General features: G+C 39.7%; 7 protein-coding genes across 9 annotated transcripts; 1 reads left to right on the top strand and 6 right to left on the bottom strand.

The window, feature by feature from the left end:
• Positions 1-22,279: 22,279 nt before the first annotated feature.
• On the bottom strand, positions 22,280-26,013 carry LOC112187466 (beta-glucuronosyltransferase GlcAT14B). Its single transcript, XM_024326265.2, has 4 exons — positions 25,185-26,013; positions 25,020-25,095; positions 24,793-24,908; positions 22,280-23,238 (listed from the first exon to the last, which is right to left on the bottom strand). Exons 1-4 carry the CDS (start codon positions 25,774-25,776, stop codon positions 22,724-22,726), a joined length of 1,299 nt encoding a protein of 432 aa, XP_024182033.1. The 5' UTR covers positions 25,777-26,013; the 3' UTR covers positions 22,280-22,723.
• Positions 26,014-28,214: 2,201 nt separating this feature from the next.
• On the bottom strand, positions 28,215-37,574 carry LOC112190978 (pentatricopeptide repeat-containing protein At5g39980, chloroplastic). The gene is made up of 2 exons (XM_024330494.2): positions 37,483-37,574; positions 28,215-30,508 (listed from the first exon to the last, which is right to left on the bottom strand). Exon 2 carries the CDS (start codon positions 30,406-30,408, stop codon positions 28,360-28,362), a length of 2,049 nt encoding a protein of 682 aa, XP_024186262.1. The 5' UTR covers positions 30,409-30,508; positions 37,483-37,574; the 3' UTR covers positions 28,215-28,359.
• LOC112185235 lies at positions 35,066-36,581 on the bottom strand. Its single transcript, XM_024323450.2, has 2 exons — positions 36,543-36,581; positions 35,066-36,276 (listed from the first exon to the last, which is right to left on the bottom strand). Exon 2 carries the CDS (start codon positions 36,273-36,275, stop codon positions 35,118-35,120), a length of 1,158 nt encoding a protein of 385 aa, XP_024179218.1. The 5' UTR covers position 36,276; positions 36,543-36,581; the 3' UTR covers positions 35,066-35,117.
• Positions 37,575-37,983: 409 nt separating the features above from the next.
• On the bottom strand, positions 37,984-40,239 carry LOC112189409 (disease resistance protein RPV1-like). Its single transcript, XM_024328745.2, has 5 exons — positions 39,789-40,239; positions 38,821-39,376; positions 38,668-38,745; positions 38,504-38,569; positions 37,984-38,414 (listed from the first exon to the last, which is right to left on the bottom strand). The coding sequence occupies exons 1-5, from the start codon at positions 39,923-39,925 to the stop codon at positions 38,142-38,144; spliced, it is 1,110 nt and encodes a 369-aa protein (XP_024184513.1). The 5' UTR covers positions 39,926-40,239; the 3' UTR covers positions 37,984-38,141.
• Positions 40,240-40,643: 404 nt separating this feature from the next.
• On the top strand, positions 40,644-47,794 carry LOC112186075 (TMV resistance protein N-like). Its single transcript, XM_040513632.1, has 3 exons — positions 40,644-40,873; positions 46,893-47,093; positions 47,173-47,794. The coding sequence occupies exons 1-3, from the start codon at positions 40,644-40,646 to the stop codon at positions 47,792-47,794; spliced, it is 1,053 nt and encodes a 350-aa protein (XP_040369566.1).
• A 301-nt stretch (positions 47,795-48,095) lies between these two features.
• Positions 48,096-51,792, bottom strand: LOC112186074 (HIPL1 protein). 3 transcript variants are annotated; one of them, XM_024324434.2, is made up of 8 exons: positions 51,203-51,792; positions 50,932-51,089; positions 49,997-50,785; positions 49,692-49,911; positions 49,420-49,598; positions 49,061-49,302; positions 48,676-48,971; positions 48,096-48,308 (listed from the first exon to the last, which is right to left on the bottom strand). In XM_024324434.2, the coding sequence occupies exons 1-8, from the start codon at positions 51,294-51,296 to the stop codon at positions 48,247-48,249; spliced, it is 2,040 nt and encodes a 679-aa protein (XP_024180202.1). In that variant the 5' UTR covers positions 51,297-51,792; the 3' UTR covers positions 48,096-48,246. The 3 variants fall into 3 exon arrangements, with proteins under 3 accessions (XP_024180202.1, XP_024180200.1, XP_024180203.1); XM_024324432.2 differs by lacking the exon at positions 48,096-48,308 and having other exon boundaries at positions 48,544-48,971; XM_024324435.2 differs by lacking the exons at positions 48,096-48,308; positions 51,203-51,792 and having other exon boundaries at positions 48,544-48,971; positions 49,997-50,763; positions 50,932-51,048.
• Positions 51,793-60,212: 8,420 nt separating this feature from the next.
• Positions 60,213-65,857, bottom strand: LOC112187464 (pleiotropic drug resistance protein 3). The gene is made up of 16 exons (XM_024326261.2): positions 65,620-65,857; positions 65,244-65,525; positions 64,849-65,162; positions 64,600-64,760; positions 64,402-64,505; positions 63,703-63,856; positions 63,454-63,594; positions 63,298-63,365; positions 62,886-63,218; positions 62,294-62,581; positions 62,135-62,218; positions 61,918-62,051; positions 61,382-61,609; positions 61,079-61,250; positions 60,735-60,989; positions 60,213-60,643 (listed from the first exon to the last, which is right to left on the bottom strand). The coding sequence occupies exons 1-16, from the start codon at positions 65,731-65,733 to the stop codon at positions 60,377-60,379; spliced, it is 3,099 nt and encodes a 1,032-aa protein (XP_024182029.2). The 5' UTR covers positions 65,734-65,857; the 3' UTR covers positions 60,213-60,376.
• Between the last annotated feature and the right edge of the window lie 4,287 nt (positions 65,858-70,144).

The following is a 70,144-nucleotide window of genomic DNA, read 5'->3' as shown; positions in this document are numbered from 1 at the left end:
ATTCGAAAGCAAACGATTTCCCATATTTTACTTTTCAATGCTAATTAATCTAAGTGAAAGCACCTAGATTAATCCTATTAAACATGCAATCAAACCCTAGAAAGCTAGTCAATCATGTCATGTTTAACGCATTACACATAGAGAAAGGCTATCAACTCAAGTGTACAACTTAGTATGAATAAGTTCACCTAATTGCAATCCTCTTCAATTGAATTCGATTTTTGTCCAAAACCTTTACTACTTTGATTCAAGTTTACACAAAACGAAAAGTCGATTTCATGTTCTTAAACCTAGCACCATTCATATCAAAACCCTAAGTGTTTCGAACCACATAAGATTAAAATACAAAAGATATCTATAAAGCAAATTCAATCGAACAATCACACATAAGCAACTTTGGAATCACAACATAAGAATCGAAATTCTTTATTCAATCATAAAATTTCAGAATATAAACCTTGTTCAAACATAAATGTTAACTAAAAACAATTATCACGAAACTAAGCAAGATTACAAATAAAGAGGTTGAATTACACCGTGAGATGGAGATGGGGATGAAGGATGAAACGTTATGGATTCTTGAATCTCGAAAGCAAGCTTCAAGGTGGAGGATGGATGATGATGCTCACGGCTCCTTCTTCTTCTTCTTCTCCCTTGCTTGAAAATGCAGAACTTTGCAACTAGAGAATGGAGAAGGAAAATGGAAAGGAAATGGAGAGACAAAGAAGATGAGATGGATGAAGGAATTGGTATTTTGAGAGTGAGATGAGAAGTGTATTTATAGCCCAAAAAATGATGAATGGAGGGTGGAGATGAACATAAATGAAGGGCTAGATATGTTAGACAAATTTGTAAAAAATATCTTCCCACTTATTTATCACTTGTTCAACTTGAATTGATTTTCCTCCTCAAGTTTTTCCACTTGCTTGCAACTTTGATTTTCCTCCTCAAGTTTTTCCACTTGCTTGCAACTTTGATTTTCCTCCTCAAGATTTTCCACTTGCTTGGAGGTCCTAAAAAAATAGAAACTAATAAGAAAAATAGAAACTTTCCTAAAATGAAAAATGGCAACTTACTAAAAATGATAAATAGAAACTATAAAAATAGAAACTTTCTACAAATAGGAACTTTCCCAATCAAAGAATGAAAACTTTCCTAAACAGGGTTTTAATAAGGAAATAACGCAAGAAATGTAGGGAAAAGCAAGTAAAACGTCGCATTAAAATGCTCCTATCAAATTCCCCCACACTTAGCTTTTGCTAGTCCCTTAGCAAAATCACACTAAGACACACACTAACACTCAACGAAAATTAAAGACTCTACAAAAACAATGACTCTATTGCCCTTCAACTTTTTGTCTCAGAAATCTCCTACTTTCACAACATCAAGATTAGCACTCAACCAAGAATCAATATGTAGATATTCAAGAGTTAATTAAAACATATAATCCACACATACACAAGTAGGACTTGGTTGTGACAATGGTGATGGTTTCTGTTAAGCATGCTTCGAACAAGTATGATTCATATCCTCACAAGGTATATCCACTCTTTCTTCTCTCAGAATTCAAGACAATGCTTAAAAGCTTATAATCACTCAATTATATGTGAGAGAAAATATTTTGAGGCAATCAAATAGCTCACATATATAAGAAACGAAAAGCACTTTGTGAATATAATTTTTTTTTTTTTTGGAAAAGATCTCATGAAGGATATCAACTACTTGCACGGATGGACCCAAGCCATAGGTTCAACTCTTGTAACTCATCTCCACAAATCAAAGGCTGTCCCATCTTAAGGATCAAGAAGGTCTTATCAAGGGTTGTAGTGGGGCTAAGGCTCAAGGTTTCAAGAATTGAAAGGTAAGGATTTGTCAAAGTGTCCTAAAAACCTAGCAGAGCACATGTAGATGTAGAGACCTCAAGAAATCCACCAAGGCATTGCAAAAACGTCACTTTCCCTAGAGGTTACATAAAAGGGCCTAATGTCTTCATGTTGGGCCAAATCTTCATTGTAAACTTCCCTAGAACTATAGTGGAATGGACAAAGGCCAAATTTTTCTGTAGTGGGCCTTCAGTTCAAAGTAAACTCCAAAATCACTAAGTATGGGGGACTAAAATCCATAATCATTTTTCTTTCTTTTCTTTTCTAGCCGTACACAATTTTGTTTTTTTTTTTTTTCATTTTTTTTTTCACGGCTTTCACATAATTTTTTTTTTCTCATGGACAAGTCTACCCCCACACTTGAACTTTCACCTCTTCTCAATCTTCTTTCTCAATGCCAAATCCTCAAGTAAAGTCCCAAAATATAGCTCCGCTAAGTTTTTAGAACAAAGGGTAGGAGTGTAGCTATACTAAGGTTCAGGGTTAAGGATTTAAGGGTGATGAAAGAAAAGGCTTAATGTAAGCTCAAAGGGGTTTATCTAAGGGAGTCCCACGACGGGCACAAATAGGGACACATGCTTATTTAGCAATGGTGGTAATTCCTAGGTTGCCTCTATCCCTTCCAGAATCAGGGCCATGTATTGACAAACGTCTCAACAAGCACAAGAGCGAATTCTAGCATTTTCTAGTCCATCAAACTTAATCTATGGCAAGCAATCAATCAAATGAAAGAATAATGAGATCATCAAAACATCGCCAAGAAATTAAGAATATATTTTTCAATTATCACTCCAAGAAAAAGGGACATGGCTCAAATATCTCACATGGGCTTTTATGAATCAAAACTCATCCTAACATGCTCATATTCTGTACCAAGGTTACGAAATCCATATCCACTACACATGCATGCATTTTTCATATATCTCAATTAACCAAAGAATACCATTTTAAAAATCATCTCAATTTTATGATCCTCTTTTAATCATGATTTCAGAGATATAGAATCATCCTAGACAGTTGAAAGGGCATTCTAAGACTCAAAAACAAAAACAAAAGTAACCAAATTTTTTTTTTTTTTTCAACAATTTAATTTAATTTCAACACTTAGGTACGGGAACAGGGAGTCTCGATGTGCAATGGGACTGAAACAGCTACCCTTTTTCAAGACTATGTTTAATCCAATATACCTTAGTGTATCACAACATCAATTAAAAACACAAAAAACACAATCCAACATCAACTATTTTTCATTTTTTTTTTTATATACTAACTACTAAAAACACAATAAAGCAATAACCCTTCCCCATACTTAATTCATGCATTGTCCTCAATGTATAAACAAATATAAATCATGCAAAGCATAAATCGAGCATAGAAGAGAAAATGAACACAACGAAACCTAAAACAACTTAAAATTTAAGAAAATAAAATAGAAGGAAGAGTTCAAGAAAGCAAATCTGCGTTTGATGGCTCCTCCACAGCTACAGTTGAAATGGGTTGCCTCCCATGCAGCGCTTAATGTTTAAAGTCTTTCAGCCTAGACTTGTACCTCCATTTACTCCTTTGGAGGAGCGGTATGCGGGCGAGTGGCAGCCCTCTTGCTGGTTTCAGCCTTCGGAGGCGGGTCCTCATGTTGTGATGCAGTAGCGTCCTTGTGAGGAAACCCAGGAGGATAACTCTGCAAGTTATTGACTTCCTGAGCAAGCTTGTTTATTGCAGTGTGACAGCGGATCAAAGAGCAGTTCATCTCAGAGATGTAATCGATCATGCAATTGACTCTCCAATCTGTCACCATAATACCATCGCGGAGAGAGGAACGCAAATCATCAATCGAATTCGACAAGCTTTCCAGGGTGGCCATAGGCCGAGGAGCACGAGCAGCTGGTGAGGAAGAAGACTCTCCGGGATGCAGTCTGGGAGAGCGACGAGGCAGAGGAGGGGGACTGTGGGTACGCTCACGGATAGGACGATGGTCCCATGGACGAGTAAGCCCAGCTCTAGTGGCCGCTTGACGACCTTCTTCCTCCAAAGAGAGAACATGGCGTTGATTGACGCCCCTGCGAGGGGTTACCTTGGTTCTAGCCATGAGGAAGTAGAAGGAATTTGAGACTGCACGCTTAGAAAAACCTTAGTAAAATCTGGAGGAGACAAAAAAGGATGTATATATGAAGCACAAAATAGGGTAGAAATCTCAACAAACACACGGTTTTAACAAAGCTTCTCCGGGAAGGAGAAGAGTTATGACAGTTCACGGCCCAAGAAACACGTATGCACATGAAAAACTCCCCCACGCGTAAATATTCCTTTCTTTTCCTGGATTTATGGCAATTAGACCTGCTTTCGGCTGTAGCTTGTCTGTCACAGCTCCTCGAGATTCGTTTGGTTCCCCCACGTGTCCTTTCTTTTCCTGGATTTATGGCATGCTTTCGGCTATAGCTTGTCTGTCACAGCTCCTCGTGTCCTCCACGTGTCAACAGCTTTTCCGTGTTTTCGGGTGACTTTAATCCAACCCGTAGATTTAATCTCAGAGATCGTCGATCCAATGGTGGAGATCTGCTCACTCGTTCTATAAATAGGTGCATTCTGAGCGACTGTTCACTCCAAAAGAAAATTCTTCCGAGTTCCAGCCTTTCTCTCTCAACCCTTCAGCCTTTCTTTCGAAACTCAAATTCTTTCTTCATCAACATGGAACCACGAACTCTGCAACTAATGGAGTTACAAACCCAGCAACAAATGGAATTACAAGCCCAACAACCAACCGAGGAGGGAGGAAGCATCCAAGCAGCCGGGAGTAGTAACCGGTGGGCTCCCACACCGCCTCAACTAAGAATCCTCAAGGGCCTTTACTATGATAAGGGTTTTAAGTACCCAACTCCAGAGCAGATTCAAGAGATCTGCCTTCATCTGAAACAGTATGGGCAGATCGAGGACAAGAACGTCTTCTTTTGGTTCCAGAACCTCAAGGCTCGTGAGAGGCAGAAGTTGAAGGAATTTCGGAACGTTCGGGTTGGTGGCTCTCTCGATCTCAATTTTGGATCCACTAGTTCTACTGATGATGGTAGGTCCATTGATCTGAACTTTGGTTCCACTGGTTCTACTAGTACTGACAGATCCATTGATCTAAATTTTGGGTTACGTGTCGGCTCTGGTGTTGATGGATCGATCATGGAACAACGAGGAGAATATCACCAGGAGATTGAAACCCTTCCACTATTCCCCATGCATGGTGAGGACATCTTTGGCAACATGAAGACTACTTCCGAGGGAGGTAGCGGCTATGGCGGTGGCTCTCACCTTTCCCTTGAGCTCAGCCTCAACTCCTACAGAGATGCAGACATGGCTTAGTATAGAGTATTATTATTATTATTATTATTATTATTTTTTTTTTTGTAAATAGCTTAATTTAATAAGACTGAATGAATGCAGTTTTTTTTTTTTTTTTTTTAATTTTTAATTTTTTTTTTATATAAAGGACTCAAAAATAAAAGACAAATATAAATATATATTGGACTCAAAATGAAAGACAAAAAATATAAATCTCTTCCCCCACACTTAAATATTGCATTATCTTCAATGTAATCAATTAAAAGCATGCAATGAAATAAGTAAGCATAGATAGAAGACATTTACGAAAACAAATCATAAAATAAAAACAATAGAAAAAATGAAAAATAAAAAGAAATAGGGAAAGAGAAAGCAAATCTGATTAAATTCTGAATTGGGTTGCCTCCCAAGTAGCGCTTGTATTTTACGTCTTGCAGCCAGACGGTACCTACATTAAATAAAGTTAGTAACTATAATTAACAAAGAAATACAAAATAAAAACAAGTATAACTATTAATTACAAACTAGTAGTATAATTAACAAGTATATTGTACATAAGACACAAGTTAAGTACTCAAGTGAGTATAAAACCGAAAAGTATTTTTACAAGTTTAAAGTGTCAAACAACAAAATAATTTACATGTATAGAGTATTCACAAGTATTTCTTTTATTATAAACATTATTGATATCGAATCAAATTCCAAGCGGTAAATCAAGTGGACGTGCGGCCCAAGTATAGTCGCCTAGACACAAACTCCCTTTCAAATCGTTTGGGCAACCTTACTGAAATGGCCAGGTGGGGGAGGACGAACACGAGAGGAAAAATCCATTTTGGCATGAGCTACTCCCACATAGTGGTTTAGGCCCATTTGCAAGCACTTCTGGATTCAAAAACCCGTCATGAACGTTGTCCCCTTCCTAGACACCATTTCACATAGGCTTTCTTACTAAGATGAAAAAGTTCATAAGTGTGAAGACAGTTCAACAAGTGTTAATAAAGGCCGCCCTCAACCTTAAGGGACCTGAGCTAGGTACCAATAAGGGGTTTAGGCCAATATTAACAAAAGAGACTTCACCTATTCCTCTCAATTTACAACCTACAATTAAAATTCGTGTTCAATAATATAAATAAAAATTTAAACTAAGTTTTAAACAATTTATATACAACAAATATATATACAATAAATGACACAATTTAGCAAGTGATTTTTCAATCCCCGGCAACGGCGCCAAAAATTGACGCGCTCAAAGCAAGCGCGCAATTTAACCCTGAAAATATCGTTAGTAGTATAAGTAAGTAGGGATCGTTCTATTCCGGGGATTGAGGGTACACTTGTAATTGTGAAACAAACAAAGAAAAGTATTATTTACAAAAATAAAATAAAGAATATAAATATATACAATTGTATAAACAAATAAAGAATTAAAATAAAAAAGTATTATTTACAAAATAAAATAAAGAATAGAAATATATACAAGTAACAAAATAAAAAGGGAGGGGGTTTAAGAATTATAGAATTGAAAATTAAGATAAAGAAAATATAAAAAACACATGTACAAGAATGAAACATAAGAAACAAAGATTAAACCCAAGTTTATCATTGAATTCGAATTAACCCTACATTGTTCTTCCAAGTCATGTGAAAAGAGTTGATCATGTGAAACATTCGAAAGCAAACGATTTCCCATATTTTACTTTTCAATGCTAATTAATCTAAGTGAAAGCACCTAGATTAATCCTATTAAACATGCAATCAAACCCTAGAAAGCTAGTCAATCATGTCATGTTTAACGCATTACACATAGAGAAAGGCTATCAACTCAAGTGTACAACTTAGTATGAATAAGTTCACCTAATTGCAATCCTCTTCAATTGAATTCGATTTTTGTCCAAAACCTTTACTACTTTGATTCAAGTTTACACAAAACGAAAAGTCGATTTCATGTTCTTAAACCTAGCACCATTCATATCAAAACCCTAAGTGTTTCGAACCACATAAGATTAAAATACAAAAGATATCTATAAAGCAAATTCAATCGAACAATCACACATAAGCAACTTTGGAATCACAACATAAGAATCGAAATTCTTTATTCAATCATAAAATTTCAGAATATAAACCTTGTTCAAACATAAATGTTAACTAAAAACAATTATCACGAAACTAAGCAAGATTACAAATAAAGAGGTTGAATTACACCGTGAGATGGAGATGGGGATGAAGGATGAAACGTTATGGATTCTTGAATCTCGAAAGCAAGCTTCAAGGTGGAGGATGGATGATGATGCTCACGGCTCCTTCTTCTTCTTCTTCTCCCTTGCTTGAAAATGCAGAACTTTGCAACTAGAGAATGGAGAAGGAAAATGGAAAGGAAATGGAGAGACAAAGAAGATGAGATGGATGAAGGAATTGGTATTTTGAGAGTGAGATGAGAAGTGTATTTATAGCCCAAAAAATGATGAATGGAGGGTGGAGATGAACATAAATGAAGGGCTAGATATGTTAGACAAATTTGTAAAAAATATCTTCCCACTTATTTATCACTTGTTCAACTTGAATTGATTTTCCTCCTCAAGTTTTTCCACTTGCTTGCAACTTTGATTTTCCTCCTCAAGTTTTTCCACTTGCTTGCAACTTTGATTTTCCTCCTCAAGATTTTCCACTTGCTTGGAGGTCCTAAAAAAATAGAAACTAATAAGAAAAATAGAAACTTTCCTAAAATGAAAAATGGCAACTTACTAAAAATGATAAATAGAAACTATAAAAATAGAAACTTTCTACAAATAGGAACTTTCCCAATCAAAGAATGAAAACTTTCCTAAACAGGGTTTTAATAAGGAAATAACGCAAGAAATGTAGGGAAAAGCAAGTAAAACGTCGCATTAAAATGCTCCTATCAGCATGGAGTAGTAAATTATTGTTAATTAGCTACTAGAAGCTCCAAAAGATAGTCAATAACCAATCGATCTCAAGTACTCTTACTCATCTTTAGAATTTGAAAAAAAAAACTTTTTGGGCTTATATATAAGTATGTCGGAATGAGAGAATACCAGGAACCTATTAAGGAAGATATATGAGAATAGGCGTGCATTGACCAATTAACTTTTCTCCTTCTAAATTATGATCAACGTCTAGTTGAGCTGGCCAAAGGTCATGCATGCACTCTCATATATGCATGGAGTACTTGTTGATGTTGGCTTTCACTTGATGGGCTTGGCCCAAGTTGGTTTCTCATGTGAGCTGCATGTGCTAGGTTAATAACACAATTATATATATATATATATATATGTGTGTGTGTGTGTGTGTGTGTCTTTGTAAGGGGCAGCGGTATGGATGATCACAAGGGAGAGAGAGAAACATTGAAAACCACCTTGAATACTCCTTTTGCCTTCCTCTTCTTGTTGGTGACTTAGCTACTCCATAGTTGAACCTTCTTAAGCTTAGTTGTTGGTGTTGCTATGTATTGTATATGAGAAGTAAGTATTCTTCTTCTTCTTCTCTAGTTGAATCAAAGGAGAGTTAATAGGTTAATGGGTGTATTGGGGATTTGGGTAGAGAGAGTTGTTCATAAACTCTAGTTGTATGTTTCTCCAAATTGATCATAGTGTAATATATATCTTGCCGGCTCCGAAAGTGGATGTAGCTCAATCACATTGATTGAGTGAACCACTATAAATCTTGGTGTTCTTTGTAGTTGTTAATTAGTTGTTTTCTTTTGCTTTGTTTGTTATTGTTGAATTCATATCAATACCTTGTTTGTTACGCTTTCGCACAATAAACTGGTATCAGAGCTCCGGTTCTGAATTTGGGAGTTGTGTATTGATTGGATTCAATGGCTGACAAAAAGAAAAATTCGAGTTCGGGTTCATCGTCGACTACTAGGCCACCAATTGGCAATGCCAAATTTGAAGTTGAGAAGTTCGATGGAACAAACAATTTTGGCATGTGGCAGTGTGAGATGATGGATGTCTTGTGTCAACAAGAATTGGATATAGCTCTTGAAGACAAACTAGAAGATATGAGTGAGAAGGAGTGGAAGCAGATTAATAAGTGGGCTTGTGGTTCTATCAGATTGTGTCTTGCAAAGGATATGAAGTTCTTTATCATGAAGGAAACTTCAGCAAAAGAGCTGTGGAAGAAATTGGAAGACCAATATATGATCAAGAGTGGTGAAAACAGGTTTCACCTGAAGAGGCAGCTTTTTCGATTCAATTATCGACAAGGTATTTCTATGTTTGAACACATCAGTGATTTCAATAAGATACTTGCAGACTTGGCTAATTTAGATGTGCAAATTAGTGATGAGGATAAGGCTTTGTGTTTGCTAAATTCTCTTCCTGACGAGTATGAGCATTTGATTACAACTTTGCTGCATGGAAAAGAGTTTGTGAAATTTGATGATGTGTGTAATTCATTGATAAATAATGAGTGTCGAAAGAAGGATAATCAATTGCAAAAGGTGACAGGTGAAGCACTTGTAGCAAGAGGAAGATCTGATGATAGAAAGTTTGGTGGAAAAAGAGGTAATTCTCGTTCCAAGTCAAGAGGCAAATTTCCTGCAAAAGATGAGTGTGCTTTTTTTCGCCAAAAGGGGCACTGGAAGAAAGATTGTCCCAAGTTGAAGACTAGAGACAAGAAGGGTTCTGAAGTGAATGTTGCGAAATTTGAAGATGATGATGACTTTGGTTTCGCATTAAGTTGTTCTTCTAACTTCGATGATTTTGAAGAGGATGAGATTGATTTTGTTTTAGCAAGCTTATCTGCACTTGATTACTCTGAGAAATGGACTCTGGATTCGGGTTGTACACACCACATGTGTCCTAACAAGGAATGATTCTCTACTTTAAGAGAAGTAAATAGTGGAGTAGTTTTGATGGGAGATCATAGTCCTTGCAGAACTAGAGGGATTGGTACAATTCGTCTTAAAAAATGCATAATGGGGTTGTTAGAGAATTGACAAATGTTCTGTACGTTCCGAACTTGAAGAAAAATCTTATCTCTTAGCTTTGGGAGCTTTAGAATCACAAATTTGCCTTTAGAGTCAAAGGGCCTCACAATTACATTGAAGGATGGAGTTGCTAAAGTTGTTTCGGTTCACTTGTGATAATGAAAGGTACAAGAGATAGAAACTTGTATTTTCTACAAGGGAGTACAGTGACAAGTGAAACAGCAATTTCTGAGACGACAAATGATGCAGATACTACCAGATTATGGCATATGCGTCTTGGACATGCTGGTGAGAAAGCAATGCAGGGATTAGTGAAGCAAGGTCTGTTAAAGGGTGCAAAGACTTGCAAATTGGAATTTTGTGAACATTGTGTTTTGCGAAAGCAGATTAGAGTGAAGTTTGGTACTACAGTTCATCAGACTAAAGGTGCTCTAGACTATGTTCACACAGATGCGTGGGGACCTACCAAAACTGCATCTTTGGGATGTAAGCACTACTATGTCTCTTTTGTTGATGACTTCTCTAGAAGAGTGTGGGTGTACACCATGAAGCATAAAGATGAAGTCTTAGATATATTTGTGAAGTGGAAGAAGATGATTGAGACTCAAACTGGTCGAAAAATTAAGAGGCTTAGATCAGATAATGGTGGTGAATACAAGTCTGATCCATTCTTGAAGTTATGTCAAGATGAGGGTATTGTGAGACACTTCACAGTTAGAGAGACACCACAACAGAATGGGGTGGCAGCGCACATGAACCGTACTTTACTGGAGCAAGTTCGATGTATGTTGTCTAATGCTGGATTAGGCAAAGAGTTTTGGGCTGAGGCAGTTACATATGCAGGCCATCTCATCAACAGGTTGCCTACTGCTGCAAATGAGGGTAAAACGCCCATGGAGGTATGGTTTGGAAAACCTGCTACTGATTATTATTACTTACATATTTTTGGTTGTCCTGCTTATTTGCATGTCAGGGAAAGCAAGCTTGATCTGAGATCCAAGACAGCTATTTTCTTGGGATTTAATGATGGTGTGAAGGGATTTAGGCTTTGGTGTCCAGATGTGAGGAAAGTTATTGTAAGCAGAGATGTGACATTTGATGAGGCTGTTATGGTTAATCAGAGCGAGCAGGCTGATTCTCAAAAACAGGAGATGACCATAGAGAGTTTGAAGCAGGTGGAGTTTAAAGAAAAAGTTGATGAAACTCCGATTGATCCAGGAAGTCCTACAGTTGAGTCAGATGATTCAACAAATAAAGATTCAAGTATTGAAGTAGAGGCTCAAGCTCAAGAATCTCTACAGCAACATGGACATATTGCACTTAGAAAAGGAAAAAGGAATGCTCCAAAGCCGGCTTGGCTAAATGATATGGTAACTTATGCCCTTCCAATTACTGCAGAAGAAATTCCTTCTACCTATGAAGAAGCTGTGATACATGCAGATAGTGTAGAGTGGGAAAAAGCAATGGATGAAGAGATGAAGTCTCTTCACAAGAACAAGACTTGGGAATTGGTTGAGTTACCACATGGGAAGAGAGCAATTGGCTGCAAATGGGTATTTGCTAAAAATGAAGGATCTCGGTACAAGGCTAGATTGGTAGCTAAAGGCTATGCTAAAAAAGAAGGAATAGACTACAATGAGGTATTTTCTCCTATTGTGAAGCATTCTTCTATTCGTATTCTATTAGCCTTGGTTGCACAGTTTGGTCTTGAGTTAGCACAACTTGATGTCAAAACTGCATTTTTACATGGTGAATTGAAAGAAGAGATCTATATGACTCAACCAGATGGTTTCGAAGTTGGTGGTAAGGAAAAATTGGTTTGCAAACTGCATAAATCATTGTATGGTTTGAAACAGTCCCCAAGACAGTGGTATAAGCGGTTTGATAAATTTATGTTTGGTCAGAAGTACACTAGGAGTCTTTACAATCCATGTGTTTACTTTCGCAAGCTACATGATGAGACCTTCATTTATGTGCTCTTATATGTTGATGGTATGCTAATTGCATCTAAGAGCGAGGTGGAGATTGAAAAATTAAAATCACAGTTGAGTGGTGAATTTGAAATGAAGGACTTGGGAGAAGCTAAGAAGATTTTGGGCATGGAAATTGAAAGAGATAGATCAAAAGGCAAGGTTTGTTTGTTACAAAAACAATATTTGAAGAAGTTACTACAGCGGTTTGGCATGGTTGATAAATCTAAACCTATAAGTACACCTCTTGCATCTCATTTCAAGCTTAAATCTACTATGTCTCCCAGCACTGATGATGATATGCAATGCATGGCTAAAGTTCCTTATGCTAGTGCTGTTGGTAGCTTGATGTACTGTATGGTGTGTACTAGACCTGACATTTCACAGGCTTTAAGTGTGCTGAGCAGATATATGCATAACCCAGGTAAAAGCCATTGGCAAGCAGTGAGATGGATTCTACGGTATATCCTTGGTACTGTGGATGTTGGAATTGTGTTTCAGCAGGATAAGACGAGTCAGTGTGTTGTTGGATATGTGGACTCTGATTTCGCAGGTGATTTGGATAAGTGCCGATCTACTACAGCTTATGTGTTTACTCTTGCTAGTGGAGCAGTGAGTTGGAAGTCGAACTTGCAATCTACTATTGCTTTGTCAACTACAGAAGCTGAATACATGGCGGTAACAGAGGGTGCAAAAGAAACAGTTTGGCTTCGTGGTTTGCTTGAGGACTTGGGAATAATTCAAGATTATGTGGATCTCTATTGTGATAGTCAGAGTGCTATTAATTTGGTAGAGAACCAGGTTACTCATGCTCGCACTAAACATATCAATGTCAAATTTCACAAGATTCGTCAACTGGTGGTGGATGGTGATATAGAGCTCCTGAAAGTTGGAACTGAAGACAACCCTGCTGATATGTTGACTAAGCCAGTTCCATTGAGCAATTTCAAGCATTGCTTGAACTTGATTGGTGTTCGTAGCTTTTGATACTCCCTACGGGGATGTCGGAGCGGCAAATTGATATATGATATTCTACTTGTGATATTATTGTATCAAGTGAAGCCAAGGTGGAGATTGTTGATGTTGGCTTTCACTTGATGGGCTTGGCCCAAGTTGGTTTCTCATGTGAGCTGTATGTGCTAGGTTAATAGCACAATTATAGACATATATATGTCTTTGTAAGGGGCAGCCGTATGGATGATCAGAAGGGAGAGAGAGAGAAACATTGAAAACCACCTTGAATACTCCTTTTGCCTTCCTCTTCTTGTTGGTGACTTAGCTACTCCATAGTTGAACCTTCTTAAGCTTAGTTGTTGGTGTTGCTATGTATTGTATATGAGAAGTAAGTATTCTTCTTCTTCTCTAGTTGAATCAAAGTAGAGTTAATACACTACTAAAAAAAACTTCAATTGCTTCGCCTTTTTACTTCGGCAACACTTGCCGTCGCAATTGACACCCTATTGCTACGGAAAATGTTCCGTCGCGATTAAGGCTTATCATTTGCGACGGAAAATCTTTGCCGTAGTAAATTTGTAGTCAATTACGACGCCTTTTCCTCTTGCCGTCGCAAACTTATTTATATATGTACTTTAAAAAAAAAAAAAAAAAAAACATAGGTCGTGGCAACATAAAAACGTCACCGTATTACTCTTGGCGGTAACCCAAATAATTTTCCCTCTGCTTTTTCTTTTGTTTTTTGGCCAAAGATCCTACTAACAAAACACTCAGCCCTAGCTAATTCCTTTTTCCCTCTATTTCCCCAGGTCTGAGACCGCGCTCTTTCTCACTCTCGCCCAACCCAGGTCTCAGGCCGCGCTCTCTCTCACTCTCGCTCAACCCAGGTCTCAGACCGCGCTCTTTCTCACTCTCACCAAACCCAGGTCTCAGACCGCGCTCTCTCTCACTCTCGCCCAACACATCACCCTCTTTCTGAGCTCCGAAACCTCACCCTCTTTCTGAGCTCCGAAACCTCACCGTTGCAGTCGTTCTAAAAATCCTGATAACCGAATCTTCTTCTCACCATCAGCTTACAGGTGACTCTTTCATTTTCAGCTTTTGGTATAATTTCGCTTTTGGTTGTATTCATGTTCTGATTTTGGCTCTGTATGGGATGTGATTGGGAAGAAGATCTAGTCTGTTGATCTAGCTTTAGGAGGTAGCTGGTTGGGTTGTGGATCTTGGTTTTTGATTGTGTATGCTTTGCAGCTCCTCGAACGGGAACCTACCGAGGTATTTGGGCAATGGTGTGCAGGCCCTCTTCTCCTATAAAGTAATCATCAAGGTAGTTTTACTTGATTTCGTCATTTTATTTTGCTGTTAATTGTAGATTTAGGGTTTATGGCTCGATTTGGGTTTGTTGATTGCTTAGTTAACAATAGATACTTGGTTGATTGTTAGCTTAGAGTTGTTTCTATATATTGTTGGGTTTTGTTCGAGTGAAATGATTGGCCTGAAAATTGAGCCTCAATATATGAGCTGGTGTGATGAGTCAAATTAGGTCGTATATGTGATGGGTTTTACCGTCTACTGGTTTGATGGGAGAGTCTTTGCATTTTCACTTTATCAATCAATATCAACTCGATCACACATCCATGGCTTTCTTACTTGATTTTCTAGACCACTTATTGAATCAATTAAGCTTTCTTACTTGATTTTCTTTTCACTTATTGAATCAATTAAGCTTTCTTTTCAATTCTGCAGTTTCATTTTGGTCTTAGCAGCTCTGCATAACTGGGTTTGGGTTTGAGTCTGTGTGTTAATGGGTGTATTGCGGATTTGGGTAGAGAGAGTTGTTCATAAACTCTAGTTGTATGTTTCTCCAAATTGATCATAGTGGAATATCTTGCCGGCTCCTAAAGTGGATGTAGCTCAATCACACTGATTGAGTGAACCACAATAAATCTTGGTGTTCTTTGTGGTTTGTTTATTAGTTATTTTCTTTTGCTTTGTTTGTTACTGTTGAATTCATATCAATACCTTATTTGTTATGCTTCCGCACAACAGTACTCGAAGACCTCTGACTTGATCCATATGTCCATGTGTAATGTACGTGTTCGCACTTGTTACTTGATCTTAATTTTCACACAGCCATAGCTAAGCTAAGCTACTAGAAGCTGTGGAGAGAAACTCCTAAATTCAGAGGTTATAAATAGAAAGGCTCCATTGAGTACGAGGAATTGGAATAGAAGGCAATTAATCAGAATGAGGCCTATTCAGGAGTTGAGGGAGTCTTGTCGCAGGAGGGATGGCACTGCATGGTTAGCTAGCTAGCTCCTGCAGGCAGACAGGCAGGCGATGCTAATTACGTTGTAATCCAAAGCAGCTGCTAGGTAGTGCCATCACTCTTCGACAAGACAGCCTGCAACTTCTTCTAACTGCTTGGGTGGCGAGAAATTCTCCATCATCAGTTCATTACTTTGTGCTTTTGGAATACATATACTGGTTAAAGCCTAAAACTAAGGTACATGCAAACTCCATTTTCATATCAAATCTATTGTTGATTGATTTCTTGTGTGATATATTGCCAATAATTGAGTGTTAAAGTTATGACTTCTGCTAGAAATTCAAACAGGAAACTGGATTGACTTTTACTAATTTGTGCTTGATTTGATAAAAAGAAATGTATATGTAAGGTCATAAACTTAATCAGCTCTTTGTCTTCCATTTTCACCATGTGTACGATCACCTGTTTCTCTTTTCTTTACTACCATAATTATAAAATTAAGCTCGTGAAAATGTGATTGTTCTAGCCGCCTATAATTCATTAGCAGATGCTCCCACATCATAATGTAAAGAAAGTAAGACATGACCGGATTTAATCAACTCTAATTCAACACCGATATCAATCATCATCCGCTTGGATTTAAGCTCATATATCATCATCCATATAACGTCACGATCTATTAAAAATAAGAGATTAAGACAGTAACCATATAAGATCAGTATATAATAATTTAGGGGGGAAAAAACTAAGTTTGGTGAACTGTTTTGCATTGACATCTTTCTTGAACAAACCACCGAGAATCTATGAGATAGGCTTAATCTTTAATTGCACCAAAGATAAATACACACACATATATAGGGCCCTTCTATTAAGGGATTTCTTGTGAGACCTACTTATAGATCACATTTCAGCGTCTCAATTGTTTAGTTCTTAGGTTTCAATGTGTAGATCACTTCTCTAAATTTCAGCCAAATTAATGATTTTTAAGACATTCATAATCATGACTTACGTTTCTAAACATTAACGGTTTAAGTTGAACAGATTTAGTTCGTCCATTGATTTGATCTAGTTTGATAACTTAACGATTATCAATTTGGCTGAAAATTTTCAGAAGTGATATACTCATAGGAACTTAAAAACAGATTCATGATGCTAATATGTGATAGAAAAAATGGTATCACAAGTGATATCTTTTTTTTTTTTTTGAGAATAAGAAACCTTTATTGATAATAACCAAAATTACATCATACGGGAATGACCGGTGGTGGACATGAACTCCCCACTCTTCTCCCTAAAACCTAAACCAGTTACGGGTCCGTCATCAAAAATGACCTCCATGAGCCGAAAGGGCCCAACCCCAAACCAAACCAATTGCCCCTCAACTCGGGCTACAGCATAAGGCAATTTCCGAGAGTCACGATAAATCCATGTAGCCAACATAACAAACAGCCACTTCCCCTTCATCCACACCGTGTCCCAATCCAACCAGACCACGTGCAAGAGCAAGTCACTACCACATTGACAACAAGAAAACACCGAGAGTAAAACATGTAGTCCCCGGACATAACGCCATATCAACGGCACTTCATCCATACTAACCCAAGAGACAAAGTACATCCTCACAACCAACCTCAAGAGGAAAGATACTCCCTTCAACACCATGGCCCAAAACCGCCAGACCATGTGCAGGAGCTTCTCCCTATTACTTTGACCACAAAAAGGTAAATTGAATTCCTGGGAATAACACGACACACCTACCATAGCAATACTCCAAAACCCTAGCTCAAAGGAGTAGGGACTTATTAGACTAAGCCAAAAACCTAAACCAATAACTGAAATAGCACTAAAAAACAAAAGAATACCATCAGAATCCATAGAATTGCCTAGAAGAACCTCCAGCGAATTACCAAGATCCCTCCCGCCAAGCTCGGCCTAACCACCAATCTTCCAAGCCAAGACCGTCAGAGCTGCAGATCGCTTATTCCTCCGCCAGCCTCGCCGCGAACGATCCGGTGCCATCCAACCACACCACCAACCTTTATAGACCTCCGCCCAAATCAGTGATTGAACCCAAAAGAGCAGCATATCCCTTTTGGAATCACCACTGATAGGAGAACCCCAATCCCGCCGCCGATCAACCCCACTCCAGTGCCACTCTGCACCTACGATCGCCCACGACCAAAGAAGGTCAGATCGAAATCGATCTACCCACCCTGACATCCACCTCCCTTCCATCTCTCCTAGACCACGCTTGAGATTGAAACCTGCCAAAGTTGCCAGAAATCTGAGAATTCAGAGGAGGAAAGTGCCCGTCCGGCTGCACGCGCCAAACGCCGACAAGACCAGAGGCCCACGCCGACGCGGGTGCGCCGCCGGACGAGGAAGATTTTTGTCGAGGGGAACCCTAGCTATGACAGAGAAAGAGAGCGTTTTTTTAGCAGAGGAGAAAGTTCGTTACCAGTAGATGGTTATCACAAGTGATATCTTAAAATAGCCAAAAAAAGGAATTCAACACTAAAAAGGCTATATCTGTACACACATACACAAAAATATCAAAGCGATCCTTTGATGACATATAATGTTTCTCTATAGTCTATTTGACTGGCGAGCTCGTAATAGTATATATTCTTATTATTCTCTGTGTGCCTTATACATGAGGCTTTAATTTAGACACAGCATATAATATGCTACTATAATTAATCTACTAGCTAGTACTTCCCTTCCTCTGATATAACCTACCCATAACGAGTTTCTTAAGAGGGGGACATTTTTGGAGTTTATATCTGTCCTTTATGATATCACATTTGAATAGTCTATGGATTACTTAAGTCCGTAGTACTACTACTGTATTGGAAAAAATAAATACTAAAGTGGATGGAAAATAAGAAAGGAATATTACTACTGTGGTTATCAATGGCTATATATTACCCTGCAATATATATCATGTGGTACTTGAGTCCGTAGTAGTACTATTGTACTGGAAAAAATAAATACTAAAGTAGATGGAAAATAAGAAAGAAATATGACTACTGTGGTTATCAATGCGTATATATAACCCTGCAATATTTATCATGTGGTACAAGTCATTCTGAAGAATTAGGATAAAATGCATGAAGAAGAGCATTATTGCACAGATCGAAAACCAATAGTGGAAGAGAGAGAGAGAGAGAGAGAGAGAGAGAGAGAGAGAGAGAGAGAGAGAGAGAGAGAGAGAGAGAGAGAGAGAGAGAGTGATCGACGCGCAGGGACTTCTGTCGTTGGAGAGATGGCGCCAAATGCATGAAGATTACTGACTGTAAATGATATTTATAGTTACTATATATGCAGCGGGCTTCATCTCTCTTCGACTGAAGCCCCTCGGTTCGATTCAGAGTTTTCATGCAGATGGAGAAGAAAGCAATCCAAGATTTCAGAACTAACCCATCTTTTCAAACCTAGCTTATGAAAGAGGTGAAGTACTACTTTGAGTCTTTGATTTGTTAAAAAACTCGGGATTATTTCTTTTCTAATGCGCCTTAATTGGTTTTTCGTTCTCTAACTTAAATAAATCAGGACTAAATCGCAAACCTGACATGGTATGGTCTTAAACTACTATAGCCCAGGTGAACAGGGTGACGATGATCGGCCGGAACTCGGAAGGCTCTTTTGTTCACCTGTTTCAGGCACAAGATTAATTTAGTCTTTGAACTGTAATTATTGATTACTAATAGTGATTAAAGTAATGTAAGCCTGCAGCTTTTGTAGTTGATTTCTATTATTTTTTTGCTTAGATAGCCATTCTCTGTTCTTATGCCAGCTCCGGGGATTAATCTGTTATTATTTAAGAGTGAGTGCGTGTACTTATGTGAGTCCCATCCCCATTAACTTGGTAATCATCATGATGAACAGATCTTTTCCACAACATAGGCATCGAAGCGACGGGACTTCTTCTTGTACGATTCAGATAATAATGCATATTGATGCTGGACCTCGAGAATGGGATTGAATGATAGGTTTTTTTGGAGTTTCCTTCGATATGAAAATGATTGAGAGCCAGCTAAGCTACCGTACGGTTGTCTCGTTAGGTTAGGGAGTAATGCTACTGCATTTTCCATCTAGGGTCATCTTTCTTATTCCACGTAGGGTATGAGTACCCTCCTATCGATGATCAATCTTTTGTCGTAAATACACGATATATTTAAGAACTAAATAAAAGAATCGCAACTATAATATATATCCAAAGATTACAATACTAAAGCAAATTGAATTTACAAAAATGTAGTCACTGACTTGGTTGGTTAAGAGAGGCTTGCGTATGCAACGAATTGTCCTAAGATAGAATTTCGTCCCCACACAGGTGCTGTGGTTGATCGTAGATGACTGCCCTGCAGGATACAACTCTCGTTCCAAGGCGTGGCACCGTTGCCTTGAAACCTAGAGAACTTCACTTGTGTTTCTCTCGAGTGTTTATGAGAAGAGATGTTAGAAATGTTTTTTTTTTTCTTATTATGCAATGAACCTTCATGCCTCTTTCATAAAGAGCGGACAAGAAGAAGAAGACGTAACTGTTCAATCAATTTGAATTTGATTTGAACAGTTACAACCGTTTTGGGATCAGTTTTTCTAAAAAAACTGTTTTTGGATCAGATTTTCCAAAAATATTATCTTTATCCCAATTTATAAAAAGAAATGATTTTATTAGAATTTTAATTTCGGCCCAAGGCCAAGTGCCCCAAGGACCAAGACCCTCTTTCATATATTGAATATATATATATATATATATATATATATATACACACACCAAATATATATATTTCAAATATTTTCATTGCAAAGGTCTTGTTGCCCATTCAATGGGCCTCCACCTTCACTTTGTCTATTTAATATTGCCTTATCTCCTATGTGGGATAAGGGAGCACTAGCTATTCCAATAGCTATACCAATCGGTTCTAACAATCTTGTGGGGAAAATTATGTATAGGGTTGTCGTGTCTCTCATTCCATAGCCCGCAAATTATTGTCATATAAAGTGAGAAGTGTAATGCCACATGGTTCTCTACCGTTACATCATGCCATGTGGCGAAGACATTTTCAGTGTTTTTAACTTTTCTTTCCGTTTTTCGTGTGTTTTTGTATAACTTAAGTAGCCATATATACATACATGCCCTATCAATGGATGAGATAGAAGAGTGCAGAAGATCGGTATAAGCCAAACAAGCTAGGGTAGGGGTTCGGGTCATCAAATTAGCGAGGTACCGTGACAAATGATTGGAGCTAGCTCTCGGAACAAAATTAGATAATTTCAAACAGCTAGTCCATCTACAGTACTAGCTAAGGTAGCTGTTTATGATATAGATACATAGGTCATTGCAACAAGAGAAGCTCTCATAGACATGTCTATACACCAAAAGCGATGTACTACTTTTGAAAGTTTGTTAGATTCTGCAATCAAAGTATGAGACATGCATGCATATAAGGGGAAGAACATTTCTGCTTTATAAGTTGCTAATGCAAACAAAAGAAAAGGAAAGTGACTTATATGGAGAGGTACATCAATGGGTGTCCCGATATAAAGGGGCTACCCACTAAAGAAAAGAAAAGGTTGTCAATCAACGTTACTTACGTGATCGATTGATGCACTAATGCGCTAATTAAAATTATAATGTGGAGAACTTTCTGAACAATTATAGTTACTACTATTATTCGGTATTGCATCAATTTTTTTTTTTTTGAAAGGGCATTGCATCATTTTTAACTTAACTTAAAGAGTGAATTTCTTTTTTAGTAACTTAAATTTTTTCTTTTTATAAATTTTTTTTTTATAAAAAAAGTGGATTAAATTTGAATAAAATTCATTCTCCTATATTTTAAGGGCGAATGTAGTGTGGTCATATATTTAAAATTCATTGAGAATATCAGTCTTAAACAAATTAATAGGTACCTTAGTGCGGACTTGGAGTCGCATACTTTTCTCTAATGTGTACTTATTACCTAAATATAATGACATGCACATGTGGTTCTTGATTGGGGACTTAGAGTATTGGATCCTCAACTTGAAACTGAATCCCATGCCAGTAGAATGAAGTACGCAATTCACGTTGCATATTACATTTTGGGATATATCTTATTTCTTATATAATTAAACCAATTCTTGAGGGAATGGTTAAATTTTTAAACTACTATATATGCCCTCACATTATATAGATATTAAGAAACAAATTATTTCAATATGAGAATAAGATAGTATATCTTATCTTATATAATTAAGCCAATTCTTGAGGGAATGGTTAAATTTTTAAACTATCATATATGCCCTCACATTATATAGATATTAAGAATCAAATTATTTCAATATGAGAATAAGATAGTCAATAGGCTATATCATATTTGAAAAATTGCAATACCTCTCATAAAAAAAGAAGAAGCTTTCTCAAAATGAAGAGAGAAATTGCTGTAACTTTCTTAATTTAAAAAAAGAAAAAGAAAAAGAAATTGGCGTAACTTCTTTAATTTAAAAATAAAAAATAAAAACGAATCCCACATGTTAATGGGCTCGTACTAATGGATGATTCGATGGCTTGACAAAACAGAGGTATGGTGTCTCCCCCTCCCCAACGGCCCAACAAACATGCACCCCTGATGTGATTAGCTAGAGCTCGATGCTTTTTCATCATCTGCTTAATTTTGACAGGCTTTGGCAATAGTTCTTTGCCAGTTTCAAGGGTGTTGAGATCTGACTCGAAACAAAGCCGAAGGAAAAGCAAAAGAGTGTCTTGAACTACATGTAAACAATCACTAGCTAGCTTGAAATGCAGCAATTCAATTTCAGTGGCTATCAGCAGTTCGTAAAGTACGAATTAAGCGCAGCTGCAGGTTGATGTTTTAACTAATTAGACTGAAAGATTTGCGAATTCATTGTATGGAAGCACCAAGAGTCTAAGAGACGGACAGAATCAGACAAATATTCTTTGGATTTCCTCTTTCAAATATACATATTCCCAGTTGTTCTTACACCACATCATTAGTCTCAAGAAACAACTTACTGCTAGACCATGTGAAATACAGTATCAACATTTCAATGGAAAAAAGAAAAGAAAAAATGCAAACGGGAAATGGCGACCTACAAACCATCTAAGTGGTGCGTACCATGTCATCATAGCGGGAAGCAATCTAGCTCAGTAATTGATACAATTCCACCACATTCTTGGCTCTGTAAATCAGAAGTGCATACTCTGAGCCATTTACCATGTCAATAGGTATGTGCACACTTTGAGCCATTTTCTCCTCCGACTATAAGAAAATACCATTTCCCTGAAGATACTGTATTCCATCGTCAGGTATAAATGAACTGTAGTAGAACCGGGGAATGATTCAACAACAGTTTTAAGTTCTTGTCATTTGCACTGTTTTGGTCGGAAATTCTCGTTTGACATTAGCGAGCTGATCAAAAGTTCTAGCCTTTTTGCTCCAGGACTAGGCCTGAGAACTGTGGTATTACCAATAACAGAGCATGGATCGGACCCATTTTCCCTTCTTCCTGTGCACCAACCACCAGGAACAAGCATGTCTGGACCCTTAAATAATAGCTCAGAATCAATTTTGTCAAGCACTGGATCGTCTTTGCGAAACTTTCTTGCAAATGGAGCATTGCTGCTAATCATCCTTTGCATATCTCCAAGGTTGAGGTGGTGCGGATGTTGCTTGGGAGGATTGTCCCACGTTATGAAATGTAGGTCAGTATTCACAGTTGTGTTGCGGAACTCTTGTGCATTACAGATGACAGTGTGAAAGTATCCTTCTGGGGATGATATAAAGTTTGCATAATACATGAGAACAGTTCGAGGTAGGTTGTCCCATCCCCATATACAGTAGTCAATAAAAGGCTTTGAAAGTGCCATCCAAGCAGAACCTGTGAGGGAAAGCAAATTTTTGTTAAAATAACAGTCACAGCAACATAATATGTTCTTAAAAAAAGCTAACAGGAAATGATTTTGATTGGAGAACTGTGAAAATTTTTCGAGGCAGTTGGAAAGGAGCAGCAAGTGGAGAACTGACAGGACACTGGCAGACTTAATTTAAACACGTATCAAATGTCCAAAACCTACAAAGGAAAATGTCAGACATGTACTATGATGCTAAAAGGAACTACGACGAGTGGTTGGTGAATTTATAAGCAGAATAAGAAGATCAATTTTCCAGAGGACCTATAGAATACAATGCTTCCTATAGATTAATTCTCAAGTTATTCATCTCAGGCATACTGACAACATCCTAATTCTAGACAATAAGAAAATACCCAGTGCATATCATGGGTAGAGAAAGAACAAGCATATCATGGGTCATGGACTAAAGTTTTATAAACAAGCAAAATAGATTCAGATTATGTAACTAAATACACTTGAATACCATTGCCAACAATTTTATCATGGTAATAAGCTAACTTTGGTGCCTAATATAGAAGAAGGGATGTAACTAAATACACTTGAATACCATTGCCAACAATTTTATCATGTTAATAAGCTAACTTTGATGCCTAATATAGAAGAAGGGATGTAATAAGCAGGGTCCAGATGAACGTACCTATTATAAGTTCTAAACAGTGAAGGAGGAAAATAAAAATCCTTCTAATGAATGATCACATTCCGAAAGATATTATGTATTAACTGACAACCTATTGGCTCTCTAAGATAATTGTTTTAGTTCCCCAAAAACAGATACAGATTTTACGGAGCCAGAGAGGACAGCAGATCAACAGATACTAAGAACTTTAGATATGCATCTGTGAACATGATAGATAAATTTATTGTTAAAATGCAACTGTTGTCAGATCATCAATATGATGTTTTCTGCCTTTGTCTCACATTTGTTCATTAGGATAAATGAAATTGAAGCGAATTATCTTACAATTGAAAAATTGTTTTGTTGAAACTGATTTTCCTAGAAGGCAATTTAGACTTCAACTCTAATTTTTGTTCTAATACTCCTATATTGTGCTAGCTTAAGCAGCCACCAGACTTGAACTTAGACTGCAAACCAGAAGGTCTACTTCAATTGCACCAAAAACCTGTTTCAATTGCACTTTTTAATAGTTAAAAGTTGCTGCTAGTTATCCATCTCATGTTTCTATGTGACATTCCATTTCATTCAATATCCAAAAACAAGGGCTGCTATAAATTGACAAAATCTCATTGTCTTATGCATTGCATTTGAACACACAGCCAGCAATAATCAGTAATGTCAAAGCTGTTCCAATTAAAACCAATTCTTAATTCTATATACTAAACAAGTTTATTCACCAAAAACTCCAACCAGAAAAGGACAATGATTTGCATTGCATTGCATTAGAGGAATCAAAGATTCTAACTTTGCTCTGATGTCCTCAAACCTAGTCCTTCTCTATCATCAACCATCCAATGAAGACACTTTTCGTAACAACTTTAGACGGATATCAACAAGTTCATACCTGTAAAAAGCTTGAAAGCTGTTGGCACACTCCGGCGCTGCGTAACCCAAAACACATCAGCCTTCTTTGTCATATACAACCCAGGATCCACAATTAAGGGCTTGGCTCTTTGGTACCTATAATCACACAGCATTACAAAACCAATGAGTAAAAAGTTCTCAATCACAAATGGAAACAAAAACAATACAAATATGGAGACTAGAGATAAAAAGGAAAGTTGTGCATACTCTTTCCATCCAATGTTGCTAGTGTGATCAATAAAATTAAGATCCCGCGGCAGGTACGAAAATGTGTGCAGCAGATCTAATCAAATCACAGGAAAAACCAATTAAAAACAGAGCAAAACCTCCACAAATCATGGACCAACAAAGTCAAAGCCCAAGTTGACTCACCGTCCTGAGTAACAAGCGGATAATCAGAAGCACTGAGATTGATAAACCAATCCCAATCGCCGCCTTCCTTGAGCAAAATCGCCGCCGCGTGGAGCGTGTTGGCCACCATAGTCGGTCCCCGGTAAGTGACCAAATTAGCCTTGGTGATCATCCTCACGTTGCCAAACTTGACAAAGACCGGGTGGGCAGAAACGTAATTCTGCAGATCCAACCGCTCCTCCGGCGGCGACTCCAGGTCCAAGTGCACCACGTACTGGTTGTGCGGGTGGTAGAGCGCCTGCAACGTCCGTTTGAGCATCTTGCCGTCGCCGTTAGAGCCGGAGACGAAGTAGGCGAAGCGCGGCGGCGGCGGGAGGTAGGAGACGGGGAGCGGGTGGAGCTTGGATTCGATGAAGACGGAGCTGGAGAGGGAAATGGAGTAGCGGTAGAAGGGAAGCAAGGGTGAGCCGTCGGGTGAGGTTAGCGTGGTGAGGAAGAGGAGGAAGAGAGAGACGATGGAGCCAATCGCCAGCGGGAAGATCCATTTGAGCTCCATGGTCTTCTGCTGCTGCTGGTGCCTCAGATGCATGTAATAGCTCTTCAGCTTCTTCATTTTTTTTTTTTAATTATCGGAGCTCCGGAATCTAAATCCGGATTCTGGGTGTTGCTCGGAAGGTTCAAATCTGAAATGGGTAGTTTGTGTTTTGGAGCATGATGGTGGAAAGATTGAATCTTGGTGGGTGGGAGTTGATTAAAGAAGTGACCTTTGCTTTGTGCTTGTGGTGTTATTTTCGGTTTGAGTTTTACTGAGTTTTGGGGGTAAAGGAACTGAGAAGGCTTTTATAGGGGATTTCCTTAATTCTAATTATTTGGTTAATTATTTGTTTATGTATGGTTTTGATTGGTCTTGTGGGTTTGTACTATACGTACAGAAGAAGGGTCAAGGATTGTTTTTGGGAACTAGACTCGCCGTGACAGCAGGGTTAGGGTTAGAAGTCTACTCATTTTGGTGTCAAAGACGCTTAGGATTGGAGGAACCAGAAGAATACAAATTCGAGCATGGTAGGACTAACAGGTTCATTTCTAGCATAATTTCAGGAGGGAATTTAGAGCTTAGATCAGGTGATTTAGATTTTGTTGGGTTCCCTATTTTGGGGTTTTCTTGTTAGGATATATGAGGGTAGTCTTTCCATTTTAGCTTTGGCATAATGGAAATTGCAAAAATGAAGGTAGGTGATCCAAGTTTTGAATAGTTTCAGCTAATAGCATAATTATAGGTCACGATGTAGAACTTCCCTTTCCTCTTTTGGGTTTTTTCCATTTTATATAAGGAATTGTTTTCCCAAAATTGTGGGTCTTTTGCAATAGGATTATGGTCAATCAAGAATAACTTCAAGTAGGAATATTGCATGCTTGAGAGGCATCTTACCCCCTTGATTATTGATTAAGGACCTTACTCAAGTTGTTTATTTAAATAGGTTTCCAGAAGTACAATGCGTGCCTCAAATCAGTTTTGATATGTCAACTTTGAGTTCTAATTAACCATGATCCTTTCATTCTTCTCGGGATAAATAACCACATTCTACCATTGAATTGGGAAGAGAAATTAATTTGTAATAAGCATTGAATTCAAAGAGAGAATTAAAAAAGAATTAGGACAGTTTGTAATGGATTGGTTCATAATTATTCTATAATCCCAATATAAAATTGATAATAAAGCAAATTCATGTGTATTAAGTCAAATGATCTTTTTAATGTTGAAGCAAAAGAACTTTCTTCCCAAGCTTTTATTAATTAGTTGACGCGACTGGCCAACCACATAGAAGAATATTTAAAAAAAATCCCCCTTTCACATTTGCAATGATAAAGAAAGGTTGAAGAAGCATTTAGCATGCTGATTATGATACTGCGAGCTTCAGCACCCGGCAGTGAATTTCACGTCTTTGGCAACCACATGAACAGCACTCACATTTCGAAGTGGACCTCCAACTTTGGGGCGTGGAGAATCAGATTAGCAGCTACCGAATTAATATTATCCAATAGTTAAACAACTTGGAGAGTTTTTTGCTAGGTAGTTGCATCAGCGGTCAGTGGAAGGAAAGTTGAAAGTTGGGTAATAACGACCATGAAGTTAGGCACAACCGCATAAGCTATTTAAGATCTAGACTTTTCGGGTACATCATCGAAGGACAGTAACAGGTACACGAGGATGAACCGGATAAGGCGAAGACTATTAAACTTGGTTAGAGAAGCAGAACTAGTCAGCAATGAGATATGAAAAATAAGATTCTCTTGGTTGTGCACAAAAATGAGGGTAGAGGTAGAGGATGTTAGGAAAGTGCGATAATAGGGGCCAATGATTGTAGTATGATATGCACTTTAAATTGAATAGAGAGCAAGGTATCCCCAGAACTCAGATGTTAGAAGCAACAAAAGAATAAGTTGAGTGACTTTTCACTTTATTAACAGCGTCTACTTGCAGGAAGATCAGTAGAAGGAAAGAATTGATCGACCTACCTAAAACTCCCATAGTAAGAATCAGGGGTCCAGGGCATGGAGAAAGACTTCATGACTTTCACTGTCCACAAAGGTGATTCTGAAAAGGATGCTTCAAAGTCTTCTTGAAGGCTTACTGGCAAAAGCAAGATTCTTGTTTCAACAAAAACAAAATTGAAAACCATACAGTAATATACAATGCAGCTAACTTTTGGAGGAGAAGATAGATCTCAAAGGGAACAGAAAGTGATATCTAAAGTTCAGAATTAGCTGACCGTTTCCAATCTGATTTCCTCTACGTCACAGCAGCATTGAAAAGTCTAAATTAATTGAATGTATACAGGCCAGGGGCTCCAGTATAAAAGGCAAAAACTAGTGTAGAGCCCATGCTTTTGTTCACTTCCCCGATTAAATGAATCAGCAGCGCTGTTGCGACCTGCAAATTACTAGAAGCTTGAAAAGGGTCCGCCTATCAGTCATCAGAGTTCTCAAATCCTTAACTGGGGATACAACCTTTATATTTCTGCTTGTATATAGATAGCACAGACATTCATGTCCAAAATGTGAAAACTGATACTTTCACTCTGTCCAAGGGAATATATACATAGTCAGTACAATATCTACAGATAACCAGCAGAGCATTGTATCTAAAATAATTTGGAAAAAATTTAGAACACATGCTCTGGACATCTGTATAGGTTCATGATTTCAAAGCTCGACTTTCATTCATCCTGTTCATGATCCGGTATGAATCATTAAGTCTGTTTGATCTTTCATAGATGCCTGCAACAACAAGATGCAACTCCTTTTTGTTGATGTTGGGATCGGAGACCAGCCTCTCAAACATTGCTTCTACCGTCTTAAAGTCCTTTCTTGCACCATAAAGACTGAGCATTTGGAAGTGAATTTCATCGGAGAAAACACACCCTTCTTCCTGCATCTCCCTATATACAGCATCAGCCTTCTCAAACTCCCGTAACTTTCCATATGCGTTGAGAACTAGACCAATCACATGGGAAGCAGGAAAGTATCCTGCCACTCTCATATTTTCAAACACTTCAATGCAATTTGCATACTTCCGGTTTCTTGAGAAAAGCTCAATCATACAACCAAATACAGCTATATCCTTCACCTCCCCAGCCTCGAAAGCCTGACGGAAAACCCATGTAGCCTCTTCTACACGACCGGCTCCAGCAAGAATGGTAATTGCAGTCTCCCTCGGGATATTGTCTGGGCGCTTAAGCTCATGAAGCAAGCGCTTAGCATGAGCAACCAAACCTACTCTCTCATAAGATACAATCATTGTCTGATAAAGAACCTGATCAATCTCAACCCCAGAGCTCCTCAGCTTTTGAAACAGCATTGCCGCCCTGTCCAATTTCCCAGCCCTACCCCATATAGATATAATCGTCGAGTATGTAATGGCATTTGGCTGAATTCCCCTCTTCTGCATTTCCTGCACAAGATTTGTAGCCTTTTCATGCTCAAGCGACTTCCCATAAATCCTAATCATCGTATTGTACGTGACAACATTCTGCTCCACATCCATTCTCTGCATCATTCGAAAAAGATGAATGGCTTCCCCGAAAAGCTCAGCATCGCCATAAACCCTCAAAAGAGTATTGTAACTAACAACATTCGGCTCAAGCCCCATCTTCCTCATGCTCCAAAACAACCTATCAGCCTCCTTCGCCATATCCAGCTGCCCATAAACATCAATCATAATATTACACGTCGTGAGATCAAGCGGGCACTTGACCTCATTCATCTCCGAGAACACAGCCAACGCCTCCACAAACTTCTCATTCTCAATGTACATTGTCAAAAGCGTCGAGTAGCTAACAGTATCCGGCAAAACCCCCACCGCCCTCATCTCCTTCAGCAAAACCCTGGCCTCCCTAAACAACTTGGCCTTACCAAACACATTGATCATCGAGTTATAAGCCACCAAATCCGGCATTATCCCCAACCTCTTCAGCCTGGAAAATATCGAAATCGCTTTGCTATAATCACACAGTTTCCTAGACAGCTCAATCAAGTTGCTATACAGCACCAGGTCCCCGGACACCCGGTCCTCCTCCATCTTCTGCAGCCACGAGAGCGCGGCGTCGAACATGCCGGACTTCCCAAACGCGGTGATGAGAGTGGAGTAAGTGTAGCGGTCCGGCGCCAGAGCTCTGTGGCGCATTTCGTCGAACAGGCCGTGGGCGACTTGCCACTGCTTGGCGCGGAGGACGTTGCGGATGACAACGTTGTAGGCGAAGACGGAGGGAGAGTATAGGGCGACGTCGTTGATCCAGTCGAGGATGGCGAGGGAGCGGCGCCAGTCGGGCTCGCGGGAGAGGAGGGAGACCATGAAGCGGATGGAGAGGTTGCGGGACTTGTAGGGGGAGAGGAGGGAGTTGAGGTCGTGCTCGTTTTGGGTGGCGCGGATTGAGGCGGTGAGGTCGTCCATGTCGACGCTGTGGTCCAGGAAGGAGGTGCCTTGGAGCTTGCGGCGGTGGCGGGGGAGGGTTGGGAGGGATGGGACGGCGTCGTTTTGGGGTGGGGTGGTGTTCTTCTCCAGACATCTTTGGAGGCGGAGGAGATAAGGGGGGAGCGGAGTCTGGGTTTGTGGGTGGTGAAGGTGAAGGGTGTGGCGGTGTAATTGTGGGTTTGGTGGGGGTAGTGATGGAAATGAGAAGGAAGAAGAAGGAGTTGGACATGGAGATACTTGCATTGAAGTTGCAGAGAGCGAGAATGTACACATTTGTTGATAACAGAAGTATTAAGAGTAGCAGGGACAGACTCAAAAGATTGAAAATTTAGCAGGGACAGTCTCAAAGATTGAAAATTTAGTATAAATCAATTTGTTTGAGGACAAGTATGAAATGATAAACAGAGAGAGAGAGTAATGTTTCTGTGAGAATAGAGATTCAAGTGTGTTTATTCATCTCACACAAAGAGGTATTTATAGGAAAATATTACAAGTGTGAAAGCTCAAAGAGTAACTCAATTTGATAACCTCTACATTCACAGCTGCAGCCTTCTATGGTGGCTGTGATGATGATAAAATGCCATGCTTGTTGCCCTTTGGCATAAAGCTTGTCACACAAGTCACAATACCTACATTATACACTCAAGTACCTATTTGTATACATGATATAGACATTTATACTATGACTCATGTTTTGTACATGTGAATCATATATACTACAACACTCCCCCTTGGATATTTCATGTCAAATAGTATTGTTTAGGTCGTGCGCTTCGAAATTGCCTCGTTAAAAACCTTGCCAAGTAATAAAACCCTGTGGGAAAAAACAACCTTGGTCGAAGGAGAAAAAGAGCACAACGCGCGTTTGAGTGTGGAGTATGTAACTGGATACTCCCCCTGATTTAGACTCCCCCTGAAGATCGTGGGAGTTCGGATAGCCTTCTCAATCCGATACTCTTCACATGTTTCTCGAAAGGGGATTTTGGTAACGACTTAGTAAATAAGTCCGCTACATTTTCCTCTGATCGGATTTGATTTACTTCAATTTTCAGAAGTGTTTGTTGTTGCTGATTGTAGAAGAATTTTGGCGATATATGCTTGGTATTGTCCCCCTTGATGAAACCTAATTTCATTTGCTCAATACAAGCTGCATTATCTTCGTAAATGCATGTAGGTTCTTCTGTGGTGGACTTCAAACCACAGGTTCCTCGAATGTGTCTATTTACAGACCTTAGCCATATGCATTCACGCACAGCTTCATGTAGAGCAATAATCTCTGCATGATTTGAGGAAGTAGCAACAAGGGTCTGTTTCGTGGATCTCCAAGATATCGCGGTGCTTCCCATGGTAAAGACATAACCTGTTTGGGAGCGACCTTTGTGAGGGTCAGAGAGATACCCTGCATCAGCAAAGCCCATCAAAACATCATTATCATTTTGATGGAGGGGAGGAGGAGAACGTCGGCCACCATGGAAAGTGTCGCCGGCGTTCATATTGCGGAAGGTGGCTTTTTGCCATGTGGGATCTAATCCCATACTTCCGTCCTTTCTTTTCTCCCTGTAGGGATAAAACAAGCCCATATCAATCGTACCTTTTAAGTATCGAAAGATTGTCTTTATACCAATCCAATGGCGGCGTGTTGGCGAGGAACTATGTCGAGCCAACAAGTTCACTGCGAATGAGATATCCGGTCTTGTGCATTGAGCTAAGTACAATAATGCACCTATTGCACTTAGATATGGCACTTCAGCCTCTAATAAGCCTTCGTCCTCATCCTTTGGACGAAATGGATCTTTTCTGGGCTCAAGGCTACGGCTGATCATGGGAGTACTCACAGGCTTTGCTTTATCTTCATTAAAGCGCCTTAGTAATTTTTGAGTATATGCTGACTGATGGATCATAATCCCATCACTACGGTGCTCGAGTTCTATTCCGAGACAAAACCGTGTTTTCCCAAGATCTTTCATCTCAAACTCGGATTTCAAATATTTAGCAGTTTCTTTTAACTCATTTAGAGTTCCAATTAGATTCATGTCATCGACATATACTGCTATAATTGCAAATCCGGAACTTGTTCTTTTAATGAACACGCATGGGCATATTTCATTGTTAATATATCCCTTCCTAATCAAGTAGTCACTTAGACGGTTATACCACATCCGTCCGGATTGTTTCAATCCATATAGTGAGCGTCTCAATCTTATTGAAAACGCGCTCCGTGGTTTAGAGCCATTTGATTTGGGTAATTGAAGTCCATCTGGAACCTTCATATATATCTCTGAATCTAGATCCCCATAGAGATATGCTGTAACCACATCCATAAGCTGCATGTCAAGTTTTTCGGAAACTACCAAACTGACAAGGTAGCGGAACGTTATAACGTCCATTACGGGAGAATATGTCTCCTCGTAGTCGATTCCAGGGCGTTGTGAGAAACCTTGTGCCACAAGGCGGGCTTTGTATCTAACAACCTCATTTTTCTCATTACGCTTTCTAACAAAGACCCATTTATGGCCAACAGGTTTTATATTTGGTGGTGTCAGCATTATAGACCCAAATACCTGTCTCTTTGTTAGTGAATCCAATTCAGTCTGGATCGCATCTTTCCATTTAGACCAATCTGCTCTTCGTTGACATTCTTCAACGGAGCGAGGTTCGATATCATCGTATTCTATAATTCCTTTTGCAATATGATATGCAAAAGCATCATTAATAGTCATAGAATTTCTATCCATCACCCCATGTATACTAGTGTAATTCATGGAGATCTCTCTATTCTCTGGAATTGGTTCTTTTATTGGAGCGTCCTCCAATGATGTCTCTTTGACATAACCATAATCCGGAATATTTTCATGAGAGGGATTAATTGTATCGATGATTAATGGATTATTTTGTGCCAAACTCGCTTTCTTTCTTGGGCGAGAATCCATCGAACCAATGGGCCTCCCGCGCTTCCTGGCGGGAGCCATGGGTCTAGCCACTACATCACCCATATAGGGGACGTTGGCGCCATTCTCATGTATTCTTGAGATGGCATCATGTCCTCTAGTGTTAGGGACATCAATCCTTGCAGGCACATTTGCAGCAGGTATATGTGATCTTGTCACTTTAGCGATATCAGAAAACGCATCAGGCATTGATTCTGCTACGTTCTGAAGATCGAGAATCCTCCGCACTTCTATTTCAGATTGTGCTGTTCGGGGATCAAGATGAGACAGAGTGGGGACAAACCACGACAATTCCTGTCTTTTCTGTTGAACATTACTGTTCATGTCTCCCCTAATGATGGGAAGACTGTCTCATCAAAGTGACAATCCGCAAATCTAGCGGTAAATAGATCGCCTGTCAAGGGTTCTATATAGCGGATAATGGTGGGAGAGTCATATCCAGTATAAAGACCTAATCGTCTTTGAGGACCCATTTTGGTGCGCTGTGGCGGCGCAATTGGCACATAGACTGCACACCCGAATATTCGTAAGTGTGAGACATCGGGCTCATACCCAGTGACCATCTGGGAAGCAGAAAATGGTTGGGTGGCAGTGGGCCTCAGACGAATAAGCACAGCTGCGTGCAATATTGCATAGCCCCAAGCAGAAATAGGGAGATTGGTGCGCATAACCAATGCTCGAGCAACCATTTGAAGTCTTTTAATGGCAGCTTCTGCGAGACCATTTTGGGTGTGTACATGAGGTACAGGGTGTTCAACCTCGATCCCAATGGACATGCAATAATCATCAAAAGTTTTTGATGTAAACTCTCCAGCATTGTCAAGACGAATTGACTTAATAGGATGATCAGGGTGGTGAGCCCTTAATTTAATGATCTGTGCTAGGAGTTTAGCAAATGCAGCATTTCTCGTGGATAATAGCATGACATGTGACCAGCGTGTCGATGCATCAACCAACACCATAAAATATCTAAATGGTCCGCAAGTTGGTTGAATAGGTCCACAAATATCACCTTGTATTCTTTGCAAGAATGGTATATTTTCTTTAGAGTCCTTTGCATAGGATGGTCTTGATCCTACCTTTGCTAAAGAGCAAGCCTTACAAAACGAATGATATGAAGTAGTTCTTTCGACCAATCTTTGGTTCGTACTTCTTTTCGTTTTGAAGAATGGATGTCCGTGTGAAGTTTTTAATATACGGAGCATCATATCACGACCTGGGTGACCCAAGCGGTCGTGCCAAAGTCTATATGTGTCAGAATCCCATAAATTTTCATTCATGACATGGTTGGATTCAATTACTCTGATAGTGGTTGCATATAATCCACTAGAGCGACACATAAGTTTCTCTAATACTCGTGTATTTCCGTAGTTATTAGAGGTAATGCAAAGGAACTCTTGTCCATTCTCACAATGTGTTTCCACATGAAGATCATTGGCTCTTATATCTTTAAAACTCAATAGGGTTCTTCCAGCCCTAGGAGCATATAGAGCTTCGATGATATTAATATTCGTGCCATTTGGCAACAAAAATTGAGCTGGTCCTCAACCATGAATCAATTGTGATGATCCTGCCATCGTAGTTATTGAAGATCGACTAGGCTTCATCCATAAAAATAATTGCCTGTGTCGTAATATAGTATGTGTGGTGCCACTATCAAGAAGGCATTCCATTTCTCCGGAAAACATACTGAAAAAGGAGTAAAGTTCGGAATATTAACACATGTCCATGACATTGAATGCGATACTTTATTAATAAGGAAAATAACCAATGATTACATCAAGGTTTCCAAAGTCTATTCCAAAGTACAATCAAACTTTATACAAATTGTAATTGCTCATTCCGTTTGGTAATTCCAATGAAATATGACCAGGGAAGTAGAGAGATGTTGGTGGAGCGAGGCTCGCTTAAATACCATGGTCTCAATTACTTTCCTAGACATCATATTTCATTGGGTACACCACATAAGAAAAAGTCAATACAATTGTTATTGATTAAGGCACATTTGCCCTTGGAAAATAGAAAAGGACTATTCTAATCAAAGTCTGCTGCATCCTCGTGCATTTGTTCAGCTTTGAAGTCCTCTATTGTGAGATTGACATCTTCACTATCTTCATTTTCGGCAAGGTTGGATTCTTGCTCCCTGTTTTGCCTATACTCTTTGTAGCTTGCAGCTAGTTTAGTACTTGCATGGCATTGTTTGAACCAATGCTCGATTGATCCGCATCTATGACACACGTCATTATGGTTGCCTCCTTTCATTGGAGGTGCAGTTTGTCCATGTTGTGGATATTCCCTAGGAGGGTTACTACTACTACCACGCCTTATGATGCGACCTCCACGGCCCATATTGTTATTATATTCACCTCTCCCACGTGTGGAGTTGCCACCACGTGTGAAGTTGCCACGTGTGGAGTTACCACCACGTGTGAAGTTGCCACCACGAGTGTCCGCTTTAAAGTTGCGGTTTCTCTCTTTATTGGGGTGGTTATATGGGCCCGTACGCCTTTCTTGTCCCTTATTATTAGGGTATTGCTGCTTGCGCCCCTTTTTGGGTGCATTATAATTTGCCTCACGGACGCTCTTGGTTCCTATGGGCCTAGAATTATAATTCTTTACAAGGATGTTGTCGTACTTTTCAGATACCGACAAAATATTAATAAGCTCATTAAACCTTGTAATTCGTCCAGCATTGACTTCTGTGCGAAATTGCTTTGATATCACAATTGCTGAGACGGGAATGGTGGAGAGAGTCTTCTCAAGTAGCTCATCTTCTGTGAGAGGCTTTCCACAGAACTTCAACATAGCTTTGAGTCGAAGAGCTTCCGAATTATATTCTGCAACAGACTTAAAGTCGGAGAAGCGTATATTATTCCACTGAACCTTCAAGTCAGGGAGGAGGGTATCTTGGATATTACCAAAACGCTCTTCTAGCGCTACCCATAAGTCTCGAGCATCTCTCATTGACATATACTCTAGTCTGAGAGCTTTATCCATATGGCGCCGCATCAAGATAATAGCTTGTGCATGCTTTGTAGGTGTTCTTTGGAACACAAGGCCTGGATTAGGAGCTTGAATTATGGGCAATATCCCTCTTGAAGTGAGGTGGTTCTCAACGTCGGTTACCCAACTATAGTATTCCGAACCCGTTGAGTCAAGCATTTGAAAGTCGAGTCTAGGTGCATTCGACATCCTGAAGATAAGAGAAGATATATTAGTTTCGGAGTTCAAAACTTCCACGAAATCTAAAATCAATAATCTTTAGACCAAAACAATGATGTTTTGCGGACACTCTTAGTCCGAATATTATGAACACTCTTAGTTCATAATTACGAACGCTCTTAGTTCGTTTAGCGTGAATTTCTTGGAATTCCGCTTTTGATTGTAAGTTCCCGAGAAAAATAAAGAGAAGAAGAATAGAGTAAAAACTCAAAAACGGGAACTTTTAGTAAATATTACCTTGGAATAATATTGCCGGAAAAAGTTGTCCAAAAATTGCCGGAAAGTCGCCGGAAAAGTCGCCGGAAAGTTGTCCGAAAGTCGCCGGAAAAGTTGTCGGAAAAGTCGCCGGAAAGTTGTCCGAAAGTCGCCGGAAAAGTTGTCGGAAAGTCGCCGGAAAAGTCACCGGAAAGTTGTCGGAAAGTTGTCCGACAGATGTGTCGACAGCTGCTCGGCAGCAGCTCGGCAGCTGCTAGGCAGGCCTTCGGCAGGTGCTGTCGACAGGACTCGGCAGGACTCGGCAGAAGCGCTCGGCAGCTTTCGGCAGATGCGCTCGGCAGCTTTCGGCAGATATCGGCAGGACTCGGCAGGGCTTCGACAGCGGTTCGGCAGCGGTCCAAATTTTCCGTTGGCCGGTTCTGGATGTTTCCGGCCGGTTCTGGAGGTTTTGAAACCGGTTCTGAGCTTCTTGAATCAAGGGCTTTGATATGAGCTAGGGTTTGGAGGTTTTTTGCAAGTTTGAAAAAATGACTTCGATCGGATTATGAACTACCTCTCCTCTTTTCAATTTCGATTCTGATTCTAGAGCAATTTCGTGCTGATAACGTGTTTGAGGACAAGTATGAAATGATAAACAGAGAGAGAGAGTAATGTTTCTGTGAGAATAGAGATTCAAGTGTGTTTATTCATCTCACACAAAGAGGTATTTATAGGAAAATATTACAAGTGTGAAAGCTCAAAGAGTAACTCAATTTGATAACCTCTACATTCACAGCTGCAGCCTTCTATGGTGGCTGTGATGATGATAAAATGCCATGCTTGTTGCCCTTTGGCATAAAGCTTGTCACACAAGTCACAATACCTACATTATACACTCAAGTACCTATTTGTATACATGATATAGACATTTATACTATGACTCATGTTTTGTACATGTGAATCATATATACTACAACACAATTCAATTTCTTTCTTCTTTTGCTGTTGAGGGGGTCTGTCCGTTCTTATTAGCAAGAAGAAAATGGGGCGGAGCATTTGCCTCCACAATTTGTAAACAAAAAACTTTACTTTTTTTTTTTTGGTATTATTTGTTCTATTATCCACTTTTAGGCCTTGCTGGTTCTGGGCCCAGGATGGCTTTTTGGGCCTCCAGAGGCAATAATGCTTCTCCTACTTGCACCAGGATAAAACCGACAACTCAGGACAATGTGGACGGAAATGGCTCCAAGGGTGTTTCTATCAACCCCCAGGATGGGATTAATGGGAGGATGGACAGCTCTTCACCTAGTAGGGAGTAGGAACGATGAAAAGTGAAACGGGAGGTAATTGCAAATCTATAGGCAGGGATCTTACAAGAATGTGAACAGTTCACTTTGTTTAACATATGCAGACGAGGCAAATAAGAACTGAGGAAAGATAAAAGTATGCTTTCTCTACAAGATCAATTTGCCTTCATGGCTTACAAGAAAAGGCAACAATGAACACAGAAGGAGCTACAAATCCGGTAATAGATTGTTGGATTCTAACCTGAATGATATATACTATTCTGTTGCATCATTAGCTGTGGCGAATTACATACAGAACTCTATTATAAACGTTCCTCCTTAGTCCCTCGCAGAATTAATGCCTGGACGATTCACTGCTCACTGGATCATTGAAATCCCTGGATCTAACATTAAGAAATTGCATTGTTGCCTTCAACTCATGATTGACATTAGCATCCCCAATTATCATCTCATTCTCAGGAACAAAACTGAGCAGGGTTTTGTAATCATCATATCCATCAAAATTTTCAGGCCCTCTTCCATCCAGTAGAACATCTGTTGCCGAGTCTAATGCATACAAGGGGAAATTGGAATTCGAATTTTGCTGCAGCTCTGCTATAATTTGCGCCTATAAAGCAACAAGTGAAGTGACAATGTCTCCAATTTCGTACTTATTTCGAGCTATTTAAATAAATATATCCGTGGGAAAATCTATACCTGAGCATCGTTCTTTCTCCGTATTGCTTCTATTTCAGCAATAAGGGACCTTTCTTTATCACGAGCCTGGATGTCAGCAAGTCATCATATGATCAAATGAAGTTGTAAATCATATGATCAAATGAAGTTGTAAAACAAGATTCAGTAGAGTAAATATTGTGTACCTGAACATATGACCTTCTGATAGGCTCCTCCAGGTCTTTAATCATCTGAAGGTTCTGCTGAAACTGTGTCTCGATAACCTGCATATCACACTGTTTAGTAAATGCTCAAAGGGTAGTGCAGTGTAGCTATTTGAGCACAGAGCAAAATTTTACCTCTATGCCTTGCGTCCCATATACATTATCGACTTCAAGTACACTTAGCAGTTGTGGATCTCTAGTAGTTATCACTATTCTGCTTCCTGAGCCGAACCACTCCCGTCTCCTAGCGAGTGCATTTAACTGGTCTAGTTTATTCACATTATCAAGAAAGATGAGCACTCTTTTTCTTCTTGCTACATCTTTAATCAACTCAGTTCCTTCCTTAACATCATTTATTTCTACATTGTCTACTCCCAGGATATCTGAAAGGAGCCACTTTTGCAAGGCAACTAATCCATTGGGTTGTTCTGCCATCTTGTTCACATCTTTAATGAAACTGCTGCTTTCAAACCTATAAAAATTCTGGTCATATGCATCTTTTGCCAAGGCAGTTTTCTCCATTCCACAGATGCCTATGATGAGAATGTCATCTGATATTACACTTAACAAGGAATTCATGTATTCTTTACCAGCATCTAATCTTGGTGGGAAGATGGAAACACTCAAGTGCGCATCTTGATATCTACTCAGAACATGCTTTACAATTTCTTTTATGAACTTCGATTGAAGCCTGTCGAAGATTGACAAAATCACAAAAACCAATATAATCAAAGAGTGATAGCTAAAGTGAACCGCTGCGTGACATGGTCTGTCATTCTAATTTACATGACTTCTGACTTTCTCTCAGATGCATTACATGCATAAATTTCCCTTGCGCTGATCAAACTCTCGCTCATATAACTGAGCACTAGAATTTTTCAGAAGCTTAGACTTGTCTTACTCTTTCCTCTTATGGTATCCAAAGTTGGAAAGAAAATGAAATTCAATTTCCTAAACTAAACTTCACTAATCAGATGAGCATTTAGTTTGTATGATTTAACTATCACCAGTTTCAAAATTCTAAATTGAGCTGATCTCTTTCTAAAATCTTATGATTTGAACAACCAAAAAAAAAAAACTGAGAAATTAGATTCTATAATTACCAAGTAGCAGCATCCCGCATATCAAAGCCATAAGGCTGACTAGCCGCTTCGGTCAACGACACTTTCCAAGCCTCCAACTTGTCCTGGGTCCTGCCACTTCTTTCATGCACAGCAAGTGCTTCTGAAAAAGTGCCCATCTGCTGCTGCACATCACAGGGATCCACATCGCAGAAAATGGGCAAAATGACCTGACCCGCTTCCCTGTTGCACTCTACAATCTTGACCAACTCATCCAGACACCAGCTAGAGCTCGCGTAGTTGTTGGAGAACACTATGATGGCGATTCTCGATGTCTGTATGGCCTTGAGCAGATCGGACGCAATCTCGTTGCCCTTCTGAAGGTTAACATCGTCTTTGAACGTGGGAACGCCGGCGTCGACTAAGGCCTTGTGGAGGTTTTCGGTTATGTTGTGGCGGGTGTCTTCGCCTCGAAAGCTCAAGAATACGTCGTGCCTGCTGTATTCTTGTATAGGCGGCCATACTCGGTACCCTTTTTCTTTTTTTTTTCTTTATAACTCGTATTACAAAACAAGGTTGTCTAACTTCACATTCTCTGACTCTCTGTGAGAATAAGAGTAGCTTCCTAGCTAGTTGGTTCAGTCAGCGACGCGTAGTGTTTAGGGAATAGTTTGGTGACTTAGTCCTTACTATGAGTGGTTTGTCCAAGTCATTCTTTTGATTGCCCACTGAAAAGGAAGACCTATTTGTCTACCATTTTCCGGGAAATAACATAGAAAAGACCGAAGAATTACATGGAGTTACGAATAAACTGGTGCGGATGTTGGTTGAAATTGGTTCTCATCAGATTGTCGATCTCCTGATTCTGATTTTCAATTGGCACCACTGCTACTATATATGGCTTCGTCCTCTACTTATGACGTGTTTTTGAGCTTCAGCGGCATAGACACTTACGAAGGTTTCACCAGCCACCTATATGATGCTTTGAAGCGTGGTAGTTTAATGACGTTTGCAGCTGATAGAGATCTTGAAGTTGGAACAACCATTAGCCCCAAACTGCTTAAAGCAATCCAAAGGTCTAGGATTTCTGTCATCGTTATGTCAGGGAGCTATGCATTTTCGGGATGGTGTCTTAATGAACTGCTTTGCATCATGGAATCATGGAGAAGGGAAGATAGATTGGTTTTGCCAATATTTTATAATGTCGATCCTGTTGAAGGATATCGACATAATGTGTGCCTCTACAAACTAGGGTTAGAGTTCTAATAGGAATGTGTTTTAGGTATTCAATTGTAATCGGATTCTATTACCTTTTGGGTACCTTGTAACTCCCTATTTAAAGGGCTCCTGTTATCAATGATAATACACAATTCTATTCTCCTACAACACGTTATCAGCACGAGTTCTAACCCTAGCACAAAAGAAAAAAAACCTAAAATTTCTGCAGCCCCTAACCCGAGCCAAAAAATACCTCCCTGCTGCAGCCCTCCTACCGCAAGCCACTGCAGCCTTCTGCTGCCCTTGCTGCTCACCAGCCCACCGGCCCAACTCACCTGCAACACCTGCTGCCTCCTGCCCCGCCTCCACTGCAGCCCGTGCTGCACACCAGCTCGCAGCCCGCGCTGCACACTAGCCCGCAGGCCACAGCGACCAACTCGACCCTGCCCACTCCGCCTGCCCAGCCACAGCTGCTGCATCCTTCCTGCCGCGCGCCTTCCTGCAGCCCCCTTGCCTGCACACCCGCGCAGCACCGAAAGAAGAAGAAGAAAGGGAAAGAAGAAAGAAGAAGACCGAAAAAAAAAGAGGGCTGGGCCCGGAAAGAAAAAAAAAGAAGAAGAAAAAAAAGAAAGAAGAGAAGGCTGGGCCCGGAAAGAAAAAAAAAGGGAAGAAGAAGAAAAAAAAAAGGGGGAAAGGGAGAAGGGCAGCCACCAACTGCCAATTTCCAACCAAATTACAGCAATTCTAATTTAGCTACACGCCTGCATCAACACGCGCGTGTATAAAGAATTGTGAAGCAAAACTTCAAATTATCAAGTAAGTTTTTACGATTAAAGTTCCTGCTTTCTTGTATTTAAATTCCTTTTATTTTCTGTATAGTATTGGAATATATGTTGCCAAATGATTTTGAGTACTTAAAGAAGCGGAATTGTGGGGATTCACGCTTAACGAACTAAGAGTGTTCGTATGAACTAAGAGTGTTCATAATTAAACGAACTAAGAGTGTTCGTGTGAACTAAGAGCGTTCACAATGCTTGGACTAAGAGCGTCCATAAGCATCAAATTGTGACCATATTAAACATCATTGTTGGTCTAATCCAAAAGAGATTCTTGGAAAATGATTTCTTGGTAGCATAGCTCGGAAATCTTATTATTTTAGTTTTCGTGGAAGTTTAGCTCCGAAACTAATATATCTTCTCTTCTTATTTTCAGGATGTCGAATGAACCTAGACTCGACTTTCCCATGCTTGACTCAACAGGCTCGGATTACCACAGTTGGGTAACCGATGTTGAGAACCATCTCACTTCAAAGGGAATTTTACCCATAATCCAGGCACCTAACCCGGATCTTATGTTCAACCGAACATCTACAAAGCATGCTCAAGCAGTTATCTTGATGCGACGCCATATGGACAAGGCACTCAGATTGGAGTATATGTCGATCAAGGATGCAAGAGAGCTATGGGTAGCGCTAGAAGAGCGCTTTGGCAATGTCCAAGATTCCCTTCTCCCTGACTTGAAGGTTCAATGGAACAATCTGCGCTTTGCTGACTTCAAGTCTGTTGCTGAATATAATTCAAAAGCTTTTCGCATACAGTCCATGTTGAGGTTTTGTGGACAACCTGTCACAGAGCAAGAGCTAATTGAGAAAACTCTCTCCACCTTCCCCGTTTCAGCCATTGTGGTATCAAAGCAATACCGTACTGAAGTCAATGCTGGACGGATCACGAGGTTCCATCAGCTTATTAATATTATATCTGTAGCTGAGAAACATGATAACATACTCGTGAGGAATTATAATTCAAGGCCCATTAGAACTAAGAGCGTTCATGAGGCGAATTATAATGCACCCAAAGGAGGGCGCAAGGAGCGGTACCCTAAGAATGGGGGACATGAGGGACGTTTGGGCCCATATAACCGCCCTAACCAGGAAGGAAACCGCAAGTTTGGTGCGGATACACGTGGTGGTAATGCCACACGTGGGAGAGGGGGTCGTGGTATCCCTAGCCGTGATGGTGGCTCAATGGGTCGTGGTGGTGGCACCAACCCTCCTAGGGAACGCCCACAACGTGCACCTCAATTAAAGGGAGGCAACCGCAATGATGAGTGTCATCGATGTGGATCAATTGAGCATTGGTTCAAGCAATGCAAGGCAAGTGAGGAACTAGCTGCAAGCTATAGGGCATATAGGGACCTGAGAGAGCAAGAAGTGTACCTTGCAGAAGAAGAAGAAGATGGTGGAGATGTCAATCTCACCATAGAGGACTTCAAAGCTGAAGATGAAGTGCACATGGATGCAACAGACTTTGATTAGATTAGTCCTTTTATTTTTCCAAGAACTTTTGTAATGACAATTTGCCTTAGTCAATAAATGACAATTGTATTAACTCTTTCTTATGTGGCAGACCCAATAAAATGTGATGTCTAGGAAAGTCATTGAGATTCTTGGTACTTAAGAGAGCCTCGCTCCACCAACATCTCTCTCTACTTTCCTGGTCATATTTGATTGGAGTTACCAAACGGATAGAGTGACTACAATGTGTCTTACTTTGATTTTATTTTGGATTAGACTTTGGAAACTTTGATGTAATCATTGGCTATTAATAAAGTGTCAATTCTTTTACTTAATGTCTTGGACATACCTTAATTCGAACTTTATAGAGCCAATGGTTTTCATGTGGAAACACATTATGAGAATGGACAGAGTTCCTTTGCATCACCTCTAATGACTACGGACATAAACGAGTATTAGAGAAACTTATGTGTCGCTCTAGTGGGTTGTATGCAACCACTATTTGAGTTATTGAATCCAACTATGTCATGAGAGACGACTTATGGGATTTTGACACATATAGGCTTTGACATGATGATCCGTGTATTAAAGACTTTACACGGACATCCATTTTCAGAACGAAGAAAAGTAAGAACCAAGAATTGGTTCGAGGAGCTGTACATGCGCCTCATGGCGCCTCATGGCGCCATGATTGTGCAAAGACAGGCCATACATGGCCAGTGCCGCCTACCCCCTGCGGCAAATACATGGCATTGACGCCATAAACTTCTCTATCTACTTCTCAAGTCTATTGTGACACTATGGCTTCACCAAAACCTTTATTGGTTGATTATAAAGCCCATGTTTCGTTCTGTAAAGCCTGTTATTTAGGATTGAGACCATCCTATGTAAAGGAGATTGAGGAAATAATTCCAATGTCACAAAGAATCTAAGGGAATTCTATGGATTTGATCAACCAACTTGCGGACCATATAGATGTTTTATGGTGTTGGTTGATACGCAAACACGCTGGTCACGTGTTGTGCCATTATCCACTCGTAATGCTGCTTATACTACACTCCTAGCACATAACATATGGCTACGGGCTCACTACCCAGATCATCCCATTCAGTCAATTTGACTTGATAATGCTAGAGAGTTTACATCGACAGTTTTCGATGACTATTGCATATCATTGGGTATTGATATCAAGTATCATATTCCCATGTACACACCCAATTGGTCTCGCGGAAAAGCCACCATTAAACGACTGCAATGGTAGCCCGAACATTGGTAATGCGCACCAATATTTCCGCTTAGGTTATGCAATAACGCATGCAGCTATGCTAATTCGTCTACGACTCATAGCCGCCACTCAACTTTTATTTGCGTTACAGCTAGTGACTGGGTTCGAGTTTAATATCTCGTATTTATGTATATTTGAGTGTGCGGTTCATGTGCCAATTGCGTCGCCACAGCGCATCAACATGAGTCATTGCAACGAATGCATATATATATTTGTTGGACATGAGTCTCCAACTATAAGTCCGCTATGTAGAACCCTTGACAGGCGATCTCTATTTCGCTGGATTTGCGAATTGTCACTTTGATGAGACAGTCTTCCCGTCGTTAGGGGAGATTAGAACGTCAATGTTCAACAGAAACGACAGGAATTGTCGTGGTCTGTCCCCACTATGTCTCATCTTGATCCCCTAAAAGTGACGAGATCACATATACCTGCTGCAAACATGCCTGCAAGGATTGATGTCCCCACAAGAGGACATGGTGCCACCCAGAGAAGATGGGTACTGCACCACTACTATGGATGGTAGTATGGTGACGCCACAAAGGTGGCATAATGGCTTCATAGGCCATGGGTTCCGCTAGAGAGAGTAGGAGACCCATAGGTTCGATGGATTCTCGCCCTAAGAAGAGAGCGAGTTTGGCACAACTTGATCCATTGATCATTGATACTCATAATCCGTCTCATGAGAATATTTTGGATTGTGGTTATGTCCAAGAGACATCGTTGGGGGACGCCTCAATGTTAGAACCAATTCCTGAAAATATAGAGATCTCTACGAACTACACTAGTGTACATGAGGACGTGGAATTATTGAGACCAATGACATCGAACCTTACTCCGTTGAAGAATGCCAACGTAGAGAAAATTGGCCTAAATGGAAAGATGCGATCCAGGTTGAATTTGATTCACTAACGAAGAGGAATGATTTAGGGCCTGAGATGCCAACACCTCCTAACATAAAACCTATTGACATTAATAGGTCTTCGTTAGATAGCGTGATGAGAAAAAGAGATGGTAATCTCACCTTATGGCGCAAGGTTTCTCACAACGCCCTGGAATCGACTACGAGAAGACATATTCTTTCGTAATGGATGTCATTGCACTCCACTACCTTGTCAGTTTGGTAGTTTCCAAATAACTGAACATGCAGCTTATGAATGTGGTCACTACGTATCTTTATGGAGATCTAGATACGGAATATAATGAAAGTTCTTGTGGACTTTATTTACCCAAGTCAAGTGGCTCTAGACCACGGAGCGTATTTGCAACGAGGTTGAAATGCTCAATAAAATGACTATTTGATTGGGAAGGGATATGATGAAATATGCCCACGCGTTTCCATGACAAGTTCCGGATTTGCAATTGTCGCGGTTTATAATTGGAACCCTTGAGAGTTAAGGGAAACTGATGAACACCTGAAATCCGAGTTTAAGAGGAAGGACCTTGGCAGAACATGGTTTTGTCTAAATTCAGAACTTGTATACCATGTCAAGAGACATTTTTGATAAAGTCAAAGATGCACCATGGTCATCCGTAGTCTTGGCCCTAAAAGGGATCCGTTTCGTCCCAGGGATGATGACGAAGACGTGTTAATAGCAGAAGTGCTTATTTATGTACAATAGGCGCATTATTGTACTTAGCACAATACAACACCGGACACCTCAATTCTTATGAACTTGCTGGCTAGATATAGCCCCGCGCCAACGCAACTCCATTAGAATGGTATAAAGACAATCTTTCGATATTTGAGAGGTACGATTGATATGAGCTTGTTCTATCCCTACAGAAAAAAGAGACGACGGAAGTGTGGGACCGGACCCCATAAGACAAAATGCCACCTTCCGTGCTCCTCCTCCCCTCCATCGAAATGACAACAAGCACTTCTAAATACTGAAGTGAACCAAATCCGATAAGAGGATAATGTAGCGGACTTATTTACTAAGTCGTTACCAAAATCCACCTTCGAGAAACATGTGAAGAGCGTCGGATTGAGAAAGTTATCCGAACTCCCATGATTGTAGCAATCAGGGGGAGATATTGACATCAGGGGGAGGCATGATGTCTACATGTTCGATCTCGAAGAGTGAATGACGTGTTGTGCTCTTTTTGTCCTTCGACCAGGGTTATTTTTGTCCCACAGGGTTTTTGTTACCTGGCAAGGTTTTTAACGAGGCAACAATCAAAGCGTCATCACCCAGTTTGAGCGGCACAAGGGGGAGTGTTGAAGGATATCGACATAATGTGTGCCTCTACAAACTAGGGTTAGAGTTGTAATAGGAATGTGTTTTAGGTATTCAATTGTAATCGGATTCTATTACCTTTTGGGTACCTTGTAACTCCCTATTTAAAGGGCTCCTGTTATCAATGATAATACACAATTCTATTCTCCTACAACAGATCCATCTGACGTCAGGAAACAGAAGGGTGGTTTTGGTGAGGCACTAGAGGAGCATCATCGTTCAGGTCATATAGAGCAAACAACCATGCTTAAGTGGAGGGAGGCTCTCACTCAAGTTTCCAACATATGCGGCTGGGATACCAAAAATGAGAGGTAAATCTCTTTATATATATAGGTATCCGTGGACTGCCTTGTGTGTTTGATTAATACTTTTGTTGATAACAACTTCCAGGCACTCAGAGTTAGTTGATGACATTGTAAAGTCTATCCAAAGTAAAGGACTTCCGACAAGGCTGAACATTTCCATCTATCCCCTCAGATATGATACGTGTGATGACTATCTCAAAGGTTTTTTGCAAGTAGGATCACAGGAAGTTGTTATAGTAGGGATCTGCGGACCAGGCCAAATGGGAAAGAGAGCTATGGCCAGAGTTATGTATGACCAAATTCTACAAAATTTTGATGGTGGCTGCTTCCTCGCAGATGTTGGCCAAAGATCAAATCAACCCAACTATCTGGTTCATCTACAAGAAACACTTCTTTCTGAAATTCTCTCAGAGAGGAATGTAAAGATCTCAGATACTAGAATGGGAATAGATCTGATTGCACAAAATTTGTGCTCCAAAAGGGTTTTAGTTGTTTTGGACAATGTGGATCATTTGAGGCAAATCTATGCACTGGTTGGAGATTGCAAGTTTTTCGGTCTGGGAAGTAAAATCATCATAACGACTAGAGATGTGCAACTGCTAAACCTGTTTGGAGTGGACCAGTTCATTTTGGCTCATGGCCGTCCTCTGCCAGAAAATGTTGGGGTAAGTTTAGTAAAGATGACATCTCACCCAAAAATTAAGTAGCTTTTCATTTCTAGGCCATCTGGGAGCCATATCAGCGAAGTCGTTGCGTAGTTGCAGGAATCAAGGAGTACATTGAGACCTTTAATCAACAGGTATGTTTAAGGAGGACTCAGATCTTCAAAATCGATCCTAATTTTTCCTTTATAATCCATCTCTACTATTTTGTAACCTTGTAAATTGGCTCTATCACTTGTAGAGACAAGAGAGGTTGAAGTACCTTAAAGCTGTTTTTCTCCAAGAGCGCCAGAAAAACGCAACTCAGGTACTCTTTCTTATGATGTGAAGAAGCTGTTTTGTGAGCTTGCAGTTTGCACATATCTGATGTTTTCGTTGTTTACAGGAAAGATTAATTTTAGAGTTGCTTGAATCCCATGGTGAGGGCAGTGCCTCTACTGCTTACACAAGGACAACTGAGACAGTGATGGACAGCAATGGCTCCAATGTAGTATTGATCAACCAGAAAATGAGGATCGATCTTGAACATGAGTTAACAAAAAGATTGCGACGTCTTCACCTGACACAGACATGAAACATGGAAGTGGAGGTAAAGCAAACATCTATAGGCATGGACCTTACTAGGATGAAGCTAGGCACCATTTCATGACTTGGTTGTATAAGAATTATATTCTATGTCATCTCTTGTAACCCCATTTATTTCCAGAAAATGCGAACACAATTCATTTACTGTTAATATTTGCAAACATACCAAATCAGAATCAAGGAAACAGAAACCTTTCTTTCTTTTCAAGAACAATTGTCCACTTCGATAATTTAAAAACCAAACAAAAGTGATATTAAACAGTAAAAGAGCAACAGCTCCACTACTGGGTTGTTCAGCTTCCTAGTGCTTGAAGTGGAGGGAGAAGGAGAAGGAACAGAACCTGGATGGGAAAAAGATGAAGCATTTTCTTTGGAGCAAGTGTAGTTGCACCGACTAGGCCTAGCAACTCTATATACACCGGTACTGGCTAAGATAAACATGTCTTTCCTGTTATCCTGACCAAAGGAGAATATGAACCCCAATGCAGGAAAAGAGCTTCCTGCCTCTGCTCTGCACTCGATAGGAGAGTCCAGAGCACAACTGACAGGAACTATAGTACTTGTGAAGTTTCCGCTATCTTCAGGAGTTTCTGTACCTGCCCATATGTGACCAGCATACAAATCCGCATAAAGATACCTGTAAAATTTTACAGACAATCAAGTTAGAGCTAATTCCTGTAAGTGAAAGATCTTATTGGTTATCAAAAATAGTAACAGTTAACTTACCTTCTATACATGCATGGATCTGTCATGGAGCGGTAAAAGTAGCCACCAGTGATTGATGCAGAACCTTCAGCCTTGTTGACATCAGAGTGGTTGTATCCCATTACAGGGAAAATCGGGTTGATAGAACTCATAGATGTATTTCCTCCTGGAGACTTTGGGGGATGGTATGGAAAAGCACCCTCATATGCACGCCATCCGTAGTTTCCACCCTTGGTGACTATATCAACCTCCTCATATTTGTCCTATAACCACAATAGCTTAAGCATTGATACTATTACAGACAAAAAAAATGTCAAAAAGCATTTAAATTCAAAACATTGAAAAAAAAAAAAAAAGTAGTCTCATGTGCTGCCTCTAACCTGACCAACATCAGCACAAAGGAAGTAGGAAGGTCTTTCCAGATCAAAACTACATCGCCAAGGATTTCTAAATCCTAGAGCCCAAATTTCAGGCTGCAACTCCTTATCTTCAGAAAACGGATTATCTCCAGGAACAGAATAGTTTCCCCATAGGCCAAGATCACTAATTGAGAATGCACCTGCAAACAAGTATTACAAGTATAAGGTAAACATACACTACAATGAATATGGTGTCCTAGCTAAGGCATTGCAATTTTTCTGCCATTACTCACTTGGTAAGTAATCTATGTCTAGCCTCATAATCTTTCCAAGCAAGGATTTCTTGTTTTGTGAAAAATTGTAAGGGTCACCTACGCTACCACCATCTCCCATCATGAAGTACAAATACCCGTCTTTGGGTCCAAAAAGAATTTGGCCTCCATGATGGGAAGTAAATGGAAGTCCCATAGTGAAAATTCTTCTGACTTCCAATGGTTTAACACTAGTGATGACCTGAAATTCAGACCATATGAGTATCAACTAAGGTCAGTAATAACTATCATGAGAGATAAATCTATACAATCATGCAGATATTTACTGAAGAAGGTTGTGATGCGGAACCATTAGCAGTGAACTCTGCTATGATACTGTGATATTGACATGGCTGAGCACCATTATCAGAACCAAGCTTGGAAGGATCACATCCCACATCTGAGTTACACGAACATCTTCCTGAACATTCTGGCCATCTAACCTTATCACAGTTAAATGAAGCAAAGAAACGGCCATTCTGTAGATAATTAGGATGGAATGCTAATCCCATCATTCCAAACTCAGTGTCAGCATACACTTGATCAGTTAGATCAAGAAACGGATTTGAATCATCAATCACCAACGTTTCTCCTGATCCCTCCTCAGGGACAGTTGCCAGCCATACTTTCCCCGGTTGATCAGATAAGAACACGCGATTAGACCCATCTGGATGAGGTACCATGTTAAGATAAGATCCATTTCCAATTTTTTCAAGGCACATGCCACTTGGGGGACTTGGAATTTCAGTGTTGTTCAGAAACACAGGTCCACCATCAAAACAGACCAATTCCCCATCAGAAGATCCACCAAATGTATCACAGAAAGCACTTTTTGACTGCCATATATCACTCAGCTTGGAAGTAGAATTAAATGGTGTTCCACCTCTACCTTGCAACGCAAATGGAGAACTCAATACAGATACATTTTGGCATTCATCCCAAACCTTGGTACAAAAGTCAGCTCCACTGTGTTGGTATTGGGTTGAGTTTGATGAAACAGTTGAGTTGCAGAGAACAGGAACTTCACGAGGCACTGATTCCATTCTGTATAGATCTGCGGAAAACTGATCACATCTCTGCAGATATTGGGTTCACACAAGTGAATTATTGAAAACAGGTTCCATATATATATATATAAAACACTAAACACTAGCAGCTAGCAACAGCAAAGAAACAGGTACTAATACTAATTGAGAATCTTATCCTTTATAGGATCTCTTACCGAGCAAAGTATAGATTTCAGAAGAGAAGCACAACTGAGATCAGAAACATTCATAGCCGTAAATAGATTTTGCAGTTGCATATCATCAGTGGAATTACAGCAAACACTTCCATTGTATTGACAGAATGAAAGTGGGGTCTTTGGCTTGAAGGGTGACCCTATATTATTCCAATATTGAAGCAGAGGGCAAAGAAACCAATCAGCAACTATAGAAACAAAAAACTGGAACAAAAATCATATAAAAGATTTTAACAGAGAACTAAGCACTCACTCATATTAGTACACAACGGATGCGACGAAGAATAACAAGCAAGTAGCAGAAGGTTACAGAATATGAAGAACACAATAGCAAAATCACCCCTCATTGTAATCACTTGCAGCAGAAACAAACAAAAGCCACCTTTCTATCTTTGCAATACACCAAAAATGAACATATAGCCCAAAATAGAAAGCGGGAGCAAAGTTGCTTTCTGGTTAAAAGCAATTCTCCAAAGAACAACTACCCACTCAACCCAGTTCAAAATGTAGGCACAAAAATTCCAAGTTTTCTTTGGCGCTAATCAATCCTTGGTTTTCTTTATCATAAGAAACCGTTGACGTTTTTCGTTTGAAGAACTCCATGGATATAAGAAATCAGAGAAATCGATGACAAGAAAGTAATCTAATTTTTTTGAGTTAATAATATAAAATAGCAATGTAGCAACTTCTTGTCGATCGGTTCGTCAGAGCTGACTTTGCTCGAAAATCTAATACGAAAGCTGTAAGTTGACTACTTGATCCAACTCAACATATTGAACAATGGTAATATAAAAAGCGCAAGTGGGTTCTATTTAATCAAACAAAAACGGAGAGGCCGAAAGCCAAAATCTTTATCGACCTTAAACAATCCCATTGGATTCACTTTTTGATACGAACAAGTTCTTCAAAGCCATAAAAAAGGAAAAGCTTTAGTCTTACTTCACCGTGATAAATGATCAAAAGGCTTTGAAAAACAGAGAAAGATTAAACAACGTTGCTAATCTCCATGGTTGTGATCCATCCCTTCTACAACATTAAAGGCTTAATAGGCTTATGATGTAGAACGAATGACAGCCCGATTTGAAGAACAACTCGATTGTGCAAAAGGAGGAAAAGGAAAACGAAAGTTACTATTGCAACTTTCGCATTTGGTGTCCGATTCGATCGTGCCATAGCTTTTCTGAAAGGGAATCGCTCCAGGAACAAAACTCGTCTCTATGCCACGACGTGTGGGCTTTTTTAGCTTTCGGGGTCTTTTAGGGCCTCAACAATGCAATTTACTGTTTTTCAGAATTTTCAGTTTTCTAATTTGTTTTGGGTTTGTTTTATTTTTACCCGTGGGCTTTAAGGTTTCATTGTTAGTCGCCCTAGGGTTTCATTTCTCATATATAAGCAACCTTAAACGGCTGCAGAACTATCTTTCATCTTATTATCAATCAAATAGAGAATTTTCTCTTTTATCTCTGGTGGACTCTAGAACTCTTTGTTTAAGTTTATTGCTTGTAAACCTAGGTTACCGTTCCGACTGCGTCAGGTGGTATCAGAGTAGGTCTTCCCTGTCTCTCCTATTTACCTTGGTAGCAATGAGTGAAGTTACGAAAGCAGATCTTGATGTTCTTACCGCTTCTCTTATTGCAGCGTTTACCGCTGCCATCAACACTATGAACAATTAGATTGGAGAAATTCGTGGATTGGTGGGGGAGAACGAAACAATAACAACAACAACAACAACAACAATCGGAATAGAGGCGGGGAAGGAGGCCAGCGAGTTAGGGCCCCACGTGGTGAAGTTGTTGATCATGATTTAGAATCTGAGTCTGAAGAAGAAATTGTGCAACCTGAACAACAAGGAAAAGCTGACCAGGATTACAAAGTCAAGGCTGAAATTCCTTTCTTTTCAGGCAACTTGGGTGTGGAAGATTACCTGGAGCTTCAGGTGGACAAATTCTTCGAGATTATGGAGGAGCCTGAACACAAGCATGTTAAGCATGTTGCGTGGAGATTGAAGAGTACTACTGCAGTTTGGTGGGATAAGTTGCAGAATACTCGAAAGAAGCAGAGGAAGCAGAGCGTTAAAACATGGCGACGAATGAAATAGCTGATGATGGAGAGATTTCTGCCAGATGATTATGAGCAGATTCTGTATAGGTTGTATATTGAATGTGTCCAGGGAACTAAGACAGTGGCTGAGTACACCGCTGAGTTCTTACATTATTCAGAGCGTAATGAACTAGGAGAAACTGAGGGCCAGAAGGTGGCTCGCTATATCAGTGGGCTGAAACCTTTCATTCAGGAGAAAATTGGGTTGCAAACTGTGTGGACTGTGGCATAAGCTTCAAATCTAGCATTGAAGGCACAATTGTTAGAGAAGCCTTCACGAGCTTCTTCTTTCCAGAGATATAACTACCAAAAGAGCACAGATTTGGTAAACGCTTCAACTGACAAGGGTAAAGTCTTACAACAGAATACAGGAAGTGCTTCTAGGGCTTCCAATCCCCCTTCTAAATGGACTGACAATTCTAGCAGTTCTAGTGGTGCTCCAAATAGGGCCCCAAACCAGAGGCTTACCAATCCTTATGCTAGGCCCGCAACAGAAGTCTGCTATAGATGCAACAAGCCTGGGCATAGATCTAATGTGTGTCCTGAGAGGAGACAAGCTGCTTTTATAGGTGAGTATGATGAAGATGAAGAAGAAGTTGAAAGAGAAGACGATTATGACGAGTTTGCGGTGGAGGAGTCTCCTGAAAAGGTTAATATTGTGTTGTAGCGGGTTTTATTGTCTCCTAAAGAAGATGGGCAGTGACGTAATATTTTCAGGTCACTTTGTTCCATTAATAACAAAGTGTGCAATTTGATTGTGGATAATGGGAGCTGTGAAAATTTTGTAGCCAAGAAGCTGGTGGAGTATTTGCAGTTACCTACACAACCTCATGAGGCACCTTATTCCCTTGGGTGGGTCAAAAAAGGTCCACAGGTTCGAGTTGCTGAGTCCTGCAAAGTACCGGTATCCATTGGTAAGCATTATAAAGATGACATTCTGTGTGATATTATCGACATGGATGCTTGTCATATTTTATTTGGGCGACCTTGGCAATATGATGTGAATGTGACTTACAAAGGCAGAGATAATGTGATGATGTTTATATGGAATAGTCATAAAATTGCTATGGCTCCTGTCTTACAATTTGAGAAGTCTGGTGGAAAGAAAGGGGAGAGTTTTCTGACCTTGTCTAGCAGTGAATTTGAGATGGAGGAATCCTTTAAAGAATCTGAAGTTTTCTGTCCAGTGGTGATTAAAGGTTTGTTGAATGCAGAAAAGGAAAATATGGTGATCCCTAAGGAAGTGCAGAATATGTTGGGAGAGTTTGAAAAGCTGATTTCAGATGAGTTGCCCAACGAATTACCACCTATGAGGGACATTCAGCATCAGATTGATTTGGTGCGCGGAGCTAGTTTGCCAAATCTGCCCCATTACCGCATAAGTCCTAAGAAGAACAAGATTTTGAGGGAGCAGATTGAAGACTTGTTGAAAAAAGGGTTCATTCGTGAGAGTATGAGTCCTTGTGCAATTCCAGTCCTCCTTGTTCCTAAGAAGGGAAATCAATAGCGGATGTGTGTTGACAGCAGAGCCATAAATAAGATAACTGTGAAGTACAGGTTTCCTATTCCTCGTTTGGAGGACATGCTTGATGAGCTGGAGGGTTCCAAGGTGTTTGCCAAGATAGATCTTCGAAGTGGTTACCTCCATATTCGAGTCAAGCTAGGGGATGAGTAGAAGACTGCTTTTAAGAGCAAGGGTAGCTTATACGAGTGGATGGTTATGCCATTCGGGTTGTCTAATGCACCCAGCACCTTTATGAGGCTTATGAACCAGGTTCTTCGTCCTTTTATTGGTTCTTTTGTCGTGGTGTATTTTGATAATATATTGATATATAGCAGGACCAAGGAAGAACATCTGGTACATTTTAATCAGGTTTTGGGCGCCTTACAAGAAAATAAACTGTACATTAACCTGAAAAAGTGTACTTTCTGCACTAGTAAGCTGTTGTTTCTGGGTTTTGTGGTTGGAGAGGAAGGCATTCAAGTTGATGAAGAGAAGGTATGAGCTATAAGAGAATGGCCAGCTCCAAAAATAGTTTCTGAAGTGCATAGTTTTCATGGTTTAGCTACTTTCTACAGGAGATTTGTGAGGAATTTCAGTACCATTACTGAATGTTTGAAGAAAGGCAAATTCCAGTGGGGAGAAGAGCTTTGCCTTAATCAAGGAGAAACTTTGTACTGCACCAGTTCTTGCTCTTTCCAATTTCGACAAGGTGTTTGAGGTGGAATGTGATGCTAGTGGCGTGGGAGTAGGTACTGTGTTGTCACAAGAAAAGAGACCAGTAACGTTCTTTAGTGAAAAGCTAAGTGAAGCTCGACAAAAGTGGAGTACTTATGATCAGGAATTTTATGCAGTGTTCCGAGTATTGAAGCAATGAGAACACTACCTTATTCAGAGAGAGTTTGTATTGTTCACTGATCATCAGGCCTTGAAGTACCTTAGCAGTCAGAAAACTGTAAACAAGATGCATGCAAGATGGGTGAGTTTTCTGCAGAAAATTCCTTTTGTGATTCAACATAAATCTGGTACTCTTAATAGGGTGGCAGATGCTTTGAGTAGGAGAGATTCCTTGCTGGCCACTCTACTCTGGAGGTTGTGGGTTTTGATCTCTTGAAGGACTTATATGAGGAAGATGTTGATTTTAAGGAAATTTGGGCCAAGTGCAGTAGCAATCATGTAGTTGCAGATTTCCATGTGAGTGATAGTTATTTATTCAAAGGCAATCGGCTTTGTATTCCTAGTTCATCATTGAGGGAGAAACTGATCAGAGATCTACATGGAGGGGGTTTGAATGGGCACTTGGGCCGTGACAAAACTATTGCTAGCCTTGAGGAGAGGTATTTCTGGCCACAGCTGAAGAAGGATGTAGGAGCTATTGTGAGGAAGTGCTACACCTGCCAGGTTTCTAAGGGTCAGTCCCAAAATACAGGTCTTTATCTACCTTTACCTATTCCTGAAGATATTTGGCAGGATCTTGCTATGGACTTTGTGTTGGGATTACCCCGTACCCAAAGGGGTGTGGATTCTGTGTTTGTGGTAGTTGACAGGTTCTCCAAGATGGCGCACTTTATAGCTTGTAAGAAGACTGTTGATGCTTCCAATATAGCCAAACTGTTTTTCAGGGAGGTGGTTCGTTTGCATGGAGTGCCCAAGTCCATTACTTCTGATAGAGACATGAAGTTCCTTAGTTATTTCTAGATTACATTGTGGAGAATGTTTGGAACAGCTTTGAATCGTAGCAGCACAGCTCATCCTCAAACTGATGGGCAGACAGGGGTTACTAACAGAACTTTAGGTAACATGGTTCGGAGTGTTTGTGGGGATAGGCCCAAACAGTGTGATTATGCTTTACCACAGGTGGAGTTTTGTTTATAACAGTGTTATGCATAGTGCAACAAGGAAGTCACTATTCTCATTAGTTTTTACTGCTGTTCCTCGACATGTGGTTGATTTGGTGAAGCTTCCTAAAGTTTCTGGTGTTAGTGCTGCTGCTGAGGGTATGGCTAGAGATGTGCAGGTTGTTAGAGAAGAAGTTAAGGCCAAGCTGGAAGAAACTAATGGCAAGTATAAAGCTGCAGCTGACAAGCATCGAAGAGTTAAAGTGTTCCAAGATGGCGATGACGTGATGGTGTTTCTGAGGAAGGAGAGATTTCCTGTTGGTACCTACAACAAGCTGAAGCCCAGAAAATATGGTCTTTTTAAGGTGATGTGGAAGATCAACGATAATGCTTATTTTGTTGCCCTTCCTGATTCCATGAGCATTTCTAACACCTTTAATGTGCCTGATCTGCATGAGTTTCGTGAAGATGAGGTTCTTTATCCTGAAGAGAACTAGGGGTTGAGTTCTTCTTCGGAGGAGGAGACTGATGTAGAACGAATGGCAGCCCGATTTGAAGAACAACTAGATTGTGCAAAAGGAGGAAAAGGAAAATGAAAGTTACTATTGCAACTTTCGCATTTGGTGTCCGATTCGATCGTGCCATAGTTTTTCAGAAAGGGAATCGCGCCAGAAACAAAACTCGTCACTATGCCATGATGTGTGGGCTTTTTCAGGCTTTCGGGGTCGTTTAGGGCCTCAAAAATGCAATTTACTGTTTTTCAGAATTTTCGGTTTCCTAGTTTGTTTTGGGTTTGTTTGATTTTTACCCGTGGGTTTTAGGGTTTCATTGTTAGTCACCCTAGGGTTTCTTTTCTCATATATAAGAAACCTTAAACGGCTGTAGAACTATCTTTCATCTTATTATCAATCAAATAGAGAATTTTCTTTTTTATCTCTGGTGGACTCCATAACTCTTTGTTTAGGTTTATTGCTTGTAAACCTAGGTTACCGTTCCGACTGTATCAGCTTACCAATCCCATCCAATCTTTTGAGAAAGATTCTCGAAAATGGCGAATTGTTCTGCGAGAAATGGTTGTTGATTAGTAATAGGGTTTAGTAATAAAAATGGACCTCTAAAAACGTCGTGTGTATAACAGTAGTCCACTTGTCCTAAATCAACTAGGAATTTAAGTTTTACCTACTAGGGGAAGAAAACTAAATTTTCATTGGCATATATATGGGTGTGCAATTAGCCAATTAGATGTTCTCTACAAACAAATATCCTTGGACCGAGAAATTCAGTTGGTCTCTCGCAAGACGCTTCCTCAAACCTCATCGATTTCACAACTGTCAGTCTCATCGTTTACCCACCTTTTGGATTAATCTTAGTGATTTGAGAGTTTTGGGGATCTTTAGTATGGGACCCTTGGCTCTTGTTGTCCAAATTATGTGCCTTCAATGTTTACACTATCTCACTCTTGGATTGTTCTTGGCAATTCTCGTCGGGACTCGTGTGTCCCGAATGAGCCTTGCATTTTACTTTGATTTTGCTACACTCACTGTTTCCACTGTCACCGGGCGGTGCGTCATTGATTCGTTTGTGCTCACTGCACTTGCAGGCGCTGTATATCTGCTTCTTCTGATAGAGAGATCAAAAAAAGTGCTTAGACTTTTCAGTCACCCTATACATTGTCCATCTTTTTATATGCATATGTTATGGGGGTTGGCCTTCTTCAATAACATGGTGGGTTGTAAATGGCACTGGAATTGGAGTGATGGCTTTGCTAGGTGAATATCTCTGCATCAGACGTGAACTACAAGAGATCAAGATCCCTACAGCACGATATTGCTTAAATGTTTGAACTTTGAACATTAGGAAAAGAGTTATTATCACAAATGGTACCTGAACTTATCCTCTATTTTATCGATGGTACCTGAACTTCAATTTTGATCACAACCAATACCCGAACTTTTCGATTTCATTTTAAATGGTACCTAGAGCCACATTCGATCACTATTTAGACTAAAAACGACATGTGAGGCAATCATAATGATGATATTTGGTGATTTCAAGGGTTGCGATAATGCGATCATAGTGATGATCTTTTTGGTAATAGGCTTTCCTTGAACTTTTAATTTTTTTTTTTGGATTTGGTTTTTTTTGCCGGATTAGTGACTGCATGTGGCTCTAGGTACCATCTAAAATGAAATCGAAAAGTTCAAGTACTGGTTGTGATCAAAATTGAAGTTCAGGTACCATCGATAAGATTGTTCAGGTACTATTTGTGATTTTTACCCTTAGGAAAATCATCTAAGAGGAGCAATGCATACTGTGCTTCTGATTAATATCATTGTTATTGTTGTGCTTCTGATATTCATTAATTTTATTTATCTAAGTTTTTGTCTCCAATAAATCTTTGAGTTTTTCTATTAGGACCTCCATATTTGCTCATTTGACCTCTCATCTCTTTACACCTCCTATTTGCTTTTTAAAAAATAAAATTTGCTAAGTAAACCTCTTTCATGTACCTAACTTAACCTTACTCATCAAAGAAAATTTTTGGGAGCATTAAAGATGAGTTAGTGCTCCCATAATTATTTATTTACCACAAAATAAACTTGACATTGTTCAAAAAAAAAAAAAAAACTGAGATAATTACTGAAAAAGATAACGTAACTAATTAACAGAAATTTATCAGGGGTTTTTCAAGCCTATTATTTCATGCTTAATTATGGATTTTCAAAGCTTAGTTTTTATGGTTTATGGTTGTGTGCAGGAATTTTGATAGGTTGCAATATTAAATTTGTTCACGCTCTTCTTTTATTATTTATTTATTTCTTATATGCCGCTTTACAAACTTATTTAGTTAGTTTATATGAGGGCTTTCTATCCCCTGTTTCATGATCCTCAAGAGAAAGACCTTTGTATCATAGTTTTATTTTTATATAATATGCCAAGAAATTTTGAATGCATTTTCTCTTGATTTTTTCTTTTTAAAAAGCTTTTATAAACAAAGAAAATGAGATATATGAAATGAGAACTAAAATGGAAATGAATAATTAAAGTACTGTAAATGTGTTTCCATTATTATAAATCTTTGTAGAGAAAAAAAAATTTTCCTTATTAGTTTGCTGTTTTTAACAGTCTTTTTACATTATACATATGTCATTGAATAATTAAAAATTAAGGGGGATCTAGTGAGTAGATTAAGAGGTTCCAAAAGAAACTCTCAAAATCTTTCTCCAAGTAAGGATTTTCTGGGTTTATGCCCTTTATGGGTTTGAGAAGGGACCGATAAAACTAGGGTTCATAGAAAGAAAATGGGCCATACCATTGTAATGATCTTCTTCAGTCCCATGTTTTTTGGTTTCGGCCGACTTCTTCAGTTCTTCTACCTCTTCCTCCTTCAGTCCTTGTTCTTCGACCATAACCAATAGTAACCCTTCTTCCAGAGCCTAAAAAACCAAGCAAGAACGTAACGGCCAATTGGTTTCTGTCACCATGACCACTTTTAGGTACTTTTTTCAATATGATGCCTTTTCATTTAAACTGTATCGTATTCTTTACATGCCCTTCTCATCATTTTCTGTACAATTATCACCAATGGAATTGTTTTCATTTTTCTAACCCTGTTCATACTAGTGATTGTTTAGTCAGGCAGACCCTTTGTGATTGAAATAGTTTAGTTCTTCCTCTCAAGCTAATTTTATCCGAGTTTACGTGATAAGTCAGAAATATAATTGGACAAGCTAGGTTAATTTGGAAGAGATTGAGTCCAGTGGTTTTGGTTCGGGTTTTTACGTATTCCGATGCCTAATCCACATGGAAGCTCCTTATTGACATTAGTAACGAAGGTAACACTTGTAAAAGTAAGTTCTTTACATAAAGAATAATCAACGAGGTAAATAATAAAGTTCAATACAAGTATGAAAGCAATGGCTTTGTAGTGAACTGCAGGGAAGTTCATGCACTCCAGTCATGCAGTTTCAGTAAGCGGAAGACATAATTATCTCCTCTGGAAGTTTAGCTTCTCTGTAGCAACTCCAAAAGCAAAAGCGAAAACTAGTGGAAATGCCAAAAGAACAATTGCGACATATTTTAGTTCATTATAGTAATACCCATGAATACTTTCTAAGAAGTCACTGATGGTCTTTTTCTCCCCATGTACTACTATCACCTTGTTTTGATCTCCATACTGTGAAGTGAGAAGACCGTTTAAGGACCATGCTACAGGGCAAATCCAATAACCCCAAACCCACCATTTAGGAATTTTCTGCAAGAGAACAAGTAAAGAATTTCAAAATAATATACGAGTGTATTCAATCATCTTTCTTGTTGAGAAAATAAGGATAGAGCTGGCTTACCGGTCCAGGCACGAGGAAACCTGAGAATAAGTTGAACATGGTGTAACAGAAACTGGCTAGGACCATAGCCACTGGGAATGTTGGGGTCAAAGCTGCAAGCAATATGCCGAAGTAACTGAAGTAGAGCAGTGTACAAAACATGGCATAGACATACCAAAACACTTGGTAAAGTGTCCAGTGGAAATTTATGGTTGGATATGTGATTGCCAAAAACAATACTGCCTGAAGAAATATGTATGGAATTTCAATGATCACCTGCAATATAGTTTAGGGATGAGTTCTGTTAAAACATTAGGACTTTGGCATTGCCAAGATATGCTTCAAGAAAATGATTGGAATGTTACCTGCGCAAATGAATAGGCCCATGAGGAGTACATTCCAGCAAACCTTTCTCGGTATACAACATTCCGCTCTGAAGCAATACAGGGTAAAACAGAGGAGCAGTTTCCTATTCCCATGAATTGCAGTAAAACAAACATTGATCCCAGAATGTTGAAAAAATCCTGTTCATTATCTCTGCAGAACAAAGATAAAAAGTGCTTTAGCTAAACTGTTAGCCTCTGGTAGATTATCAAATGTAGATCATATAATCCGTTGTTAGGTCATTGCAGCTTTTCTAGTAAATCATTGATACTATATGGACTTACACCGTCTGCCCTTTCTGCCAAAGAAGTGCTCCGAATAACAAAGAGGATGCAGCAGTAATTGTCAATCTGCCCAGGTTATATTGTGGATTTCTCCAGTAGGAGAGATGTTGCTTCCAGAGGCAGGCTTTAAATTGCTCCCATTCATTTTGTGCAAAGCGAGTAGAAAAATGTAGTTTCTTTGCCCCTTCTGCTGGACAGCTGAGTTCTCTAACTAGGTCATCGTTCTCCCTGGATAGAGCAAGAAATGTTGGGATGCTTAACTAGAAGATTCAACAATATATATAAAACCTTGATATTGTAAGGGACAACATTAGTTTAAGAGTTTTGGCCTGTTTTGTTTTCTAAAAAAATTGCTAAAGTTATCTGACTAACTATAGCAGTACTACTAGGATTTTGAAGAATATTTGGTTGATAGAAACTCTTTCTCCTAACTTGTGTCGGTAAGGCAACCATTTGGAGATGGAAATCAATGAAAAAGTTTCGATATTAACAATGCCTATAAACTCAAATATTGTGTTATGCATGCTAGTGCTCACCGGCATAGATGTGATTCTCTATAGAGTTGAGCAAAATCTAAGCCAAGTTTAGCTTCTGCAGAAGGACCGGTGACCTCTAACATCCATGTTGCGGGGTTGTAATTTTCTTTGATGTTTGGAACCCCAGGAATACGCTGCAATAGTAGAGGAGTTAGAACCAGGGTCAGAAGAATTGGGATGTCAAAATAGATTGTGTTGCTGTTCTCATGTGGCCTACCTCAAAGTATTCAATAAGCTTGCTTGAATTTTGACCCAGCGCTCCACTGTAGATTAGCTGTCCTCCTATTTTCATTAAAATAAGCTGTACAAAGTACTAGCTGATTAGCTGCAAGGAACTCATTACTTTCTCATGCACAGATTTGCACTGGTCAATTACCTCATCGAATGCTTCAAAGATGTCAATACTGGGCTGGTGAATGGTGCATACAACAGTCCTCCTAGTGCTGACAATGTTTTTGACCACTCGCATAACTATTGCAGCTGCTCTGGCATCTAAACCAGAGGTGGGTTCATCCATGAACATTATGGATGGATTTGAAACAAGCTCCACTGCTATAGTAAGCCGTTTGCGCTGTTCAGTCGATATACCCCTACCAGGTACGCCCACTAGTTCGTCCTTGATTTCATCAAGCTCGATCATTTGTAGAACTTCTCTCACAAATTCCTAATGTCAATGGGAAACAATTTGAGATCAAATATCAAATATCATACAACATGGAGGTGATGGAGCGTAAGGAAATTTAATCTATAAGCTTGTTCCTACAAACGATACAATAGTTTTGTAAATACAGGTGCTTTTATGATAATTTTTGTTACTTGAAGCCAAGAAGCTATTAGTCTAAAACATATGCATATCACATATTCCAAACTGATACTGTAGTCTAACAAGACTTGCTCTAGGTCCAATCTTAGCTTTAAAGTAGTGTTTAAAAATCATACTAATGCCCTGTAATTTAGAAGGAACTTACAGATCTGACTGTTCTATCAACCTGTGCTGGCAAACGTAACCAAGCTGAGTATGTTACCGACTCTTCTACTGTTATCTGTGGGGAATGTATGTCACTTTGCTCGCAATACCCAGATATTCTGGCATATGTTTCTTGGACTTTTGGGTGTCCTCCAATTCTAATGTCTCCTTCAATAATTCCACCAGTTTTCCTTCCTGAAAGAACATCCATCAGTGTTGTCTTTCCAGCTCCACTAACACCCATAAGTGCTGTAAGAACTCCAGGTCTAAATGCACCAGTTATATCTTGAAGAAGTTGTAGTCGTTTTGGTGGAACACCTTGCTCTCTCAGTTTCTGGAAACAATATGCTGAAACATGATCAATTGATTCATATACATTATTAATAACGGGTATTCATAGACAATGTGGTTACCTGGGGTAAGTCGACAAAATATTGCACCTTCTCAAATGATATAGTCAAGGGTTCAAAAGGTAAGACCCCTGCAGTTCAACCAACCAGTCATACAGCATGTTTATTAATACATTGATTGTTTAATGACTAAATCATTACTGTATAATAATATCTCACCTATATTTGTAGAATCTTCAACTCTTATTCGAGTTTCTATACGAGTTAATTTTTTTTTTCGAGGGGAATTGTTTAGACTTTCCTTTTCCTTCAGACGGGACAACCTTTCATGAGAAATGATTGTTCGAGAACTCCCTGGAGCTGTGGAATTTCAAATTTCAAGTTCAGGTTTATGTGTATTCAAAGACTGTAGCCCATTAATTACTTTTCTCATTATTTCCTAGCATAAGCATCTGTAGAGGGACTTACACTTTAAATAACTGAGAGCACAGGTGAAACCTAGGTTGAAAACCAACCAAAATCCAAGTAAAGCTCCTATAGATATCCAATAGAAGTATTCACTGAAATCAAGACCACTGTCTTTTAGAGCTTGCTGACCTATTGTGATATTTGAAGATGAGAGCTGCATGAAAAATTGACCAGTGAACATTTAGGGCTTGTCCGGTAACGTTTTTAAAAATGATTTTTCAAAAACCGATTTTGAAAATAAAAACGAGAAAACAAGATTGGATTTTTGAGATCCGAAAATGTGTCCGATAGCTTATTCCGAAAACAATTTTCAAAAACGAGAGAAGATTGCGACTAGAGATGAGAGAGAGAGACCTGAGAAGAAGATAGCGACGTGAGAATATGGAAGAAGAGAGCACATTCTTTTTTTTCTTTGTTTTGGAAAATATATCTCCATGTTTTCTAAAATATGAGAATGAAAAGATGAAAACGTCTATTTGTCGTTTTCCTGTTTTACGAGTAAAATAAAAAATTATTTTCAAAAATTATTTTCTGCATTTTTGAAAACAGACCAACGAACGCATTTTCAAGCCATTTTCATTTTATAAAATGAAAAAAATGACTTGAAAACCTTACGTCCTTACCGAACGCCACCTTACTCTCTGCAACCTACATTGATATGATTTCATTTATCTAAAATATTTAGTAAATTTGCCGCACCTTTTGCCACCTTGGAGCATGGAATTCGTTTCCTGTAGCACCAATTTCTGCATATACCAATGGGGAAAGCCAAAAGCCCCATTCCAGCCAGCTAGGTAGAGAAGCTGCAACAGGAAAGAGCTTATAAGATTGACTAAAGGTAGCTAGGCAGGTATTATCAATAAAAGATTCTAGTGAAATCAGAAATTATTCCCTTACTTTTTGGAATTATGAAGCCGCCAAATAGAAACATTACAATTAAGGAGAAAAGACCAACAGGGGCTGCAAGAGAAGGATTTCGGACCAAGGATGCAATCAAACGGAACAGTGATATTGCTACTTGATGGACAAGGAATAAAAGAATGAATTGCTTGAAGAACCTGATAGTCATTGATAATAGCAGCTTTTAGCAAGTGACATTGATGAAGTACTCTACAAAATTAAGAGATTTAGCCTTAGAAAATGTACCTCTCGGGTTCAGGACTGTAACCGATGACATAATAAGTAAGTGCTGTCCATAGAAAAGCGTCTATCAATGAAAATGGAATCTTTAGGATGGCAGATGGAACTGAATAAGCCCACGCAGGATAGAAATAAAAGTCTCTTTGCTTGTAAAACACTGCAAGTCTGGAAGCAGTCAATGATAACTCTGCAGTGCCATTGCACACCAATCTAAGTAGAGCATAGAACAAAGAACTCATAAAGAAATTTGAATGGATCTCATCGACTTTCATCCACGTACGAAGAAACACTGTCATTGTTACTAGCGCAATGACCACAAGCTGCATAATGACATAAGCCAGTGTCAAATTTTGATGAATTTAAGCTGTCTTTAGTAACCAACTGTCACAACTATCCATTACCTGTGCTGATTTGAATACATGGACAAACGAGTTGCGCTTCATCAGAAGCCATTCTCTAGCAAGGCATGCTTTGAAGAGTTCCCATTTTGTCAATGAGTAAATGTTAAATGACAAAGCATCTTTATGGAACTCGGATCGATTGAAAGGCTCCTGAAGTTCCTCATCGAGCTTCTTTCCAACATGGAAGTCCTTGAACATATCTACAAAGTTGTCGACAGTAACATAACTATGGGGTTGGTCTTCATCGTACCAGTACTTTGCTTGATCCTTTTGGGAAACCACCTGCAACAGAGAATCAATAGTGCAAATCAGTACATAAGCAGGAAATGTTGACAACAAGACATAATGATTTTGTTTATCAGATAAGGAAACATGCCTCTTGGAGGAAGTCAGAAATGCCTTTTCGTGGTGGGCTACGGAAACCACAGTTCTCAAAGAACTCTACCACATTATCACTAGGCCCATGGTATACAACTTTTCCTTCTGCCATCAAGATAATGTCATCAAACAGATGAAAGGTCTCAGGTGTTGGCTGAAGAAGTGAAACCAAGATGGTGGATTCTGTTAGGTGTGTCAATTGCTGAAGACAAGTAACGATTTGGAAGGTGGTGGAACTGTCTAAGCCTGTTGATATTGTTGGGAAAGAAGGGCTGCCTTAATACAAGGCCAATGGATAATTGGTTATCCCAGGATCTAACTTTTCCCACCTCTCGTGTGATTTGCGGAATAGCAACAAATGAATAAAAGAAGACACAATATTTAACGAGGTTCAGCAAATGTGCCTACGTCCTCGGGGCAGTAGTAATACTCTCTTCCACTATATAAATAATGGGATTACAAGGCAATCTCACTTTGGTGACTAAACTTCACCAAAGTGGTAACACACACTCTATCTCTCAAGAGGAATTTTCTTCTCACTAATCTCTCAAGTGAGGATCTCACTACTATCTCAAACTCTATTAGTTTGGATGACTCTTGCCTTTGGTTATTTTTGCTACAACCTTACATGCCTATTTATAGGCAATTGGGTTCATGGATGTGGCATGCAATTGGAAGCAAAGTCAAGTCTTCTTCCAAGTTTGGCATGCCTAACTTCAAAGATGGCTAGCTACCTACCTTCCAAGATGGCTTGCTACCTACCTTCCAAGATGGCTTGCTATCTACCTTCTTTGAATATTCCAACCCATGCATTCCTCATGTGGTAAATCACCACATGGATTTCCTCCTCCATTAAGGAGGGACTGCCCATCAATCTCCCCCTCCCGACTTAGATGGAGGGATGCGTCAATCCTGACGCGCTTCTGCAAAACTCAAACTTGTCCTTTGGTAAGGACTTTGTCATCATATCTGAACTGTTCTCATCTGTGTGAATCTTCTCAAGCTGTAGTTGCTTGGCTTCCAGCACATCACGTATCCAGTGATACCTCACATCAATGTGCTTTGACTTCGAGTGAAAACTCGAATTCTTACTCAGATGAATTGCGCTTTGACTATCACAATGCAGAACATAGTTTTGTTGCTTATGGCCCAATTCCTGTAGGAATTTCTTCATCCACAAAATTTCTTTGCAGGCTTCCGTAGCTGCTATGAACTCCGCTTCTGTAGTTGACAAAGCAACACATTTTTGTAGCTTTGATTTCCATGAGACAGCTCCCCCTGAAAATGTAATCAGGTATCCTGATGTAGACTTTCTTGAGTCAACATCTCCGGCCATATCTGCATCTGTATAGCTTATCAGTTCAGGCTTCCCACTTCCAAAGCATAAACCCATTTTGGAAGTACCTTTGAGATATTTAAGAATCCACTTCACAGCATTCCAATGCTCTTTGCCTGGATTAGACAGAAATCTGCTAACAACACTAACTGCGTGTGTTATGTCTGGTCTTGTACACACCATTGCATACATCAGGCTTCCTACCGCTGAGGCATATGGCACCTTCACCATTTCTTCCTCTTCTTTCTCACTTGTAGGACTCTGCTTCGAGCTGAGCTTAAAGTGACTAGCAAGTGGAGTAGCAACTGGCTTTGCTTTCTCCATGTGGAACCGCTCCAATACCTTCTCGATATATTTTTCTTGTGATAACCACAGCTTCCCATTCTGTTTATCGCGGGTAATATTCATACCAAGAATTTGCTTTGCTGGTCCCAAGTCTTTCATAGCAAAAGACTTACTGAGCTCTTTCTTCAGTTTGCTAATCTTGTCACCATCTTGTCCTACGATCAACATGTCATCAACATACAAGAGTAGTATGATGAAGTCACCTCCTGAGAAATTCTTCACAAATACACAATGGTCTGAAGTTGTCCTCTGATATCCTTGCTCAATCATGAAGGAATCGAACTTCTTGTACCATTGTCGCGGCGCCTGCTTTAGTCCATACAAACTCTTTTTCAGTTTGCAGACTAGATCTTCCTTGCTTTTGACTTTGAATCCTTCTGGCTGCTCCATGTAAATTTCCTCTTCAAGGTCACCGTGAAGGAAAGCCGTCTTCACATCAAGTTGTTCAATCTCCAGATTTAAACTTGCAGCCAAACCAAGTACCACCCGGATAGACGTCATCTTTACCACGGGCGAGAAAATTTCTTCAAAGTCAACTCCCTTTTTCTGATTGAAACCTTTAACGACCAGTCTTGCCTTGAATCTGGGTCGTGAGCTATTCTCCTCAGTCTTCAATCTATACACCCATTTGTTTCTGAGTGCTCTCTTACCTTTTGGTAACTCCACCAGCTCATAAGTCTGGTTCTCATGCAAGGACTTAATTTCTTCTTGCATGGCTTCCAACCACTCCCCCTTGTGGTCATCTGTCAGAGCTTCTTCATAAGACTCTGGCTCTCCTCCATCTGTGAGAGTAACGAACTCATGTAGAGGGTATCTGTTTGAGGGTCTGCGTTCCCTGAGTGATCTTCGAGGGGTCGGTGCCTCTTCCTCATCATTAGTTGCATCATCAACTGGATCATTAATCATCGGGTCATTTGCTGCATCACCGACATCTTCGGTATCTCTCCGGCCATCCTGGTTTGTTTGCGGAGGAACTTTATCCGGGTTCATCGGATATTCTCTGGGTTGTTTAGGCTTCTCAGTCTTCTGAGTATCTTCGATGTTCAGATCTTCGAAGAAGACAACATCTCTGCTTCTGACAATCTTCTTATTGACAGGATCCCATAGCCTGTACCCATATTCTTCATTTCCATATCCCAGAAATATGCATTCTTTCGACTTGCTATCGATTTTTGATCTTTCATCTTTGGGAATATGAACAAATGCTTTGCAGCCAAATACCTTCAAATGATTGTATGAGACATCTTTTCCGGTCCAAAACATGTTTGGCACGTCACCATTTAATGGAGCTGAGGGAGAAAGGTTGATCACATCAACTGCAGTCATTAGAGCTTCACCCCAAAAGCTCTTGGGCAACTTAGCATGAGATAACATTGTTCTGATTCTTTCAACAATAGTTCTGTTCATCCTCTCGGCCACTCCGTTGTGCTGAGGAGTCTTTGGAACAGATCGTTCATGCCTGATTCCGTTACTTTTGCAATAGTGCCTGAACGCCCCTATGTACTCTCCCCCGTTGTCGGTGCGAATGCATTTTAATGTGCTGCCTGTTTCTCGTTCAACTTTGGCATGAAATTGCTTAAATACTTCGAGCACTTGATCTTTAGCTTTCAGTGCATAAACCCATACCTTCCTGGAATGATCATCAATGAAGGTGACGAAGTATCTTGCACCTCCTAGAGTATTTGTGGTCATGGGACCACACACATCAGAATGTACAACATCCAAAACATTGGATTTTCTTGGTGCAGGAGAACGATGGAATGAAGCTCTATGTTGCTTTCCAGCCAAGCAATGCGTACATGGTTTTAGAGGCATATCTTTAACATTGACACCAGTTAATACCTCTCTTTTGGCTAGAACAGTAAGTCCCTTCTCGCTAATGTGACCGAGCCGCTTGTGCCATAGCTCGGCCGGCGAATCTTCTCCGAGTGTAACTGCATACCCACTACAGATTTTTGCATAAGTCGTGTAGAGAGTGTTCTCTTTCCTCCCTCGGGCTAGAATTTCTGGACCATTACTGAGCCTCCATTTTCCATCACCAAAGACACTTGTGCAGCCTTCATCATCAAGTAATCCTGTGGAGATCAAGTTGAGACGCATGTCTGGAACGTGTCTCACATCCTTGAGAACCAAGCAGTGGCCTGTGTTGGTTTCAAGGGAAATATCTCCCCTTCCCACGATCTTGGACCTCTTATCATTTCCCATCCTGACATTACCGAAATTTCCAGTATTGTAGGATGTAAAGAACTCCCTTCGTGAGGTTACATGAAATGATGCACCAGAATCGATGATCCAACATGTATCTTGAGATGTCAAATTAACCTGACCCTCTCCATAAATGATGAGTACCTCTTCTTCGTATGAGGTAGTAAAAGCTGTGTCTCTGGCACCACCTTTCCCAGCTTGCTCTCTCTTAAGCCTCCTGCAATCCTTCTTTATGTGGCCTTTTCCACCACAGTGAAAACATTCGATGTCCTTCTTTGGGGCGAACTTGTCTTTTGATCGATCTTTCAATTTGCCTCGGTTGTGGAATTTTCTACTGCTTCCACGGTTGTTGGTGACGAGGGCTTCTGACTCGATCGATATTCCTTGCTCCTTCCTCCTTGCTTCTTCATTGAACATGCTGTCTTTTACAGTGCTCAGTGTGAGAACACCTTGAGGAGCTGAGTTGCTTAATGACACCACCAACGTGTCCCAGCTATCTGGCAACGAGCTTAGTAACAATAGTGCTTGCAACTCATCATCAAGTACCATCTTCATATTCGTCAATTGATTCACCATGCCTTGGAAGTCGCTCAAGTGTTCCGAAACACTTTGACCATCCCTGTACTTTGTGTTCACC

Source organism: Rosa chinensis, chromosome 2, assembly GCF_002994745.2.
Source record: "Rosa chinensis cultivar Old Blush chromosome 2, RchiOBHm-V2, whole genome shotgun sequence".
NCBI lineage: Eukaryota > Viridiplantae > Streptophyta > Magnoliopsida > Rosales > Rosaceae > Rosa > Rosa chinensis.
This window is presented reverse-complemented; position numbering and strand designations above follow the sequence as displayed.

Excerpts from the sequence above, each read along its gene's own strand:
- LOC112187466 (XM_024326265.2), bottom strand. The coding sequence starts at position 25,776 with ATGAAGAAGCTGAAGAGCTATTACATGCATCTGAGGCACCAGCAGCAG. Across the intron at positions 25,096-25,184 it reads TCCGCTTGTTACTCAGGACG|ATCTGCTGCACACATTTTCG; the intron begins GTGAGTCAACTT and ends TGATTTGATTAG. Across the intron at positions 23,239-24,792 it reads AGCTTTCAAGCTTTTTACAG|GTTCTGCTTGGATGGCACTT; the intron begins GTATGAACTTGT and ends TTTCCCTCACAG.
- LOC112190978 (XM_024330494.2), bottom strand. The coding sequence starts at position 30,408 with ATGTGTACATTCTCGCTCTCTGCAACTTCAATGCAAGTATCTCCATGT.
- LOC112185235 (XM_024323450.2), bottom strand. The coding sequence starts at position 36,275 with ATGTCGAATGCACCTAGACTCGACTTTCAAATGCTTGACTCAACGGGT.
- LOC112189409 (XM_024328745.2), bottom strand. The coding sequence starts at position 39,925 with ATGGGCACTTTTTCAGAAGCACTTGCTGTGCATGAAAGAAGTGGCAGG. Across the intron at positions 38,746-38,820 it reads ATGGGACGCAAGGCATAGAG|GTTATCGAGACACAGTTTCA; the intron begins GTAAAATTTTGC and ends TGTGATATGCAG. Across the intron at positions 38,570-38,667 it reads TCAGAAGGTCATATGTTCAG|GCTCGTGATAAAGAAAGGTC; the intron begins GTACACAATATT and ends GCTGACATCCAG.
- LOC112186075 (XM_040513632.1), top strand. The coding sequence starts at position 40,644 with ATGGCTTCGTCCTCTACTTATGACGTGTTTTTGAGCTTCAGCGGCATA. Across the intron at positions 40,874-46,892 it reads AGCTATGCATTTTCGGGATG|GGCTCCTGTTATCAATGATA; the intron begins GTGTCTTAATGA and ends CCCTATTTAAAG. Across the intron at positions 47,094-47,172 it reads TGGGATACCAAAAATGAGAG|GCACTCAGAGTTAGTTGATG; the intron begins GTAAATCTCTTT and ends AACAACTTCCAG.
- LOC112186074 (XM_024324432.2), bottom strand. The coding sequence starts at position 51,296 with ATGAGGGGTGATTTTGCTATTGTGTTCTTCATATTCTGTAACCTTCTG. Across the intron at positions 51,090-51,202 it reads TCCGTTGTGTACTAATATGA|GGTCACCCTTCAAGCCAAAG; the intron begins GTGAGTGCTTAG and ends GGAATAATATAG. Across the intron at positions 49,599-49,691 it reads AGACATAGATTACTTACCAA|GTGCATTCTCAATTAGTGAT; the intron begins GTGAGTAATGGC and ends ACTTGTTTGCAG.
- LOC112187464 (XM_024326261.2), bottom strand. The coding sequence starts at position 65,733 with ATGGCAGAAGGAAAAGTTGTATACCATGGGCCTAGTGATAATGTGGTA. Across the intron at positions 62,219-62,293 it reads TCTTTGAAGCATTCGATGAG|CTTATTTTAATGAAAATAGG; the intron begins GTAATTGACCAG and ends TACTTTGTACAG. Across the intron at positions 62,052-62,134 it reads AGCTTATTGAATACTTTGAG|CGTATTCCTGGGGTTCCAAA; the intron begins GTAGGCCACATG and ends CTACTATTGCAG.